At 42.7% G+C, this 72,089-nt stretch overlaps 2 protein-coding genes across 2 annotated transcripts; both read right to left on the reverse strand.

Moving 5' to 3' along the window:
• Positions 1–11,709: 11,709 nt before the first annotated feature.
• Positions 11,710–12,429, reverse strand: LOC147455877 (bifunctional TH2 protein, mitochondrial-like). Its single transcript, XM_086513771.1, has one exon. The coding sequence runs from the start codon at positions 12,427–12,429 to the stop codon at positions 11,710–11,712; it is 720 nt and encodes a 239-aa protein (XP_086369897.1).
• Positions 12,430–43,361: 30,932 nt separating this feature from the next.
• LOC147455878 (bifunctional TH2 protein, mitochondrial-like) lies at positions 43,362–44,081 on the reverse strand. Its single transcript, XM_086513772.1, has one exon. It carries the CDS (start codon positions 44,079–44,081, stop codon positions 43,362–43,364), a length of 720 nt encoding a protein of 239 aa, XP_086369898.1.
• Positions 44,082–72,089: the final 28,008 nt, after the last annotated feature.

Here is a 72,089-nt window from a genome sequence, read left to right on the forward strand (position 1 = left end):
CATAACCTGCTGAAATGTGCTACATGCCTTCAAGTGAAGGTCCTTTTTCAAGGTTTCATTCCTAAGTCCTTCAACGAAGAGCACATACGTCCTGCGGTAATTCTCTTCTCGGGCATCTCTCAATGTATTGCTTGAATCTCAAGGTCGCTTCCTTCACTTTTTCATTCTCCCTTTGTTTAAAAGCATATATCTGCGATACAGTATTATGCTTTATACCCCATTTTGAGAATTCTTCTGTGAACTCGCGCAATACATGTTCAATATTCGGAAAACTTTCAGGGTTTAAAGGTTGAAACCATGTTAAGGCCGTCCCTTCCAAGTTCAGCCCGAATCCCTCGTATTGAGTATGGAAATCAGTGATCTGCTCCGCTCTTAAGACTTGCTTGAAAAGCGATACATGGGCATATGGATCCCTCGAGCCGCTATACTTCTTTGACATGCACTTTGCTACTTGGGACGGTCTGATCCGTCTATGGCCTGCGGTCACTCTCATTGCTCCCATGTCCCGACTTAATCGTTCTCGTACATCAGGGAGGTCGTAGGTTGCTCTCGTTGACTCACCCGCCCCAAATCTACTACTAGGAGGCAAATGTGATGGGATGGCTGCAACTGTCGGACCTACAGCCGTATGTGTAGAGATAGGAACCGTACTACCTCGATTCGTAGCCATCGATTCTCTGGAATGTAATGTTTCCATGGGGCTTGGCATCGAATAATGAGGCCGACTGAAAGAATCAGCTACATGAGTCCTCCCTCCACCTGTGGTTAACGGTTCTGGCACAACAGTTGTAGGTGCTGTTCTAAGAGGGCTTGGACTGACATAGTAATGGTGAAGTGGTCCCCCAAAATACGTATAACCCTCCAATTCTTTTTTGTCGATTGCTGCATATCGTCTTCCATACTTGTCATATGCGGCAATTTTCATTTCCACTCCCTCGGTGTAGGTGAAGACATAAAGTTTTTTTCGCTCAGTCATCTCCCCAACGTAGGGTTCCTCACATCTATAATAGAGATCTTACTCTCCATTATTATACTTGTATAGCCCCAGGTAGACATTATCCGTGTTGATTCGCATCGTTTCGTTTTCTCGCCTTAATTTCACATTCGGTAAGTTCATGTGGAGCCCTTTCCTCATGTTCCTCGTCTATTTTGGCTTTTGTGCCCATCAATCCCCACTTGTCTACAATGTTAGGATTTAGGACTACCAAATACATGATACCCTCGTCATCTAGGTACCTGTCTCCACTATAGCTTACAGACACCAAGTCCCTGAACTCGCTTGGTCTATCTTCTATTTTCACACAGTAGCGGTCCATACCGTCTTTGTATATCTTGGCACCTTGCTTGTTGTCATATTGATACTTGATGAACAATAGCTTTAGCGTGGCCGAGGGGTCTGATGGTCATGCGACCATGTTTTCTCTCTCGCTTAGTTTTATTTGCCCAAGTGTTCTGCGAAGCTCTCTGAAGATCTCTCTGAAGAAGTATCGGAAATGACTTCTTCAAGGATCGGTTCCAATTGGCGTACTATCCCTTGGTTTACACTCTCCTCCGTTGACACGACACTCGTTTGATCCGCTAAATTTAGGTGTGTGGTGTTGATTTGTTTTCCCGATCTCAAAAACATGAAGAAAGTGGGATTTACTGACCGAATCCAAACCTCTTACCTGGAGATGGAAAAATCTTTCAATTCCGACGATTGCATGGGCTGTTACTTGACCGGTCTCTGCAAGTGAATACACTGGATAGCTATGAGATCACTATATCATTCCAATTGTTAGCAGATTCAACACTTCAAAATGATCTTAACACAATTTTGCTTGCAAATTATTGACAATATGTCCAATTTGAGTTTTGAAAACTCCTGGTATCTTTTGTAACCTAGGTTTATGATCAGGTCAAAAATGAGCTAGATCTGGGCCAGAGGTACATCGATCGCGATCGTACTTCTGGGTCCAAATCAGATGAAACTTTACCAGCTTGTTCACTAAGCTATTTTAAGACTACCTGCCAGACACTTTTGTATTTGGACTCAAAAAAGTCAAGTTTTTATCATTTCTTGGTTGGAAGTGCCTGTTTTCCCAATTTTATAAATTTGACTTGATTTTGGTGTTTGTTTTGGGAAATGAAAGCTATTTGGGATTGTCTTGTATACAGGCTATCCCTCTGTATGCTTTCTTCTCAGTTTTGACGTGTTTTGGTCTACTGAAAGTCAATTTCTATGCTAATTTAGCAATTTTTGACTTGGATCTGTATTCACTGGTTTTGACCAATTTTTTGTGGTTTTTGACCCTAGGTCCTTTAGACTTTTATGTTTGTATACACTTGAGGATCCCACAGATGAAATCTCGTCAAAATTTGGCACTTAGGTACACCGATCGTGATTGTAGTTCTGAGCCCAAATTAGACCAAATTTGGCATGCTTGTAGACACTGATGTTTTAAGGCTATCCCCCAAGTCTTTTTGCATTTGGATCACCAAAAGTCAAGATTTTACAGTTTCTGGGTCTGTCAGGCTAGTTTTACCCAAGTGGCCAGATTTCCTTGATTTTTGATGTTTTTGGGTGTGGTTGCTTTAGACAAACTTGTTTAGAATCTTATCAGGAAGGCACATGTCAAATCTTGTCCAATTCTGGCAGTGAGGTACACCGATCGCGATTGTAGTACAGAGGCCAAATCTGATGAAATTTTGTCTGCTCCCTCTGATAAGTGTTTCCCAGTGTTTGGTGCTACCACTTTGTGATTTGAATCAATTTCAGCTCTGTTTGGTCAGATTTTCAAAATTTCAGAGTCTTATAGCCTTTTTTCGAAAGTTATGGTTTTCTGGTTTCTCGACTCTAACTTTTATCCCAAATCTGACTGGAATGTGATTTACTTATCCTACTCCTAAGTACAGAAATGAAAGAACATAAGAAAATGAATCAAACAAAACAAACAGGATAAAAAATGGATGATGGATCACTACTCAATCGATACAAAGAAATTTGAAGAGAAAAATTGCTTGAAGCAACCTCACTCACAACTCCCTATATCTCTCAAGAGTAGATCTAGCCAGTCCACCGACCCTAGACTCCACTAAGCTCTAAACCCCTGTCTAGATGCTTCACTGAAATGTAAATGGAATGGAAATTATCTTTTGGAACAATAACAAAACCGTGAATACGGACTCGGTCACTCATCACCTAAGATTCATTCCCCGGCAGCGGCGCCAATGTTTGCGGGTCGTCGCGACGGTCGTCCATAGCATAGCTCTCAAGCATCAACATAAAATTATCGATACAGAGGAAGCGATTTGGATAAGGCATGGAAACTCATTAGGTTGTCAATCCTAATGCAGTGAACTTGAAGAGATGAAACTACTAACTCTACAAGCAAATCAATCGCACTAAAGCCAAGCAATCTACCTATGTCCTTCTACACAGCTCTACAGTCATCACGCCCGTTCACCATGCAAATCATATCGGAATCGCACGAAACTTGAAGGGAAGCTACAGGGGACTATCAGGAACAGATCCTATCACTGTCACAGCATTCTGGAGAGGTACAACGATCGCGATTGTTCGTCCTAAAGTACGCAAAAACAATAAACGAATGATCCTAAAGGGTCGTTTTTAGGTCCCTAAAGCCTCTCCTAGGGTCAAAACAACATAAAATACGCATATAAACACTCAAAACAACGATTTAAGGCCTAGACGGATGTGTCTGAAACCTTCACCGAATCTTGAATGCTTACACTTGAATGGAAGAGCAGAGTAAGAGGAACACAATGCAAGAAACAAAACTGAATTTGGATTACCGTAGCCGCAATGGCGAAGATTACAAGTTTGAACAAGAAGGAGCTCTCTTTCGTACGCTGTCTTCTCAGTTTTTCCTCCAAAAAGATTATCCAAAACTTACAGAAAATGACCTTTATAGATTAGGTCTTTGCAAAAATGGCTTGTCCGGCCATAAGCTCCTAATCTTAAAACTGGCTCTCTAATATACAATTGCTCCCAAAAGAATAATCATACATCCTTGACAATTTCCCGGCTTAGAGATACTTCTTTACAAAAGAATTTTACATTGGCCACGGCCGCCTGTTGCTTCTTCCGCCAAACAGCGGCTCTCAAAAACATGTTGTGCTTGTCAATTCTTTGGCTCATATGTATGTTTTGGTGCTCATATGTATGATGTGGTGCCATTGGTCAACATGTATGCCAAATGTGGGACTCCATGGAGCCTGGGCTGTTTCTATAGATGCAAAGTGAGGGCACCTCTCCAGATGCAATCACCTATGCTTTCGTCTTGAACGCATGTGACATTGCCTTGATGTCTAGAATGTCGTTCTTCAAGTGTATTTGATTGCGGGATATGCCCAATAGTGACAAGACCAAGGACCTCAGACTGGGTCTCTATTTTCAAGATGCAAAGCGAGGACATTTCTCCTGATGTAATCATTGATGCTTGCATCTTGAAAGCATGTGGCACTACGTAGGAGCAAAGATCACGTATGCGAAATGTGTTGTTCTTGGGAAAGCACCAAAGAGTGCTTGAGGAGCTTTCTGTCCTGAATGCTGTCTCTTAGAATGCACTGATTGCGGGATATGCTTAACATAGAATGCTCTGGGTTGTAATCACCTATGCTTGCATCTTGAATGCATGTGGCATGTGGTTCTACGCAAGGTGTTGAAATGGGCACTGAAATTCACAATTATATTGTTATTCAGAGGCTGTTGAAAAAAGAAGTCGTGCTTGGCTTTGTCTTGGTCGATATGTGTGCCACTCAGCAGATGCAAAGCGAGGGTCTCTCTCCAGATGCAATCACCTTGCAAGATGTTGAAGGCGTGTGGCTCTACGCAAGGCGTTGGCAGGGCACATAAATTCACAATTATATTGCTAATCAGAGGTTGTTGAAAATAGAAGTCGTGCTTAGCACTGTCTTGGTCGATATGTATGTCAAATGTGGTGCGCTTGAGAAAGCACAAAAAGTTCTTGAGGAGCTTCCTGTCCAGAACGTCACCTCTTGGAATGCATTGTTTGCAGGATGTGCTCAACGAGAGCAGGGCTAGAAAGCTCTAGGATTTTTTCAGCAGATGCGAAGCAAGGGCCTCTCTCCGGGTGCAATCACCTACACATGCCTTTTGAAGGCATGTGGATCTACTCAAGATGCTGATATTGGTAGAAAACTTCACAATTAGTCGAAGACTCTTGAAGAAAGGTGTTGTGCTTATTACTGCCTCGGTCAATATGTATGTCAAATGTGATGCGCTTGAGAAAGCACAAACAGTGCTTGAGGAGCTCCCTGTCCGGAGTGCCACCACTTCCAATGAACGCAATGATTTCGGAATGTGCACAACAAGAGCAGGGCGAGCGTCCATGTGATTGTCCTCTTTTTTAACGTTTATCAGCTAAGTGCACAAAAATTCACAATTACATTGTTAAAAAATGATTTCATACTTGGCACTCTCCTGGCCCATATGTATGCCAAATGTGGTGTTCTTGAGAGAGCAGAAAAATTGCTTCAGGAGCTTCCTATTTCGAATGTCAGCATTGATTGTGGGATGTGCGCAAGAAGAGCAAGGCCAGAAAGCTCTTGGCCATCTTCACTGTATGCAAAGAAGACGGAATGTCAGCATTGATTGTGGGATGTGCGCAAGAAGAGCAGGGCTAGAAAGCTCTTGGCCTCCACATAAGCGTGCATCTTTAATGCATGTGGCTATACGCAAGATGCTGATATGGGCTTAAAAATTAACTCTGAAATTGTTAGTCAGGGGTTGTTGCAAAAAACTTCCGTGCTTGGCAATGCCTTGGTCGATATGTATGCCAAATGTGCTACGGGATGTCGTCTTTTGGAACGCATTGATTGCAGGATATGATCGACAAGGACCAGGCCAGTAAGCTTTGGGATGTTTTCAGCAGGTGCTTGAGGAGCTTACTATTCGAAACGACGTTCTGATTGTGGGTTAGGCACAGTAGGAGCAGGGACAAAAACCTCTAGGCTATTTTCAGCGGATGCAAAGCAAGGGCCTCTGTCCAGATGCAATCACCTACACGTGTATCTTGAAGGCATGTTGCTCTATGAAAGATGTTGATATGGGCTTAAAAATTCACTTTGATATTGTTAGTCAGGGGCTGTTGCAAAAAATTCCGTGTTTGGCAATCCTTAGGTCGATATGTATGCCAAATGTGGTGCTGGAACGCACGAATTGTAGGATATGCCCAGCAAGGAAGCTCTAGGCTGTTTTTGATAGGTGCTCGAGGAGCTTACTACTCGGAACAGCACGAAAATTGATTGCGGGACACACACAACAAGAGCAGGGGAAGAAAGCTCTAGGCTGTTTTCAACGGATGCAAAGCGAGGACCACTGTTCAAATGCAATCACCTATGCGTGCATCTTGAAGGCATATGGCTGCACGCAAGACGCTGATATGGGCACAAAACTTCACAATAAGTGAGAGACTGTTGAAAAAAGTGGTCGTGCTTGGCACTATCTTGCTCGATATGCATGCCAAATATGGTGCGCTTGGGAAAGCACAAAAATTCACATCAATTTTAGTGGTTGATGAAGATCGTGTGGCAAGGAAGCACTATCTTGCTCAATATGCATGGCAAATATGGTGCGCTTGAGAAAGCATAAAAAGTGCTTGAGGAGCTTCCTGTCCGGAATTTCGCCTCTTGTAAGGCACTGATTGTGGGAATATATTGTTAGTCAGAGGCTGTTGAAAAAAGATTTCGTGCTTGGTACTGTGTTGGTTGATATGTATGCCAAATGTGGTGTGCTTGAGCAAGCACAAAAAGGGCAGGAGGAGCTTCCTGTCCGGAATGTCACCTCTTCCAAGGAATGCACTAATTGCGGGATTGCATAACAAGACCAGGGCCAGAAATCTCGGATTCCAATTACCTACATAGGCATCTTGAAGGCATGTCGCTCTACGCAAGATGTTGATATGGGCACAAAAATTACATTGTCAAAAAATATGCCGTGGTTGACACTATCTTGGTCGATATGTATGCCTAATGTTGTGTGCTTGAGAAAGCAAAAAAATTGCTGCAGGAGCTTCGTGTTTGGAATTGCAGCACTGATTGTGGGAAGTGCGCAATGAGAGCTGGGCTCGAAAGCTCTAGGCTGTTTTCATCAGATGCGAAGCGAGGGCCTCACCCACAACAGGAGCAGGGTCAGAAAGCTCTCGGCTGTTTTCAGTGGATTCAAAGAGACGACCTCTCTCCAACTGCAATCACATACGCATGCACCTTGAAGGTATGTGGCTATACACAAGATGACAATATGAGCTTTAAAATTCACTCTGATACTGTTAGTCAAGGGTTGTTGCAAAAAATTGTCTTGCTTGGCAATGCCTTGGTCGATACGTATGCTAAATGTGGTGCACTTCAAAAATCACAAAACGTGTGAGGAGCTTCCAGTCTCGAATGCCTCTCTTGGAGTCCATTGACTGCGGGATACGCGCGACAGGAGCAAGATAGAAAGCTCTCGATTGTTTTGAACAGTGGATGAAGCTCTGGGGTGTGTTAACCAAATACAAAGGGAAAGCCGACCCCGCCTCCAATATGCACCTACGCACTCAAAATGGTCCTCTACCACTGTAAAAAGGAGCCCTCTTGGAGCTTCCATACCAAAGCTTGGTAACGCAACTTTAGACTTTGCAATGTCCACTCCGCCTCCACTATCATGTTTGTTTCGAGCAGTGCTGTTATACGGAAGCTTAAATGTAACTTGCATGCCTCGACGATAGTCAATCTATCGTACGGTGAGTAACCATTATCATTTATTGATTTTTGACACTGAGAATGCAGTTATTGAACTCACTGAAAATGGCGTGCTACCGTGGGAATGCCACATTCCCTCGTATTATAAAAATTGGGGAGGACTGTGCAAACTCTCCCATGCAAGGAGACTTGCATGTTTTCTTTTTTTTCGAATCATAAAAATGAGACAACAAACAATTAATAACAGTAACATCTTGTACGATTACAAATATCGAGCTTGATAAAACTCTAACCCTCGTTGTGGTTTTTTGCGAGGTAAACCTCTGAAAGACAAGCTCGATTTGCTCATGATTGTCTTTGAGAAGATACAATGTGACCCAGTGCGGTATGGCTTTGCAAAAGCCGCTGCGTTAGAATCTCATCATGAATCAGCTTCGTAGCTTTGATTGTGGCACAAGCTACAATGTATAAACGTATGTCAGTGCATTGGTGAAACACACTGGTGCACTCATGGACATGTAAATTTGAAATGTCATCTCTTGGACAATGTCACTCGTGGATGGAAAGGGAAGAGCTGTCTTCAAATTCAAATCTCTTATACTTGCACCTTCTAACCTTGTTGCCTTATGCAAGAAATCAACATGGTTGAGAGAATTCATGACGAGATCACCATATGAAGCAGCTTTGGAAGGAATCTGCAAAAACTACTATCCACAAATTAATCAAGAACCATTGCATGCCAAAATTGCATGCGTGAAAGGTATCAAGCTCTCTCTCTCTCTCTCTCTCTCTCTCTCTCTCTCTCTCTCCTCCATCCCATTTTCTTTTTGGATATATACTCTTGTTGAATCTTCAAATGACACAATCACACTTACACAAGAAGATTTAAGATCATGGCATTTTATACACAAGACCATGTCTAACTTCGGGTCATAGGATTTATAGAAAACAAAGCATAAGCTCTCTCTCTCTCTCTCTCTCTCTCTCTCTCTCTCTCTCTCTCCCCTAGTGTCTCTCTCTCTCTCTCTCTCTCTCTCAAGCACGCTTTGACTGTAAAGACTTGGTATGAAGTCTTCTTCCCTCATAGCTTTTCCCTTCTAGGTTCTAATACTTCGTTAGTACATAGCGACATCCAAAAATATTGTTTTCTCTTACTCTCGGACTCACTTCAATTCAATACAAATGCAGCTAACGAAGCACTCTAGTTACTTCGTTAGCGTAGAAGGCAAAATCGCAGCACTTCGCTCTCATTAACCCACGTGGCTACTCTATTAAAACAAAAACCACAGCAATGAAAAGCTCTAAAAAAACTACATCGTCAAAAGCTACCAACTGCCAAGTGAATAAAATAAGCTCTCTTTACACAAAGGGAATGAGGGACACATGTCAGCTCCCTAGCACAGATGCCCACAAGGTGTACCCAATTCCTATTGGATGGCCTTGGAGGTGGACCAATGAGAATTAGGCTAGAGTAAATCTAGTTTAGTTAAATTAAAAACACTTAATAAAAGAACCAATAAGAATTAAGCTCTCTAGAAGACTATTGGACAATCTCCCAAGGGGACCAATGAGCATTCAGCAGCCCAATGGCTTGCCTGATTCCTATTGGCTAGGAGGCAAAGGGGTCCAATGAGAGTTTAGTTGAATTAAATGATTACCTAAAGCTCTCACAAAAGGGGAAAGGGGGACACATGTCAGAAGGCTATCACTTATGCTGCTTAATTACCATTGGCTAAGCCTGGGGAGGTCCAATAGGATGCTAGCAAGAGAAAATAGCAAGAGGGGTCGACCAAGAGAGAGAGAGGGGGCTGATTTTTTAAAGGCATTATTACCTACACACTCACACTAGCTCATGTTTGAAGTAAAGAAGACTCTCTCTCCTTCTCAAGCTTTAATGGAAAGCTTATCACCTACTCTAAGCTTGTGAGAAGGGAGGCCTACACCAACAACTCTTGGCTTTGTGATGCAAATCCAACCAAGAGCCAAGCTTCAATGCATGCTCATCTCCTCTACCATGCTAATTACTAAGCTAAGCTATGCTAATATGAGTGATTATGTAAGGAGATGTACATCTTTCTCGTAAGAATACTCCTCCTTCCTCTCAATCTACTCTCATACCCCACTAGCTCTCACCATCTTCGAAGGTGTGTGAGGTCTTGGGTCTGAGACCGTGAGGGAATTGATGTTGTGTTTGATAAGTGTTTTGCGTAGTGCATGAAGTTTCCATCTTCATTGCACTAGCTAGTATTGAAGGAACCCAAGAAATTGTATTGTAAAATTTTTCTCTTGATGGGAGAACTCATAATACAAAGCCTTTTGAAGATGGGACCGGCTCCATGCAAATCCGGTCCTCAACTGTTGTCAATTGCTTAATTTCTCTCTCATTTATAGTATTGTTCATGCTATCTAACTAGGTGTTATGCCTTTTGTTGCTTTCTCCACCCAAGCACTCTTGTTGATCTCATTAGGAATCTATTCTAATGAAATGCTCACTATGTTTTCCGCTACACACAAGTTACTAGGCCATTAAATGTTACAGTGTGTGTGTGTGTGTGTGTGTGTGTGTGTGTGTGTGAGAGAGAGAGAGAGAGAGAGAGAGAGAGAGAGGGAGAGAGGGGCGGGTATACCTGTTTCACAAAGGGCGTTGAAACTTAGATCTACAGATCTGAGTTTTTTTATGCTCTCGGATTATTTTTTACAGGGTTGACATCGCTATGAACGTCGCTATGTAACAAAGAGTATAGTGACCTCATAGCAACGCGTCTAATTTTTCACATTTTAACATCGCAGTACCAGCATCGCTTTGTTGAAAAACTTCTTGTAGTGACTCACATACATGTGCTGGTGCCTCATTTTCAAATGGCACTAATAAAAACTAGCATGTGTGCCTTGAACTAAGTTTGAGCCTAATGCCCACTTCTTAGGCATCTAAGACACTTGGCCTCGACCCTCGTCTTAGTATCCTACATAGCAATAGCAAGTCAAGCCTTAACTTATGTTTGAACCCCACATCTATGTGCTAGTGCCTAAAACCCAATTTGAGCGTGTCAGTTTAAGCGAGGCATGTGATCCCACACAACAACAAAAGTGAGGCTTGAACTTAAGTTTAAGCCTCCTATTTGTGCGCCAGGGCCTCGTTTCTATATGGCATAAAGGTCCCCCAAACAATCATAAGATCAAACTTTATTTTTAAAAAAACCTTAAATTTTAGTCTCCTCTCAAAAAGTGGGACTTGAATATTTCCCAAAATTCCTAAACATGCAGCTAAAATTACACTTTGCAAAATCAGCTCTACCTTCCCCCCTACGAGAAAAATTCTGATAAAATCTACCCCTTTCTTGCATATTGTTGGTATGGCCTCATTCTCATAACCCTTGAGGTACCTTCTTGTTTTGCTAGTTCTGGGTTTATAGTGATATCATTGATACACCACTTTGCAGATCAAAGAACAAGACTCAAACTACTGAATCATTAACGGTACATAGCATATTTATAGTGAAACAAATGCCAAGAATCCTAAGGGTCCAAAAATTTTATGTACATTATCAACACTGATTACAACACTAAGAGGAGACACAAGCTCAAAGGAACAAGAGAGACCATCCATGAATGAGTCTGCATGTGCAATACTCAATTGTATAGCACACCTACATCCAAAGAAATGGCTTGGTGCATGTGTGTAGCACTTATTGTCTATCTCAGATTATCTGCAAGATCTACATATCAAGAACCTATGGTCACCATGTGCAGACAAATTTTCCTAATACGAAGACCTACACCCTCAACTCTGCCCCATCCCAAACTATGGTGCATTTGATCATCATCAGTGGTGTTATAGCATGATTATTATGCTCCTCCATTGGTGTCTAAAAGCTAAAAGAACAATTCAACATAAAATTTGGCATACTCCCACCTCCGGACAGTGCTTGGGGGATGATACATCGAAAAAGGCAGGTAAAGTATGGCCTGCACCTGGGTATTCTAAAACCTGTTCTCAGTAGTGTCCTAATGGAGCAAAAGAAACTGTTCAACTTCCTCCCATCCAAATCTTGCATGGAACAGTTTTCCACTTTTCCGAAAGCTCGGGAGCTCCATGTTGGAAACAACAGCAACCAGCATTGCTGCTGCAGCAAGCGGTAAAGGAGACAACTCAATCTGGTAACGGGATAAGATATGTTGGAGCAAGCTATCCTCCCCCATGATGATCCCCACATCAGCCTCTAAAAGAGCAAGAATGTCATTGGCGCCATCCCCAACATAGACGACAAAGTTCCTGGTCAGACAATGGGCTGCCCGAATGCCCTGCAAGACTCTATCTTTGTCCAATGAGTCGCAAACATCACGGGTGAATGTGCCATCACAGACACCATAACAATCATAGTTGAGCTTGTTGGAGTCGACTGTGAGCTTGGTTTGTAGTTGGGCTAGAAAGCTCTCTCGGATGAGATCACCGGCCCAGTTCCAGGACACCACATGGAGTGGCACATCAAGACTGGCCAATCTCTGAAGGACTTCCAAGAAGTGGGTGCGAAAGGCAGCGTAGCTATGAGCCAAAGCTCTGACGTCCTCACTGGTGATGCCTTTGAGGAGGCCGGCCTTCATCGCTTGTTCATCATCACCTTTCTTAGGCTCCTGCAGGGAGAGCAGATATGCTTGGAGGCCCAAATCCTCTTTTTGGTCATGAGAGTCAATCAGTTTTTCCTCTACAGATGCCACATGATCCATCAGCTCTAACCATCTTGGGAGATTAACCCTCTCCCCCTCACTCATATAAACCGAAACTCACCGGATGCAGCAAACTTTGACATGTGGCACTGGAAAACCAGTCTCCTTAATATATAGTATAGATTTGCAAGCTTTTTGAATCGCAGGTAGTGCTTGCTTTTTAGCGCTAGCTTTATTAATTGCAAGAGGCAGTCGCAATTGCGCTCTATTGATCCAAGCACACATATTGAAGGGAAGACCTTTGCAGGGTGAGATTTCATGATGAGAGTGCTAGTCAAGGGCTGTTCAAAAACATGTCGTTCTTGGTAGGGAAGACCTCTCTCTAAATGCAAATCTCATATGCCTGCACCTTAAAGGCCTCTTGCCTTCTGTAAGATGTTCACATGGGAAAGAGAATTCACAATGAGATTCCTACTTAGGGGTTGCTGGACAAACATGTGCTTGGCAATGCTTTGGTCGATATGTATGTCAAATGTGGGATCCTTATACAAGCACATAAAGTTCTTCATGAGCTTTCTGTCCAGACGGTCATCTCTTGGAATGTATTTGCTACAGGATATGCCCAGCATGGCTCTGGCAAGGAAGCATTAAGATGTCTTCACTAGATGTGAAGGAAAATCCTTTCTTCACGGCTAAGATGCTCACTAGATATGCACAGCATGGTTGTGGCAAGGAAGCATTGAGAGGTTTCCGCCAAATGCAAAGGAAAGGCCTTTCTTCAAATGCAATCACCTATGCAGTCGGCATTGTGAGGGGGCCCTTGGAGAAACATGTTGTGTATGGAAATATGATGATTGATATGTACACCAAATGTGGTGCCCTTATGAAAGCACGAAAGACTTTCTTGATGGGGTTTTTTTCTGAAATGTCGTCTCTCGAGACATGTTGATCGTAGGATATGTCTAACTTGGTGATGTTGTCTCCTAGAGCGAGTTGGTTGCAAGATATGTTGATCACGGTTGGCCAACAGTCATAGTGGTGCTATTAGTGAAAAATGTCGTGCCTTGCAGCGCATGAAAGGTTCTTGAGGTTCATGCCAAAATTCAAAAAAATGATGATGTTGAAAAAAGATGTCGTGCTTGGTATTTTCCTGGTCGATATGAATGCCAAATGTGGCGCAGTTGAGAACACAAAAAGTGCTTAAGGAGCTTCCTGTCTGAAATGTTGCCTCTTGGAATACACTGATTGCGAGATGTGCACAACAAGAGAAGGGAAAAAAAAATTTAAGTCATTATCAACTGATGCAAAGCAAGTGTATCATTCCAAATTCAGTCGCCTATACTTTTGGCTTGAAGGCTATGCTTACATCTTGAAGGTATGTGGCTCTATGCAAGTGCTCGAGGAGCTTCTTGTCCGGAGTGTGGATTCTTGAATGCAGTAATTGCAAGATTTTCACAAAGGGGCAGGGCTAGAAAGCTCTAATCTGCTTTCAACAGAGGCGAAGCGAGGGCGTCTCTCCAGTTGTTTTAGTTGGATGCGAAGTGAGGTTTCTCGCTAAATGAGGTCTCTTGGAGTGCTCTTATAAGAAGATATGCCCAACAAGGGTTGGCCGAGGAAGCTGAGAACTGTTTTTGTTGGGATGAAACGCGAGGGCAACTCCCCACAACAACTGTCTTTCTCAGTGTGCTCATTGCATGGATTGTTGCTTAGCGGCTCTCAAAAACATGCTGTGCTTGTCAATTCTTTGGCTCATATGCATGTTTTGGTGCTCATATGTATGATGTGGTGCCATTAGTCAACATGTATGCCAAATGTGGGACTCCATGTAGCCCTGGGCTGTTTCTACAGATGCAAAGTGAGGTCACATCTCCAGATGCAATCACCTATGCTTTCGTCTTGAACGCATGTGACATTGCCTTGATGTCTAGAATGTCGTCTCTTCAAGTGCATTTGATTGCGGGATATGCCCAGTAGTGACAAGACCAGGGACCTCTGACTGGGTCGCTATTTTCAAGATGCAAAGCGGGGACATTTGTCATGATGTAATCATTGATGCTTGCATCTTGAAAGCATGTGGCACTACGTACGAGAAAAGATCACGTATGCGAAATGTGGTGTTCTTGGGAAAGCACCAAAGAGTGCTTGAGGAGCTTTCTATCCTGAATGCCGTCTCTTAGAACGCACTGATTGTGGGATATGCTTAACATAGAACGCTCTGGGTTGTAATCACCTATGCTTGCATCTTGAATGCATGTGGCATGTGGTTCTACGCAAGGTGCTGAAATGGGCACTGAAATTCACAATTATATTGTTATTCAGAGGTTGTTGAAAAAAGAAGTCTTGCTTGGCTTTGTCTTGGTCGATATGTGTGCCACTAAGCAGATGCAAAGCGAGGGTCTCTCTCCAGATGCAATCACCTTGTAGGATGCTGAAGGCATGTGGCTCTACGCAAGGTGCTGGCAGGGCACAGAAATTCACAATTATATTGCTAATCAGAGGCTGTTGAAAATAGAAGTCGTGCTTGGCACTGTCTTGATCGATATGTATGTCAAATATGGTGCGCTTGAGAAAGCACAAAAAGTGCTTGAGGAGCTTCCTGTCCAGAACGTCGCCTCTTGGAATGCATTGTTTGCAGGATGTGCTCAACGAGAGCAGGGCTAGAAAGCTCTAGGCTTTTTTCAGCAGATGTGAAGCAAGGGCCTCTCTCCGGGTGCAATCACCTACACATGCCTCTTGAAGGCATGTGGCTCTACTCAAGATGCTGATATTGGTAGAAAACTTCACAATTAGTCGAAGAATCTTGAAAAAAGGTGTTGTGCTTATTATTGCCTTGGCCAATATGTATGTCAAATGTGATGCGCTTGAGAAAGCACAAACAGTGCTTGAGGAGCTTCCTGTCCGGAATGCCACCAATCCCAAACACCAAGTAGAGCTTGTCACTCTACTATGGAAGACTGATAGGACTAATGTGCAGACATGCTTGCGGCAGCCTCAGGCTCTCAAGCACCAAATGGACTAGTCATCCATTGTGGAATGATGTCGTAGGGTAACATAGGGATCCTCTACCCGCTAAGAAAAGGACTCATGAATATTCTTTATCTTCTCTACACCATAGTCGATGACGACTATGATTTCAAGAGAGAGGTAATGTCATAATAATCAATATCTAATTCTCCTAAATGATTTTCTCATCTTAAACTGATCATTTAATATGGGGAAGTGCCAGGGGAGAAAAAGCTAGAATATTGGTTAAGATAGAAGACCGGCCACAGTAGGGATCCAAATGAGGGAAAATAGGGATCCAAAGGGGGGGCCATCTGCAAAAGAGCCATGTGCAACAATGGGCTAAAAAGACCCTAAGGTTCAGCCCATCAAGACTTCCAAAATGCTAAGGTTCCAAAATTCAAAGGTTGTGTCCAAAGGTCAACCCTAGGAGAATTGGATGCTTTGTGTGTGACCCAAAAAGTCTTTGCAATCCCTACTTGGGAGGGGGCGAGCCTTTCTTGTAGGGGATGAGAGAGAAAGTCACACACACACACACACACACACAAGCTCCCTTTACACAAAGGGAATGAGGGGCACATGTCAGCTCCCTAGCCCAGATGCCCACAAGGTGTGCCCAATTCCTATTGGATGGCCTTGGAGGTGGACCAATGAGAATTAGGCTAGAGTAAATCTAGTTTAATTAATTTAAAAACACTTAATAAAAGAACCAATGAGAATTAAGTCCTCTAGAAGACTATTGGACAGTCTCCCAAGTGGTCCAATGAGCATTCAACAGCCCAATGGCTTGCTTGATTCCTATTGGCCAGGAGGCAAGGCCAGGAGGCAAAGGGGTCCAATGAGAGTTTAGTTGAATTATTAAATTATCTAAAGCTCTCACAAAAGGGGGAAAGGGGACACATGTTAGAAGGCTATCACTTATGCTGCTTAATAATCATTGGCTTGACTTGGGGAGGTCCAATGGGGAGATAGCAAGAGCAATTAGCAAGAGGGCTCGCCCAAGAGAGAGAGGGGGCTGATTTTTTGCAAGGCATTACCACACACACACACACACACACACACATAGTCTATGTGTGAAGTAAAGAAGACTATCTCTTCCCAAGCTTTAATGGAGAGCTCATCACCTACTCCAAGCTTGTGAGATAGAAGCCTACATCGACATACTCTCGGCATGTGGATGCAAATCCAACCAAGAGCCAAGATTCAATGCATTCTCATCTCCTCTACCAAGCTAATTACTAAGCTAAGCTATGCTAATATGAGTGATTATGTGAGGAGATGTACATCTTTCTCGTAAGATACTCCTTCTTCCTCTCAATCTACTCTCATACCCTGCTAGCTCTCACCATCTTCGAAGGTGTGTGAGGTCTTGGGTCTGAGACCAAGGATAATTTATGTTGTGTTTGTTAAGTGTTTTGCTTAGTGCATGAAGCTTTCATCTTCATTGCACTAGCTAGTCTTGAAGGAACACAAAGAATTGTATTGTACAATGTCTCTCTTGATGGGAGAAACCATAATACAAAGCCTTTTGGAGGGGGGACCGGCTCCATGCAAATCCGGTCCTCAATTGTTGTCAATATCTTAATTTCTCTCTCTTTTGAAAGTATTGTTCATGCTATCTAACTAGATGTTATGCTTTTTGTTGCTCTCTCCACCCAAGCACTCTTGTAATTCTCATTAGGAATCTATTCTAATGAAATGCCCACTATGTTCATGCTAATTTCCGCTACACACAAGTTTTTAGGCCATTAAATGTTACACTGATATGGGCTTAAAAATTAAGTCTGAAATTGTTAGTCAGGGGTTGTTGCAAAAAACTTCCGTGCTTGGCAATGCCTTGGTCGATATGTATGCCAAATGTGCTACGGGACTCTCGTCTTTTGAAACGCATTGATTGTAGGATATGATCGACAAGGGCCAGGCCAGAAAGCTTTGGGCTGTTTTCAGAAGGTGCTTGAGGAGCTTACTATTCGAAACGACCTTCTGATTGTGGGTTATGCACAGTAGGAGCAGGGATAGAAACCTCTAGGCTATTTTCAGGGGATGCAAAGCGAGGGCCTCTGTCTAGATGCAATCACCTACACGTGTATCTTGAAGGCATGTGGCTCTACGCAAGAAGTTGATATGGGCTTAAAAATTCACTTTGATATTGTTAGTCAGGGGCTGTTGCAAAAAATTCCGTCTTTGGCAATGCTTAGGTCGATATGTATGCCAAATGTGGTGTGGGATGTCGTCTTTTGGAACGCATGAATTGTAGGATATGCCCAGCAAGGAAGCTCTGGACTGTTTTCGATAGGTGCTCGAGGAGCTTACTACTCGGAACGGCGTGAAAATAGATTGCGGGACACACACAACAAGAGCAGGGGAAGAAAGCTCTAGGCTGTTTTCAATGGATGCAAAGCGAGGACCACTGTTCAGATGCAATCACCTATGCGTGCATCTTGAAGGCATATGGCTGCACGCAAGACGCTGATATGGGCACAAAACTTCACAATAAGTGAGAGACTGTTGAAAAAAGTGGTCGTGCTTGGCACTATCTTGCTCGATATGCATGCCAAATATGGTGCGCTTGGGAAAGCACAAAAATTCACATCAATTTTAGTGGTTGATGAAGATCGTGTGGCAAGGAAGCACTATCTTGCTCAATATGCATGGCAAATATGGTGTGCTTGAGAAAGCATAAAAAGTGCTTGAGGAGCTTCCTGTCCGGAATTTCGCCTCTTGTAAGGCACTGATTGTGGGAATATATTGTTAGTCAGAGGCTGTTCAAAAAATATTTCGTGCTTGGCACTGTGTTGGTTGATATGTATGCTAAATGTGGTGTGCTTGAGCAAGCACAAAAAGTGCAAGAGGAGCTTCCTGTCCGGAATGTCACCTCTTCCAAGGAATGCACTAAATGCGGGATTGCGCAACAAGACCAGGGCCAGAATTCTCGGATTCCAATTACCTACATAGGCATCTTGAAGGCATGTCGCTCTACGCAAGATGTTGATATGGGCACAAAAATTACATTGTCAAAAAATATGCCGTGCTTGACACTATCTTGGTCGATATGTATGCCTAATGTTGTGTGCTTGAGAAAGCAAAAAAATTGCTGCAGGAGCTTCGTGTTTGGAATTGCAGCACTGATTGTGGGAAGTGCGCAATGAGAGCTGGGCTCGAAAGCTCTAGGCTGTTTTCATCAGATGCGAAGCGAGGGCCTCACCCACAACAGGAGCAGGGTCAGAAAGCTCTCGGCTGTTTTCAGTGGATTCAAAGAGACGACCTCTCTCCAACTGCAATCACATACGCATGCACCTTGAAGGTATGTGGCTATACACAAGATGACAATATGAGCTTTAAAATTCACTCTGATACTGTTAGTCAAGGGTTGTTGCAAAAAATTGTCTTGCTTGGCAATGCCTTGGTCGATACGTATGCTAAATGTGGTGCACTTCAAAAATCACAAAACGTGTGAGGAGCTTCCAGTCTCGAATGCCTCTCTTGGAGTCCATTGACTGCGGGATACGCGCGACAGGAGCAAGATAGAAAGCTCTCGATTGTTTTGAACAGTGGATGAAGCTCTGGGGTGTGTTAACCAAATACAAAGGGAAAGCCGACCCCGCCTCCAATATGCACCTACGCACTCAAAATGGTCCTCTACCACTGTAAAAAGGAGCCCTCTTGGAGCTTCCATACCAAAGCTTGGTAACGCAACTTTAGACTTTGCAATGTCCACTCCGCCTCCACTATCATGTTTGTTTCGAGCAGTGCTGTTATACGGAAGCTTAAATGCAACTTGCATGCCTCGACGATAGTCAATCTATCGTACAGCGAGTAACCATTACCATTTCTTGATTTTTGACACTGAGAATGCAGTTATTGAACTCACTGAAAATGGCGCGCTGCCATGGGCCCTGGCACGTTCCCTCTTATTATAAAAATGGGGGAGGACTGTGCAAACTCTCCCATGCAAGGAGACTTGCATGTTTTCTTTTTTTTCGAATCATAAAAATGGGACAACAAACAATTAATAACAGTAACATCTTGTATGATTACAAATATCGAGCTTGATAAAACTCTAACCCTCCTTGTGGTTTTTTGCGAGGTAAACCTCTGAAAGACAAGGTCGATTTGCTCTAGATTGTCTTTGAGAAGATACAATGTGACCCAGTGCGGTATGGCTTTGCAAAAGCCGCTGCGTTAGAATCTCATCATGAATCAGCTTCGTAGCTTTGATTGTGGCACAAGCTACAATGTATAAATGTATGTCAGTGCATTGGTGAAACACACTGGTGCACTCATGGACATGTAAATTTGAAATGTCATCTCTTGGACAATGTCACTCGTGGATGGAAAGGGAAGAGCTGTCTTCAAATTCAAATCTCTTATACTTGCACCTTCTAACCTTGTTGCCTTATGCAAGAAATCAACATGGTTGAGAGAATTCATGACGAGATCACCATATGAAGCAGCTTTGGAAGGAATCTGCAAAAACTACTATCCACAAATTAATCAAGAACCATTGCATGCCAAAATTGCATGCGTGAAAGGTATCAAGCTCTCTCTCTCTCTCTCTCTCTCTCTCTCTCTCTCTCTCTCCATCCATCCATTTTCTTTTTGGATATATACTCTTGTTGAATCTTCAAATGACACAATCACACTTACACAAGAAGATTTAAGATCATGGCATTTTATACACAAGACCATGTCTAACTTCGGGTCATAGGATTTATAGAAAACAAAGCATAAGCTCTCTCTTTTCTCTCTCTCTCTCTCTCTCTCTCTCTCTCTCTCTCTCTCTCTCTCTCCAGCCACTACTTGACATGCTTCTTGGTATCCAATTGATTCTGTAGGTGGTAAAGCTTCCTTTTGCGAGGTTGAAGGGGGAGGAGTTGGTTGTTTTTTGTCCGATGGAGAAGGGGGAGGAGGTGGAGATTTGGGTGATGGCGGAGGTGATTTTCTAGGCGAGGGAGGAGTTGATTTGGGTGAGGGAGGAGGCGGACTCGATTTTTCTCGCACATGCCTCCTTTTGGAAGTTTCCTCGCCTTGTTGCGATGCAGATGCTTCCACTTTCCTTTTCTTTAGGATCCTGATTATTCTTTGGCGGGTGAGATCCGCCGTGCGTCGCGCATCCAGATTCCTATCTCTTTGGATCTGCTTAAGCTGCTCAGCCTGATTCTGCTCTTCAATCGCGTCTTTTTCTTCGTTTGTTCCGTGGACTGTGAGGATATGTCCACTTCAGCAGCCTTTTGTTCCGCTTCCAGTCTTTTCTTCTCAGCCCGTAGGCGAGTTGCATTTTCTATCCTTTCTTGTCTTTCCCTTTCTAATCTTCGTTTTTGTGCTTGTTGGGTTTCCACTGCTCGAGCTTGTCTGTCAGCCCGCAATTTGGTGCGTCTTTCTTCGACCCTTTTCTGGGCTTCCGCATACGCTTTTTGCAAGTCCGACTGCGGTATTGTACTTCTCTCTCCTCTTTTTCTCTCAAGCGGCTTTGTAGAATCTTCCTCCTCACTTTCCTCAAACTCTGAAGGCACTTTATCTTTAGACTCCTGAGACTTCCCTTTGTCATCTGTCTCCGTTTTCTCTTCATCACTAGAACTTTTAATGGTGGCCTTCGCTGAGCGCGATGATGTAGCACCAGGTGTTGTCCTTACAGAGTGTGCAACCAGCTTAGCTTTCTGGATCAAGGCCGTTTGTGAGCTGGCAACTGGCAAATCCTCGATCGTTCCTAAAGCCTGGTATGCTATTCTGGTTAGCATCGGCCCTGCACTCATGTAGGTTTTGTTTTTTGCCGAGCTTTTCAAATTTGCTTCAATCAGATTATCCAAATATAAGATCCGTAGTTGCAGCGAATGGATCTACCATCTGCTGTCGCTAGAGCCATGACTACGGCACTGTGCAGGATTGGCTCTGTGTAGAGAGGAGGCTTTTGAACTCTGAAATGTTGAGATATCAATCTCATCGGCAACTCCAGCTCTCCGTAGATCATGTCAGTGTATTTGTATTTGTCCCCTTCGCTTTGACGAATGCCTTCTCATTGTCTAGTGACTTTGTCTTTGCTAACAAATCGTGTTGCCCTGGGAGGAAATTCAAGGCTTCATTGATGATCTCCTTTGTGATCTTTACTTTAACCTTGACCCATCTTTGTCTGTGAGCATTGCCTGCCCATCATATTGTATTGAGCTCATGAGTTCGTGGGCCCTCATGTAATCCGTTCCCCATGGCTATAATCTGAAGAATTGTTCCAAGTGTATTGCCCGCATAGCCTCTATTACTTCCGGCCTTTGTGGAGAGTCCATATCTCCCGTGGCATGATAGTTGTCTTCACCAAGTCGCCATTAGCATCCTTAAACTTTGAGATGAAGATGTGGGCAGGGACTTGAGCCAGTATTTCATCCGAGATGTGAGCCTTCTCATTTGTGGCAAGCTCCTCCACTTCATATGGTGTCGTTGTCCACTGCCTGTCTTTCTTTGGGCGAGGCATTCTGTGTCAGGAGAATCACAAGCTGTCAGAATTTCATTTCGCAATCAATTGCATTTAGACTTTTAGTAAAAAACAGTTCAAAAGTTAAAACTAATCATAATTTGAACAAATTTCATCCATTCTTGTCCATATTTCACCAGTGGGACTAAGAATGCTAGAGCTATGACTGATAAAAATTTGAGCCAGTTCTGGATCTGAGGTACACCGATCGCGATCATAGTACAGAGGCCAAAGTTGGATTTGATCATATGAGTGGGTTGCTGATAGTTAGAGGGTCATTTTGGTCCATCCTGTGTGTTTTTTTGGACCACTTTTGAGTTTACAGGTCCCATTTCTGGGTTACAAGGGAGTTTTGGACTAGACTCTGATTTTTTATGAGTTTTTGATGTCCAATTGGCTTGAAACTTGGATGGTGACTTGAACAAGATGTGTACAAGGGATATGATAGGTTTTGGTCAAATTCTGGTTTGAGGTACACCGATCGCGATCGTAGTACAGAGGCCAAATTTGGGGAAAACTGGATGGTCATGAACTCCTATGCTTGCCTAGCCTACTGATGATTTATTTTCAAGTTTGGACTTAAAATGAACAATTTAGAGCAATTTTTCACTATTTGACCATATTTTACTAAGTCTAACCATATTTGGTTTCCCCGATGAATTTTGGTTGGATCTTGGAGTTAGTTGAAGTTAGTTCTGGAGTTGCCACTGCTCTTGTGATGTTCTGCTACTATCAGCCTACTCCATTGTCTGATTTTGACCTTATCAGGCACTTTAGTGCCCTGTCTTAGGAGGTTTCCCAGATTTGTGCATTTTTCAGGCATTTCTTGGATATCCATGTGATGTTTAAGCATCCTTAAGGTGGTTTTGGCATTGCCTCGGCTCCAAGTCTAGCTTGTGTGATCATTCGAAACTGAAATTACCATATTTGTACTTGTAGGAGATTCTGAGATCCATCTGAGGTTTCCTGTAACTGTCCTGACCCTTAGTCTGACCCTTAGTCAGACAAGTATTCCTTCCAAACCATCCATCATCATTTTTAACCAGATTTGGGTAGTATTAGGTCAAATTTTCCCTTTTTGTTGTGTTTGACAAATTGGGCCCATTCTATGAGAAAAAATTGTGCATTTTCCTTGAAAATTCAAGAGGGTGTACTTTTATCTGAGCTCCAAGCATGGGCCCACTCAAAAGTTGCAAAACCTGCACATGGGGCATCGATCGCGATCGTACCATGGAGGCCAAATTTGGTTTTGACACAAGTAGGTTGTAGGCGAGGTTGAGGGGAGGTGTTTTGCAAAATCTGTCCCAGTTTTTGTCAGGGAGGTACACCAATCGCGATCAGTGTACCACCACCAAATATGGTTTTGACCACATAGCTTTGTTCCTGGCCTTGTGGGGAGCACACTGATGTGTTCTGTGGCTGAAAGAAGTTTTGCATGGATGCCTCTAAGGGCCCTCGACTTCTTTGACCCAATCCGACCTGTGATTCGATCCTTTCACCTGTTTGTGCAAAGATTCGCGCTTGCATGCATAATAGACTTGATCTTTACTTAATAGGGAACATACCTGTGAAATCTGGTGTGAAATGCTGGCTCCAATCGTCCGTATGGGGCAGAAACGTGGCAGCTCGCTCTAGGTCAAAAAAGCTCTCTCCTTCTCTCTCAAAAGGTGAAATGAACAATGAGCTAGACTTTGGCCTACCTGACCTATATCTTCCCGAGATTTTCATAACACCGGGTTGATTTTTTTCACCATTGATCCTGATTTAATCTGCATACCACTTGTGGGTCGAACAGTTCATCATTCCGGCGTCGTATGACCGTTTGATGCGATTTTGGCGAAATGTAGTCATGATCATTGAGGCCGAAATTTGACATCTTCAGATTAGCTTCATATCTTCCATGCTTGATAATTTTATCATGATACTTCGGCGTTTGCTTCCAGAACTTGATTCCGACACTTGTGAGCGAGATTTTTTGCATTTTAGATGTTTTATTAACGAAAGTCAAACACAATAAAATGAAAATACTTATTAACTGGCAAAAAATTAACCAAAATTATTATAATCACCCCTAAGCATATATTTTCTCTTGAAGCATCCCAATGCTCCGAATTTGATATTACAGCTCATTATTATGCTAGTCGGATGATACAAAAAAAAACTACTAAAAGATGCCAGGTTTTGATCGAATTTGTTCAAAACTGAACTCTAAATAATGAAAAAAACACACACATTATGTAAATATATACACCTTGGATCTCTTAATGGCCTTGACTGTTACTCTCCCCTTCCTTGTCCGAGTCGTCCCAGACGAAGGGTGGTGCATGTGCATGGGTTTTGAACTCTGTGTCTATGCATGGCCGTGTCATGTGGCCCTATTCTGATGTTTGAGACAATGCGTTGGGTAACAATATGTTGTGCATAATGTGGGAACTGAATATAGTTTTCAGTGGCCTTTGATGGTGAGGGTAGCTGTTTATGGAACATGAAAGCCTATAGTTGAATTGCTCTTTCCTTGATTGTGGGTGTTGTGCCGGCAACTATTTTTGGAACCCATTTATATGTGGTTTGTTGAATCTGCACCGATTCTGCTTTAGTTTTCACCCGTTTCCTATGCCATTTGGAAGATTCAGGCTTCGTGGTTTGAGTTTTGGTGTTCCTTTTGAGCTCTGGTATTTTAGCGTTATCCTTTTTTTGTTGCCATTTCTACTTGGAAGTAGCTTCGAAAGGTTTTGGAGATGATTCCGCTTCCGTCAAGAGTTTGCCCTTAGGTAGCCATATCTTTCTCGGTTTGTTGGTCAGCAATGATTTCCTGATCCAGACCTTCTGAATAACCTTGGGGTTGTTTTTTGTTGAATAGCCGATTGCTTATTGTCGATGGGGATACTTGGCCACGAGTGATCTGTTTTTGCGAATGGAGTCATGTACATGTTAGAGTCGTGTGTGTACCTTAACGCATGTTCTGACCATTCAGTGACTGCATTGTACGTTCTCATCCATGGAACTCCTAAACATATTAATTCTCTGATTTCTCCGTCTTTCATTACGAAAAATTGATTAGGACAACTGTTTCCATCAAGATTGATTGGCAAGTTTACTATCCCCATCGTTGGCATTGTTGCACCATTTGCCGCTCGTAGATCAATTGTGGATTGCACGAGTGGTTCATCTGTTAGCATCTTGTAAGTGGAGAAGTTGACCGCATTCACTCTTGCACCTGTGTTAATTAATGCTCGCTGATACCTGCCATGTGGGAGTTTGACATTGATTCGAACATCAATTCCTATTTGCCATTGCTCATCAGTTTGAATGATAGCTAAAGGAATTCGAGCTGTGTTCGCTGGTGTAGGAAGTCTTTGTTGTTGTAATGCTTGTTTTCTTTTTAAAATCCTGACTTTGGCTTCCTCCTGCGCTTGAGCTTTTGTTTCTTTTGCTTTGTTCTTGCGTTGCTTCGCAGAGTGTATTTTGGCAAGCATCTCTGTGGTTAGTGGCAAGTTATATTTCTTTAGTCTGCAACCACTAATCCAGTTAGGCATTTCCTCTCCCTCTAATGTCGCAAGTTTGATGGCACCGCTAGATGATATGTCATGAATCACGTAGGGTCCATTCCCTCGCTTTTTGAGTTTTCGAGAATGTTGTTTTAGGGTATACATTAAAACGTAATCCCCAGTAGCAAATTCCTTGCTGATTACGTATTAATCAAAGAATGATTTGATGTTTCGTTTTTGCGCATAGATTGACGCAACGGCTCTCAATTTAGTTTCATCTAGTTTTTCTAGGACATCTACTTGATTGGATAATTCATGGCCCGTCCATTCTAATTGTTTAGCGACTCGAAGTGTGGGAATAAGGAATTCAAGTGGAAAAATCGCTTGCATTCCATAAACCATGTTGAATGGAGTCGTTCCGATGGATGTTTTGTAAGCTACTCGATACGCCCATAAAGCTGAATGCAGCTTTTGATCCCAGTCAGCTCTCGATTCACCGACAATTTTGGTGAGAATTGTCACCAAAATTTTATTCGTACTTTCTGCTTGGCCGTTCGCTTGTGGGTGATAGGGAGCGGACTTCCTGTGAATTACCATGAATTCGTCCAATAGGAATTTGATTACTTCATTGATGAAGTGAGTGCCTCTATCGCTCACGAGCTCAATTGGTAAGCCATATCTGGTGAAAATGTTCTCGTATAAAAACTGTGCTGTCGTTTTTGCATCATTTCTGGCTGTTGCTTTAGTTTCCACCCATTTTGTTAGATAATCTGTTGCCACTATAATATATTGAGTGTGCGTTTTATGCCCCGGAGGCGCTATCGGTCCTACAAAATCTATTCCCCATTTTGCAAACACTCTTGCCCCCATCATTGGCCTTAAGGACATATCGTCGCGCGCTCTTGGAATTTTTGTTTTCTGGCACTCATCACATCGTTTGACAAACTCTTCAGCATCCATGAATAGTGTAGGCCACCATATGCCCGCAATAAGAATTGCTTTAGCCATTTTGTCAGCTGAGAAGTGTCCACCAGCTTGTCCGCTGTGTGCTTGCTCTAAGATAGGAATGTATTCCTCTTTGGTCGCACACATTCTCAATTGATGGTCCTTTCCCCTCTTGTAAAGAGCGTCCTCAATCATTACATAGTTTTCTGCCTCTTTCATGATTGTTTTGATTCGCGATCTACTCATCCCCTCAGGCAGTGTCATGGTGGTGAGGTATTCAACGATGTAGTTACTCCATCAGGGTGCTACAGACAATCTGAATAGAGTCACGTGTTCTATTGGCTTTTGAAGCGTGCATTTGCACAAGATTTGACATGCATATGAACACTATGTTGCATTTTTGGCCAATACACACCCGTTCTCATCAATCTCTGGTACATCTGTGCATGCTCATTGTGAATTCCCGTTGTTTGTACATGAGCCTGATTTAGGTACAATTCCCGTTCGTCAGGTTCAATACAAAGCCTAAGGATTTGATCCGTTCCCTATTTATATAACCTGCCCGCTAACATTACTAATGATCTGGATGCTGCAATGGTAGATGGTTGTCTTGTCATATTCGAAGACCGGATAGTCAGCAAAGGAATTAAGTCCTCGCTCTATCTTGGAACTATTTCTATGTTGAAAAGATACGCATCTGGCAGATCATCGTCAACTCCTACAGGGTTTTCTCCATGCATCATTCTAGATAAATGGTCCGCTCTTTGGTATGTAGTACCTTTCTTGACCACTACTGTGAAATCAAACTCAAGCAGTATGATGAACCATCGAACAATCCTTCCCGTACTGCAAGGTTTGTTTACTAAGTACAATAGTGCTTGGTGATCAACAAAGAATACAAATTTATTGGAAAGTAAGTAGTGTCTAAACTTTTTCACCGCATAGACCATACCTAATCCCTCCCTCTCAGTTGTCGTGTAATCCCTCTCTGCGTTGTTCAATTGTCTACTGGAGTAACTTATTGGAAAATCCATGTTGTTCTCTCCAGGTTGTGCAAGTATGCATCCTATTGCATACGCTGATGCATCCACGTGAATGTGAAAGATCTTTTCCCAATCCGGAGCTTTCAATATTGGAGCGGAAATTAATCTCTGCTTCAACGTTTGAAAAGCTTCTTCGCACTCTTCTGTCCACTCAAATTTAGTTATCAGTGCGTAAAGTGGTTTTGCAATTATAGCGTATGAGTAGATAAATCTGCGATAATACCCCATAATGACTCATAAATGCCTATACCTCTTTCACCCTTGCTGGTCGTGGTAGATCAACAATGACGCTGATCTTCTCCATGTTTGTCGAAATCTCATTTTTGGACACTATATGTCCCAATATTTTGCCATGTCTTACCATGAAGACGCATTTTTCTGGATTCAGGCAAATGCGATACAACTTGCATTTTTCGAACACCTTGGTCAAGTGCTCTATGTGCTCCAGTCTTACAAGGGAGTGAACGCACAAGTCATCCATGTAAATTTCTAAGAATTGTCTTAGATATTCTTTAAAAGCATGACCCATTAGCCTTTGAAATGTAGCTGGTGCATTTGTTGGGCCAAAAGCCATTATCACATCTCTATATTGTTTAAGAGTAGCTACCAAAAGCTTTTCCTCCTCATCAGTAAGATCCGTGGCAATATATGCAGGTTTTGGATCTTCTCCTGGCTCCGCTAGATCTATTCATTTGGCTTTTTCAGGACCGTCATACGATGTACCCGGTTCTTTTAATTCCCTCATAGGTTGTTGCACTATGATTTTCCTATCTTGTATGGTATATTTCTTATAATGGGACGGTGCATCTATCTTGTCAGAACCCGTATCGTCATTTGTTTCAAAGTCGGTCGTCCATATGTCTCTAAGGGTTCGCTTGAGCTTGTTGTACTCTTCTTTCCTCTCTGTTTTGGTCATTTCGGACCCCGTTTTCCTCTCCTTTTGCCACTTAGTCATCCGCTTCTCGTGTCTGTTCTTCTTATTGTTTTCCCATGGTTTAGTTTTGGTAAACCGGCCAGTGACCATGTCTTTGACACAATCCTCAGCTTTGACAAGTTTTAGATATCCTTCTGTCATTGACAAGAGGCATAGGATTATGCTTATTCGTCCTTTATTTTCTGGCTCTCTTGGATTTATACCGCTCCTGTCGACTAGGTTTTTGGTTATGAAACTCGTAAAACCTGTCCTGTCTCATTCTGTATTTTCCATTCCTCTCTGATGCGCTTGATCTTTCATCATCAGCCTCTATCAGTTGGTTTTCGTCGTCCAATGATGGAAAGTCACAGCATAGTGAATCCGTGAATTCCTCTTCTGTTTTATTCCTATCGTTCACTACAGATACCTCATTAGTTATTCATTTACAACCAGTCTCACGTGGAGGTTTTTCCTGTTCCTCGTTCTCAGATCCCGACTCAAGGACAACGCTAGCCATTTGCAACGTTACTAGGTCGTATCCTTCTTCGTCACAAAATTTCGTAGGTGTGCATTCGTTAACACATACGTCCAAGGTTGACAATATTTGAGTCCACCCGAATGGCTCAAATAGATGTTCCGGGAAAGGTTCTGAGAAATAAGCCTCGTCTTCGGCGGATCTTTCCAGAACGCATTCCTCTCGGATTATCTCACCACATTCGGATGCTCCACACATCCAGACATGCGCTATTGTTTGCATCCACGCAGGTATTTCTTTTTCATTTACAGTGGTAGAATTAAATTCTTGCGCTAGTGTTTTCACAACGTCTCTATAGCTATGATCCTTCATGTTGATTTTCGTTATTAGTTCCTCGTGCCTTAGGTAGATTTGATCGTAACCCCAATCCTGTATCATTTTGAGTTGATGCATGAACGGTCGTCCCAAAATAATGTCAAAGTTGTCCGTTTTTCCGAAATCCACCACAGCAAAGGTGTGCTCATAGTTAATTCCACACGAAGTTACAATTATTTGGTCCAGGATCCCCAACGGCCTCTCTACATACCCATCTGCGAGTTGCAGTTTCATCCTAGTTTTTCTGAGAGCTGGACGGCCCCACTTCTCCCAGATTTGCTTTGTAGCAATCGCTACTCCAGCTCCACTGTCTAGTATAGCAATTGTTGTTATATCCTGATACTCAACAGGTAATGTTGTGTTACCCTCCTCTCCTTCGCAGTAATCTCCGACCTTGTTTATGGGCACTGGTCGGGCTTTGGGTTGACTTCCCCGTTCGTTTTCTTCTTCCGGAGGGTTTTTCGAAAGAGGAATCTTTATTCCCTGTGCTCCATATGTTTTGCCATGTCTTCCCACAAATGTGGTTTGACTCTCAAGAGTTCAGACAGCGTGATGGTGCATGTTATAGGTGTCGATAGCATCTCTTGAAGACTCTTTGAGTCAACCATACGTGGGATAGTTCTTATCTGGGATGGAACTAACCTTATCTCTGATTGTGCCTCATGTTCACCTATAAATGAAGGCAGGGTTTTCAAGGATTGGGCTTTGCTTTCTACCAAAATTTCCGTTCCCGCATCCCCATACAACGATTGTATATCGGCTGGAAAAAATCCGTTATCCATGTTAATTTTAGGAATTGGAGCAGATTGTAATGTCGCGCTTCCATTCTTTCTGTTTCTAATGGTTTCCCATAAGTGTTGTGGCCATTGTTTTTCCACCTCCGAAATTGGCATCATCATCATTGATTTAGCGTCATCAGTCATGTTTGGCACAACTCGCTGATCCAGTGGCAATACTGTTTCTGGCTTGGGTTCGTTTAATCGTTTTGGTTCATAGATTTTTAGTTTTTCTCGCTCTTTGTGAATCAATACTTCTTGTTCTGGGGTTCTAGTTATTTCAGGTTCCATCAACGCCTCGGCTGTCTCAATGAGGTATTTAAACATTTCCAAACGCTTCGTTTCCACTTCTGGTTGAGGATAAGTCAACCATCTTTGCTCTAAGGTTTGGTTTGTTTTTAGCCTTGCTTCGTATGCTTGTAATAGAGCATCTAACGGCTCTAGCACTTTGTCAACCAAGACTGATCCTCCTGAGGACTCTTTCCTCGGTTTGTTGTTGGCCTCAGTTGTTTTACTCTCTCTCTCTTGTTTGAGTTGTTCCCTTGTTTCATGCAACTCGTTTTGCATGGCAATTTGCGTTTTCAACCTTCTCGTTTTCATCCTATCTCGTTTTGCCTTCCAGGATTTTCGCTGAGTTCTAACGGATAAACTCTCATTTTCTGTTGGTATGGGCAACTCGACCTTTTTCTCCAAAGTTTCGTTTTTTCCTAAATCCTTAGTTTGGGCTTTCGTTATCGCGTTGATTCGGATCATGGGATCGGTTTCTGATCCGCTACTAGCGCTTGGTATCACCCCCACAATATTCATAGTCGCTTTTCCCTTGTTGTCCGGATTCTTTGGGCAATCTGGTAATATGTGATTCACGCCACATCTGCCGCAAAACCCAAAAATTTTCACTCTTTTGCCCTTGAAAGGACAGTTACGCTCCCAATGATCCGTACTTCCACAGCTATAGCACTGTCCAATTGTTGGTTGATTTTGAGGAGGTGGTCCCATAGGTTGTCCTGTTCTATTGGGATATCCGTAATTTTGGTTCGCAATGAACATTAACGTTCTCTCGTCTACCAAATATTGATCTCTCGAAGGTTGTGCTATATACGTTGGTGGTGCCATACCCTCACTATTTCCCCACGGTTGATATGCTTCGCCTGCGTATATTTGTGATTCGGGTTCAGTTGCATAAGGCTCATTTGGTTCCTCGTAATAAGACACTTTAAGTGTACTATTCGTTCCTGGTGATGCTTCATAAGGTTGAGCGTATCTAATCATGGCCCTATTTTCCTGTGGTAATGGAGGTTGTTGACCCAACACAGGTTGAGGTCTGTTTGCTCCAGCTACCAAATTCATATTTGGTCCAACTTGATACCTTGGAGGAGGTGGTTGAGATGGTCCTGCTGGAGGTCCATACGGTCTTTCCCTCACAAAATTTTTGTTATAAAAACACTCTTCAGTGCTATGATTCGTCCATTTCTGCTCTATGGCACACCATTTCAGTACTCGTCCACTCGCAACTGGAGATTTAGGCTGTTGTGTGCACCATGGCGTCGGATGATCCCCCCCGCACGCGTCACACTTCCTCGTCTGAGACTGTCTCATCACCGGATTTGATATCACATGTTGTTGCATTCTCTTTGTTACCTCCTCTATCAATTGATCAGCTGTTGGCATCAAGGACGCCTGAGCATCTTTCTTGGTAGAGGGTTCACTCTTAATCGATGAAGAGCCACTGGCTATTAAATCAGTATCCTCGGACACTTCCCCATATGCTTTGCAGTTGTCGACAAGATATAATGCTTCCCTCATAACCTGCTGAAATGTGCTACATGCCTTCAAGTGAAGGTCCTTTTTCAAGGTTTCATTCCTAAGTCCTTCAACGAAGAGCACATACGTCCTGCGGTAATTCTCTTCTCGGGCATCTCTCAATGTATTGCTTGAATCTCAAGGTCGCTTCCTTCACTTTTTCATTCTCCCTTTGTTTAAAAGCATATATCTGCGATACAGTATTATGCTTTATACCCCATTTTGAGAATTCTTCTGTGAACTCGCGCAATACATGTTCAATATTCGGAAAACTTTCAGGGTTTAAAGGTTGAAACCATGTTAAGGCCGTCCCTTCCAAGTTCAGCCCGAATCCCTCGTATTGAGTATGGAAATCAGTGATCTGCTCCGCTCTTAAGACTTGCTTGAAAAGCGATACATGGGCATATGGATCCCTCGAGCCGCTATACTTCTTTGACATGCACTTTGCTACTTGGGACGGTCTGATCCGTCTATGGCCTGCGGTCACTCTCATTGCTCCCATGTCCCGACTTAATCGTTCTCGTACATCAGGGAGGTCGTAGGTTGCTCTCGTTGACTCACCCGCCCCAAATCTACTACTAGGAGGCAAATGTGATGGGATGGCTGCAACTGTCGGACCTACAGCCGTATGTGTAGAGATAGGAACCGTACTACCTCGATTCGTAGCCATCGATTCTCTGGAATGTAATGTTTCCATGGGGCTTGGCATCGAATAATGAGGCCGACTGAAAGAATCAGCTACATGAGTCCTCCCTCCACCTGTGGTTAACGGTTCTGGCACAACAGTTGTAGGTGCTGTTCTAAGAGGGCTTGGACTGACATAGTAATGGTGAAGTGGTCCCCCAAAATACGTATAACCCTCCAATTCTTTTTTGTCGATTGCTGCATATCGTCTTCCATACTTGTCATATGCGGCAATTTTCATTTCCACTCCCTCGGTGTAGGTGAAGACATAAAGTTTTTTTCGCTCAGTCATCTCCCCAACGTAGGGTTCCTCACATCTATAATAGAGATCTTACTCTCCATTATTATACTTGTATAGCCCCAGGTAGACATTATCCGTGTTGATTCGCATCGTTTCGTTTTCTCGCCTTAATTTCACATTCGGTAAGTTCATGTGGAGCCCTTTCCTCATGTTCCTCGTCTATTTTGGCTTTTGTGCCCATCAATCCCCACTTGTCTACAATGTTAGGATTTAGGACTACCAAATACATGATACCCTCGTCATCTAGGTACCTGTCTCCACTATAGCTTACAGACACCAAGTCCCTGAACTCGCTTGGTCTATCTTCTATTTTCACACAGTAGCGGTCCATACCGTCTTTGTATATCTTGGCACCTTGCTTGTTGTCATATTGATACTTGATGAACAATAGCTTTAGCGTGGCCGAGGGGTCTGATGGTCATGCGACCATGTTTTCTCTCTCGCTTAGTTTTATTTGCCCAAGTGTTCTGCGAAGCTCTCTGAAGATCTCTCTGAAGAAGTATCGGAAATGACTTCTTCAAGGATCGGTTCCAATTGGCGTACTATCCCTTGGTTTACACTCTCCTCCGTTGACACGACACTCGTTTGATCCGCTAAATTTAGGTGTGTGGTGTTGATTTGTTTTCCCGATCTCAAAAACATGAAGAAAGTGGGATTTACTGACCGAATCCAAACCTCTTACCTGGAGATGGAAAAATCTTTCAATTCCGACGATTGCATGGGCTGTTACTTGACCGGTCTCTGCAAGTGAATACACTGGATAGCTATGAGATCACTATATCATTCCAATTGTTAGCAGATTCAACACTTCAAAATGATCTTAACACAATTTTGCTTGCAAATTATTGACAATATGTCCAATTTGAGTTTTGAAAACTCCTGGTATCTTTTGTAACCTAGGTTTATGATCAGGTCAAAAATGAGCTAGATCTGGGCCAGAGGTACATCGATCGCGATCGTACTTCTGGGTCCAAATCAGATGAAACTTTACCAGCTTGTTCACTAAGCTATTTTAAGACTACCTGCCAGACACTTTTGTATTTGGACTCAAAAAAGTCAAGTTTTTATCATTTCTTGGTTGGAAGTGCCTGTTTTCCCAATTTTATAAATTTGACTTGATTTTGGTGTTTGTTTTGGGAAATGAAAGCTATTTGGGATTGTCTTGTATACAGGCTATCCCTCTGTATGCTTTCTTCTCAGTTTTGACGTGTTTTGGTCTACTGAAAGTCAATTTCTATGCTAATTTAGCAATTTTTGACTTGGATCTGTATTCACTGGTTTTGACCAATTTTTTGTGGTTTTTGACCCTAGGTCCTTTAGACTTTTATGTTTGTATACACTTGAGGATCCCACAGATGAAATCTCGTCAAAATTTGGCACTTAGGTACACCGATCGTGATTGTAGTTCTGAGCCCAAATTAGACCAAATTTGGCATGCTTGTAGACACTGATGTTTTAAGGCTATCCCCCAAGTCTTTTTGCATTTGGATCACCAAAAGTCAAGATTTTACAGTTTCTGGGTCTGTCAGGCTAGTTTTACCCAAGTGGCCAGATTTCCTTGATTTTTGATGTTTTTGGGTGTGGTTGCTTTAGACAAACTTGTTTAGAATCTTATCAGGAAGGCACATGTCAAATCTTGTCCAATTCTGGCAGTGAGGTACACCGATCGCGATTGTAGTACAGAGGCCAAATCTGATGAAATTTTGTCTGCTCCCTCTGATAAGTGTTTCCCAGTGTTTGGTGCTACCACTTTGTGATTTGAATCAATTTCAGCTCTGTTTGGTCAGATTTTCAAAATTTCAGAGTCTTATAGCCTTTTTTCGAAAGTTATGGTTTTCTGGTTTCTCGACTCTAACTTTTATCCCAAATCTGACTGGAATGTGATTTACTTATCCTACTCCTAAGTACAGAAATGAAAGAACATAAGAAAATGAATCAAACAAAACAAACAGGATAAAAAATGGATGATGGATCAGTACTCAATCGATACAAAGAAATTTGAAGAGAAAAATTGCTTGAAGCAACCTCACTCACAACTCCCTATATCTCTCAAGAGTAGATCTAGCCAGTCCACCGACCCTAGACTCCACTAAGCTCTAAACCCCTGTCTAGATGCTTCACTGAAATGTAAATGGAATGGAAATTATCTTTTGGAACAATAACAAAACCGTGAATACGGACTCGGTCACTCATCACCTAAGATTCATTCCCCGGCAGCGGCGCCAATGTTTGCGGGTCGTCGCGACGGTCGTCCATAGCATAGCTCTCAAGCATCAACATAAAATTATCGATACAGAGGAAGCGATTTGGATAAGGCATGGAAACTCATTAGGTTGTCAATCCTAATGCAGTGAACTTGAAGAGATGAAACTACTAACTCTACAAGCAAATCAATCGCACTAAAGCCAAGCAATCTACCTATGTCCTTCTACACAGCTCTACAGTCATCACGCCCGTTCACCATGCAAATCATATCGGAATCGCACGAAACTTGAAGGGAAGCTACAGGGGACTATCAGGAACAGATCCTATCACTGTCACAGCATTCTGGAGAGGTACAACGATCGCGATTGTTCGTCCTAAAGTACGCAAAAACAATAAACGAATGATCCTAAAGGGTCGTTTTTAGGTCCCTAAAGCCTCTCCTAGGGTCAAAACAACATAAAATACGCATATAAACACTCAAAACAACGATTTAAGGCCTAGACGGATGTGTCTGAAACCTTCACCGAATCTTGAATGCTTACACTTGAATGGAAGAGCAGAGTAAGAGGAACACAATGCAAGAAACAAAACTGAATTTGGATTACCGTAGCCGCAATGGCGAAGATTACAAGTTTGAACAAGAAGGAGCTCTCTTTCGTACGCTGTCTTCTCAGTTTTTCCTCCAAAAAGATTATCCAAAACTTACAGAAAATGACCTTTATAGATTAGGTCTTTGCAAAAATGGCTTGTCCGGCCATAAGCTCCTAATCTTAAAACTGGCTCTCTAATATACAATTGCTCCCAAAAGAATAATCATACATCCTTGACAATTTCCCGGCTTAGAGATACTTCTTTACAAAAGAATTTTACATTGGCCACGGCCGCCTGTTGCTTCTTCCGCCAAACAGCGGCTCTCAAAAACATGTTGTGCTTGTCAATTCTTTGGCTCATATGTATGTTTTGGTGCTCATATGTATGATGTGGTGCCATTGGTCAACATGTATGCCAAATGTGGGACTCCATGGAGCCCTGGGCTGTTTCTATAGATGCAAAGTGAGGGCACCTCTCCAGATGCAATCACCTATGCTTTCGTCTTGAACGCATGTGACATTGCCTTGATGTCTAGAATGTCGTTCTTCAAGTGTATTTGATTGCGGGATATGCCCAATAGTGACAAGACCAAGGACCTCAGACTGGGTCTCTATTTTCAAGATGCAAAGCGAGGACATTTCTCCTGATGTAATCATTGATGCTTGCATCTTGAAAGCATGTGGCACTACGTAGGAGCAAAGATCACGTATGCGAAATGTGTTGTTCTTGGGAAAGCACCAAAGAGTGCTTGAGGAGCTTTCTGTCCTGAATGCTGTCTCTTAGAATGCACTGATTGCGGGATATGCTTAACATAGAATGCTCTGGGTTGTAATCACCTATGCTTGCATCTTGAATGCATGTGGCATGTGGTTCTACGCAAGGTGTTGAAATGGGCACTGAAATTCACAATTATATTGTTATTCAGAGGCTGTTGAAAAAAGAAGTCGTGCTTGGCTTTGTCTTGGTCGATATGTGTGCCACTCAGCAGATGCAAAGCGAGGGTCTCTCTCCAGATGCAATCACCTTGCAAGATGTTGAAGGCGTGTGGCTCTACGCAAGGCGTTGGCAGGGCACATAAATTCACAATTATATTGCTAATCAGAGGTTGTTGAAAATAGAAGTCGTGCTTAGCACTGTCTTGGTCGATATGTATGTCAAATGTGGTGCGCTTGAGAAAGCACAAAAAGTTCTTGAGGAGCTTCCTGTCCAGAACGTCACCTCTTGGAATGCATTGTTTGCAGGATGTGCTCAACGAGAGCAGGGCTAGAAAGCTCTAGGATTTTTTCAGCAGATGCGAAGCAAGGGCCTCTCTCCGGGTGCAATCACCTACACATGCCTTTTGAAGGCATGTGGATCTACTCAAGATGCTGATATTGGTAGAAAACTTCACAATTAGTCGAAGACTCTTGAAGAAAGGTGTTGTGCTTATTACTGCCTCGGTCAATATGTATGTCAAATGTGATGCGCTTGAGAAAGCACAAACAGTGCTTGAGGAGCTCCCTGTCCGGAGTGCCACCACTTCCAATGAACGCAATGATTTCGGAATGTGCACAACAAGAGCAGGGCGAGCGTCCATGTGATTGTCCTCTTTTTTAACGTTTATCAGCTAAGTGCACAAAAATTCACAATTACATTGTTAAAAAATGATTTCATACTTGGCACTCTCCTGGCCCATATGTATGCCAAATGTGGTGTTCTTGAGAGAGCAGAAAAATTGCTTCAGGAGCTTCCTATTTCGAATGTCAGCATTGATTGTGGGATGTGCGCAAGAAGAGCAAGGCCAGAAAGCTCTTGGCCATCTTCACTGTATGCAAAGAAGACGGAATGTCAGCATTGATTGTGGGATGTGCGCAAGAAGAGCAGGGCTAGAAAGCTCTTGGCCTCCACATAAGCGTGCATCTTTAATGCATGTGGCTATACGCAAGATGCTGATATGGGCTTAAAAATTAACTCTGAAATTGTTAGTCAGGGGTTGTTGCAAAAAACTTCCGTGCTTGGCAATGCCTTGGTCGATATGTATGCCAAATGTGCTACGGGATGTCGTCTTTTGGAACGCATTGATTGCAGGATATGATCGACAAGGACCAGGCCAGTAAGCTTTGGGATGTTTTCAGCAGGTGCTTGAGGAGCTTACTATTCGAAACGACGTTCTGATTGTGGGTTAGGCACAGTAGGAGCAGGGACAAAAACCTCTAGGCTATTTTCAGCGGATGCAAAGCAAGGGCCTCTGTCCAGATGCAATCACCTACACGTGTATCTTGAAGGCATGTTGCTCTATGAAAGATGTTGATATGGGCTTAAAAATTCACTTTGATATTGTTAGTCAGGGGCTGTTGCAAAAAATTCCGTGTTTGGCAATCCTTAGGTCGATATGTATGCCAAATGTGGTGCTGGAACGCACGAATTGTAGGATATGCCCAGCAAGGAAGCTCTAGGCTGTTTTTGATAGGTGCTCGAGGAGCTTACTACTCGGAACAGCACGAAAATTGATTGCGGGACACACACAACAAGAGCAGGGGAAGAAAGCTCTAGGCTGTTTTCAACGGATGCAAAGCGAGGACCACTGTTCAAATGCAATCACCTATGCGTGCATCTTGAAGGCATATGGCTGCACGCAAGACGCTGATATGGGCACAAAACTTCACAATAAGTGAGAGACTGTTGAAAAAAGTGGTCGTGCTTGGCACTATCTTGCTCGATATGCATGCCAAATATGGTGCGCTTGGGAAAGCACAAAAATTCACATCAATTTTAGTGGTTGATGAAGATCGTGTGGCAAGGAAGCACTATCTTGCTCAATATGCATGGCAAATATGGTGCGCTTGAGAAAGCATAAAAAGTGCTTGAGGAGCTTCCTGTCCGGAATTTCGCCTCTTGTAAGGCACTGATTGTGGGAATATATTGTTAGTCAGAGGCTGTTGAAAAAAGATTTCGTGCTTGGTACTGTGTTGGTTGATATGTATGCCAAATGTGGTGTGCTTGAGCAAGCACAAAAAGGGCAGGAGGAGCTTCCTGTCCGGAAAAATGTCACCTCTTCCAAGGAATGCACTAATTGCGGGATTGCATAAACAAGACCAGGGCCAAGAAATCTCGGATTCCAATTACCTACATAGCATCTTGAAGCATGTCGCTCTACGCAAGATGTTGATATGGGCACAAAAAAATACATTGTCAAAAAATATGCCGTGGTTGACACTATCTTGGTCGATATGTATGCCTAATGTTGTGTGCTTGAGAAAGCAAAAAAATTGCTGCAGGAGCTTCGTGTTTGGAATTGCAGCACTGATTGTGGGAAGTGCGCAATGAGAGCTGGCTCGAAAGCTCTAGGCTGTTTTCATCAGATGCGAAGCGAGGGCCTCACCCACAACAGGAGCAGGGTCAGAAAGCTCTCGGCTGTTTTCAGTGGATTCAAAGAGACGACCTCTCTCCAACTGCAATCACATACGCATGCACCTTGAAGGTATGTGGCTATACACAAGATGACAATATGAGCTTTAAAATTCACTCTGATACTGTTAGTCAAGGTTTGTTGCAAAAAATTGTCTTGCTTGGCAATGCCTTGGTCGATACGTATGCTAAATGTGGTGCACTTCAAAAATCACAAAACGTGTGAGGAGCTTCCAGTCTCGAATGCCTCTCTTGGAGTCCATTGACTGCGGGATACGCGCGACAGGAGCAAGATAGAAAGCTCTCGATTGTTTTGAACAGTGGATGAAGCTCTGGGGTGTGTTAACCAAATACAAAGGGAAAGCCGACCCCGCCTCCAATATGCACCTACGCACTCAAAATGGTCCTCTACCACTGTAAAAAGGAGCCCTCTTGGAGCTTCCATACCAAAGCTTGGTAACGCAACTTTAGACTTTGCAATGTCCACTCCGCCTCCACTATCATGTTTGTTTCGAGCAGTGCTGTTATACGGAAGCTTAAATGTAACTTGCATGCCTCGACGATAGTCAATCTATCGTACGGTGAGTAACCATTATCATTTATTGATTTTTGACACTGAGAATGCAGTTATTGAACTCACTGAAAATGGCGTGCTACCGTGGGAATGCCACATTCCCTCGTATTATAAAAATTGGGGAGGACTGTGCAAACTCTCCCATGCAAGGAGACTTGCATGTTTTCTTTTTTTCGAATCATAAAAATTGAGACAACAAACAATTAATAACAGTAACATCTTGTACGATTACAAATATCGAGCTTGATAAAACTCTAACCCTCGTTGTGGTTTTTTGCGAGGTAAACCTCTGAAAGACAAGCTCGATTTGCTCATGATTGTCTTTGAGAAGATACAATGTGACCCAGTGCGGTATGGCTTTGCAAAAGCCGCTGCGTTAGAATCTCATCATGAATCAGCTTCGTAGCTTTGATTGTGGCACAAGCTACAATGTATAAACGTATGTCAGTGCATTGGTGAAACACACTGGTGCACTCATGGACATGTAAATTTGAAATGTCATCTCTTGGACAATGTCACTCGTGGATGGAAAGGGAAGAGCTGTCTTCAAATTCAAATCTCTTATACTTGCACCTTCTAACCTTGTTGCCTTATGCAAGAAATCAACATGGTTGAGAGAATTCATGACGAGATCACCATATGAAGCAGCTTTGGAAGGAATCTGCAAAAACTACTATCCACAAATTAATCAAGAACCATTGCATGCCAAAATTGCATGCGTGAAAGGTATCAAGCTCTCTCTCTCTCTCTCTCTCTCTCTCTCTCTCTCTCTCCTCTCTCCATTCCATTTTCTTTTTGGATATATACTCTTGTTGAATCTCAAATGACACAATCACACTTACACAAGAAGATTTAAGATCATGGCATTTTATACACAAGACCATGTCTAACTTCGGGTCATAGGATTTATAGAAAACAAAGCATAAGCTCTCTCTCTCTCTCTCTCTCTCTCTCTCTCTCTCTCTCTCTCTCTCTCTCCCCTAGTGTCTCTCTCTCTCTCTCTCTCTCTCTCAAGCACGCTTTGACTGTAAACCTTGGTATGAAGTCTTCTTCCCTCATAGCTTTTTCCTTCTAGGTTCTAATACTTCGTTAGTACATAGCGACATCCAAAAATATTGTTTTCTCTTACTCTCGGACTCACTTCAATTCAATACAAATGCAGCTAACGAAGCACTCTAGTTACTTCGTTAGCGTAGAAGGCAAAATCGCAGCACTTCGCTCTCATTAACCCACGTGGCTACTCTATTAAAACAAAAACCACAGCAATGAAAAGCTCTAAAAAAACTACATCGTCAAAAGCTACCAACTGCCAAGTGAATAAAATAAGCTCTCTTTACACAAAGGGAATGAGGGACACATGTCAGCTCCCTAGCACAGATGCCCACAAGGTGTACCCAATTCCTATTGGATGGCCTTGGAGGTGGACCAATGAGAATTAGGCTAGAGTAAATCTAGTTTAGTTAAATTAAAAACACTTAATAAAAGAACCAATAAGAATTAAGCTCTCTAGAAGACTATTGGACAATCTCCCAAGGGGACCAATGAGCATTCAGCAGCCCAATGGCTTGCCTGATTCCTATTGGCTAGGAGGCAAAGGGGTCCAATGAGAGTTTAGTTGAATTAAATGATTACCTAAAGCTCTCACAAAAGGGGAAAGGGGGACACATGTCAGAAGGCTATCACTTATGCTGCTTAATTACCATTGGCTAAGCCTGGGGAGGTCCAATAGGATGCTAGCAAGAGAAAATAGCAAGAGGGGTCGACCAAGAGAGAGAGAGGGGGCTGATTTTTTAAAGGCATTATTACCTACACACTCACACTAGCTCATGTTTGAAGTAAAGAAGACTCTCTCTCCTTCTCAAGCTTTAATGGAAAGCTTATCACCTACTCTAAGCTTGTGAGAAGGGAGGCCTACACCAACAACTCTTGGCTTTGTGATGCAAATCCAACCAAGAGCCAAGCTTCAATGCATGCTCATCTCCTCTACCATGCTAATTACTAAGCTAAGCTATGCTAATATGAGATTATGTAAGGAGATGTACATCTTTCTTGTAAGAATACTCCTCCTTCCTCTCAATCTACTCTCATACCCCACTAGCTCTCACCATCTTCGAAGGTGTGTGAGGTCTTGGGTCTGAGACCGTGAGGAATTGATGTTGTGTTTGATAAGTGTTTTGCGTAGTGCATGAAGTTTCCATCTTCATTGCACTAGCTAGTATTGAAGGAACCCAAGAAATTGTATTGTAAAATTTTTCTCTTGATGGGAGAACTCATAATACAAAGCCTTTTGAAGATGGGACCGGCTCCATGCAAATCCGGTCCTCAACTGTTGTCAATTGCTTAATTTCTCTCTCATTTATAGTATTGTTCATGCTATCTAACTAGGTGTTATGCCTTTTGTTGCTTTCTCCACCCAAGCACTCTTGTTGATCTCATTAGGAATCTATTCTAATGAAATGCTCACTATGTTTTCCGCTACACACAAGTTACTAGGCCATTAATGTTACAGTGTGTGTGTGTGTGTGTGTGTGTGTGTGTGAGAGAGAGAGAGAGAGAGAGAGAGAGAGAGAGAGAGAGGGAGAGAGGGGCGGGTATACCTGTTTCACAAAGGGCGTTGAAACTTAGATCTACAGATCTGAGTTTTTTTATGCTCTCGGATTATTTTTTACAGGGTTGACATCGCTATGAACGTCGCTATGTAACAAAGTATAGTGACCTCATAGCAACGCGTCTAATTTTTCACATTTTAACATCGCAGTACCAGCATCGCTTTGTTGAAAAACTTCTTGTAGTGACTCACATACATGTGCTGGTGCCTCATTTTCAAATGGCACTAATAAAAACTAGCATGTGTGCCTTGAACTAAGTTTGAGCCTAATGCCCACTTCTTAGGCATCTAAGACACTTGGCCTCGACCCTCGTCTTAGTATCCTACATAGCAATAGCAAGTCAAGCCTTAACTTATGTTTGAACCCCACATCTATGTGCTAGTGCCTAAAACCCAATTTGAGCGTGTCAGTTTAAGCGAGGCATGTGATCCCACACAACAACAAAAGTGAGGCTTGAACTTAAGTTTAAGCCTCCTATTTGTGCGCCAGGGCCTCGTTTCTATATGGCATAAAGGTCCCCCAAACAATCATAAGATCAAACTTTATTTTTAAAAAACCTTAAATTTTAGTCTCCTCTCAAAAAGTGGGACTTGAATATTTCCCAAATTCCTAAACATGCAGCTAAAATTACACTTTGCAAAATCAGCTCTACTACCTTCCCCCTACGAGAAAAATTCTGATAAAATCTACCCCTTTCTTGCATATTGTTGGTATGGCCTCATTCTCATAACCCTTGAGGTACCTTCTTGTTTTGCTAGTTCTGGGTTTATAGTGATATCATTGATACACCACTTTGCAGATCAAAGAACAAGACTCAAACTACTGAATCATTAACGGTACATAGCATATTTATAGTGAAACAAATGCCAAGAATCCTAAGGGTCCAAAATTTTATGTACATTATCAACACTGATTACAACACTAAGAGGAGACACAAGCTCAAAGGAACAAGAGACCATCCATGAATGAGTCTGCATGTGCAATACTCAATTGTATAGCACACCTACATCCAAAGAAATGGCTTGGTGCATGTGTGTAGCACTTATTGTCTATCTCAAATTATCTGCAAGATCTACATATCAAGAACCTATGGTCACCATGTGCAGACAAATTTTCCTAATACGAAGACCTACACCCTCAACTCTGCCCCATCCCAAACTATGGTGCATTTGATCATCATCAGTGGTGTTATAGCATGATTATTATGCTCCTCCATTGGTGTCTAAAAGCTAAAAGAACAATTCAACATAAAATTTGGCATACTCCCACCTCCGGACAGTGCTTGGGGATGATACATCGAAAAAGGCAGGTAAAGTATGGCCTGCACCTGGGTATTCTAAAACCTGTTCTCAGTAGTGTCCTAATGGAGCAAAAGAAACTGTTCAACTTCCTCCCATCCAAATCTTGCATGGAACAGTTTTCCACTTTTCCGAAAGCTCGGGAGCTCCATGTTGGAAACAACAGCAACCAGCATTGCTGCTGCAGCAAGCGGTAAAGGAGACAACTCAATCTGGTAACGGGATAAGATATGTTGGAGCAAGCTATCCTCCCCCATGATGATCCCCACATCAGCCTCTAAAAGAGCAAGAATGTCATTGGCGCCATCCCCAACATAGACGACAAAGTTCCTGGTCAGACAATGGGCTGCCCGAATGCCCTGCAAGACTCTATCTTTGTCCAATGAGTCGCAAACATCACGGGTGAATGTGCCATCACAGACACCATAACAATCATAGTTGAGCTTGTTGGAGTCGACTGTGAGCTTGGTTTGTAGTTGGGCTAGAAAGCTCTCTCGGATGAGATCACCGGCCCAGTTCCAGGACACCACATGGAGTGGCACATCAAGACTGGCCAATCTCTGAAGGACTTCCAAGAAGTGGGTGCGAAAGGCAGCGTAGCTATGAGCCAAAGCTCTGACGTCCTCACTGGTGATGCCTTTGAGGAGGCCGGCCTTCATCGCTTGTTCATCATCACCTTTCTTAGGCTCCTGCAGGGAGAGCAGATATGCTTGGAGGCCCAAATCCTCTTTTTGGTCATGAGAGTCAATCAGTTTTTCCTCTACAGATGCCACATGATCCATCAGCTCTAACCATCTTGGGAGATTAACCCTCTCCCCCTCACTCATATAAACCGAAACTCACCGGATGCAGCAAACTTTGACATGTGGCACTGGAAAACCAGTCTCCTTAATATATAGTATAGATTTGCAAGCTTTTTGAATCGCAGGTAGTGCTTGCTTTTTAGCGCTAGCTTTATTAATTGCAAGAGGCAGTCGCAATTGCGCTCTATTGATCCAAGCACACATATTGAAGGGAAGACCTTTGCAGGGTGAGATTTCATGATGAGAGTGCTAGTCAAGGGCTGTTCAAAAACATGTCGTTCTTGGTAGGGAAGACCTCTCTCTAAATGCAAATCTCATATGCCTGCACCTTAAAGGCCTCTTGCCTTCTGTAAGATGTTCACATGGGAAAGAGAATTCACAATGAGATTCCTACTTAGGGGTTGCTGGACAAACATGTGCTTGGCAATGCTTTGGTCGATATGTATGTCAAATGTGGGATCCTTATACAAGCACATAAAGTTCTTCATGAGCTTTCTGTCCAGACGGTCATCTCTTGGAATGTATTTGCTACAGGATATGCCCAGCATGGCTCTGGCAAGGAAGCATTAAGATGTCTTCACTAGATGTGAAGGAAAATCCTTTCTTCACGGCTAAGATGCTCACTAGATATGCACAGCATGGTTGTGGCAAGGAAGCATTGAGAGGTTTCCGCCAAATGCAAAGGAAAGGCCTTTCTTCAAATGCAATCACCTATGCAGTCGGCATTGTGAGGGGCCCTTGGAGAAACATGTTGTGTATGGAAATATGATGATTGATATGTACACCAAATGTGGTGCCCTTATGAAAGCACGAAAGACTTTCTTGATGGGTTTTTTTCTGAAATGTCGTCTCTCGAGACATGTTGATCGTAGGATATGTCTAACTTGGTGATGTTGTCTCCTAGAGCGAGTTGGTTGCAAGATATGTTGATCACGGTTGGCCAACAGTCATAGTGGTGCTATTAGTGAAAAATGTCGTGCCTTGCAGCGCATGAAAGGTTCTTGAGGTTCATGCCAAAATTCAAAAAAATGATGATGTTGAAAAAAGATGTCGTGCTTGGTATTTTCCTGGTCGATATGAATGCCAAATGTGGCGCAGTTGAGAACACAAAAAGTGCTTAAGGAGCTTCCTGTCTGAAATGTTGCCTCTTGGAATACACTGATTGCGAGATGTGCACAACAAGAGAAGGGAAAAAAAAATTTAAGTCATTATCAACTGATGCAAAGCAAGTGTATCATTCCAAATTCAGTCGCCTATACTTTTGGCTTGAAGGCTATGCTTACATCTTGAAGGTATGTGGCTCTATGCAAGTGCTCGAGGAGCTTCTTGTCCGGAGTGTGGATTCTTGAATGCAGTAATTGCAAGATTTTCACAAAGGGGCAGGGCTAGAAAGCTCTAATCTGCTTTCAACAGAGGCGAAGCGAGGGCGTCTCTCCAGTTGTTTTAGTTGGATGCGAAGTGAGGTTTCTCGCTAAATGAGGTCTCTTGGAGTGCTCTTATAAGAAGATATGCCCAACAAGGGTTGGCCGAGGAAGCTGAGAACTGTTTTTGTTGGGATGAAACGCGAGGGCAACTCCCCACAACAACTGTCTTTCTCAGTGTGCTCATTGCATGGATTGTTGCTTAGCGGCTCTCAAAAACATGCTGTGCTTGTCAATTCTTTGGCTCATATGCATGTTTTGGTGCTCATATGTATGATGTGGTGCCATTAGTCAACATGTATGCCAAATGTGGGACTCCATGTAGCCCTGGGCTGTTTCTACAGATGCAAAGTGAGGTCACATCTCCAGATGCAATCACCTATGCTTTCGTCTTGAACGCATGTGACATTGCCTTGATGTCTAGAATGTCGTCTCTTCAAGTGCATTTGATTGCGGGATATGCCCAGTAGTGACAAGACCAGGGACCTCTGACTGGGTCGCTATTTTCAAGATGCAAAGCGGGGACATTTGTCATGATGTAATCATTGATGCTTGCATCTTGAAAGCATGTGGCACTACGTAGGAGAAAAGATCACGTATGCGAAATGTGGTGTTCTTGGGAAAGCACCAAAGAGTGCTTGAGGAGCTTTCTATCCTGAATGCCGTCTCTTAGAACGCACTGATTGTGGATATGCTTAACATAGAACGCTCTGGGTTGTAATCACCTATGCTTGCATCTTGAATGCATGTGGCATGTGGTTCTACGCAAGGTGCTGAAATGGCACTGAAATTCACAATTATATTGTTATTCAGAGGTTGTTGAAAAAAGAAGTCTTGCTTGGCTTTGTCTTGGTCGATATGTGTGCCACTAAGCAGATGCAAAGCGAGGGTCTCTCCAGATGCAATCACCTTGTAGGATGCTGAAGGCATGTGGCTCTACGCAAGGTGCTGGCAGGGCACAGAAATTCACAATTATATTGCTAATCAGAGGCTGTTGAAAATAGAAGTCGTGCTTGGCACTGTCTTGATCGATATGTATGTCAAATATGGTGCGCTTGAGAAAGCACAAAAAGTGCTTGAGGAGCTTCCTGTCCAGAACGTCGCCTCTTGGAATGCATGTGCATTGTGCAGTGCGCAGCGAGCAGAGAGCAGGCTAGAAAGCTCTAGGCTTTTTTCAGCAGATGTGAAGCAAGGGCCTCTCTCCGGTGCAATCACCTACACATGCCTCTTGAAGGCATGTGGCTCTACTCAAGATGCTGATATTGGTAGAAAACTTCACAATTAGTCGAAGAATCTTGAAAAAGGTGTTGTGCTTATTATTGCCTTGGCCAATATGTATGTCAAATGTGATGCGCTTGAGAAAGCACAAACAGTGCTTGAGGAGCTTCCTGTCCGGAATGCCACCAATCCCAAACACCAAGTAGAGCTTGTCACTCTACTATAAGACTGATAGGACTAATGTGCAGACATGCTTGCGGCAGCCTCAGGCTCTCAAGCACCAAATGGACTAGTCATCCATTGTGGAATGATGTCGTAGGGTAACATAGGGATCCTCTACCCGCTAAGAAAAGGACTCATGAATATTCTTTATCTTCTCTACACCATAGTCGATGACGACTATGATTTCAAGAGAGAGGTAATGTCATAATAATCAATATCTAATTCTCCTAAATGATTTTCTCATCTTAAACTGATCATTTAATATGGGGAAGTGCCAGGGGAGAAAAAGCTAGAATATTGGTTAAGATAGAAGACCGGCCACAGTAGGGATCCAAATGAGGGAAAATAGGGATCCAAAGGGGGGCCATCTGCAAAAGAGCCATGTGCAACAATGGGCTAAAAAGACCTAAGGTTCAGCCCATCAAGACTTCCAAAATGCTAAGGTTCCAAAATTCAAAGGTTGTGTCCAAAGGTCAACCCTAGGAGAATTGGATGCTTTGTGTGTGACCCAAAAAGTCTTTGCAATCCCTACTTGGGAGGGGGCGAGCCTTTCTTGTAGGGGATGAGAGAGAAAGTCACACACACACACACACACACACACACAAGCTCCCTTTACACAAAGGGAATGAGGGGCACATGTCAGCTCCCTAGCCCAGATGCCCACAAGGTGTGCCCAATTCCTATTGGATGGCCTTGGAGGTGGACCAATGAGAATTAGGCTAGAGTAAATCTAGTTTAATTAATTTAAAAACACTTAATAAAAGAACCAATGAGAATTAAGTCCTCTAGAAGACTATTGGACAGTCTCCCAAGTGGTCCAATGAGCATTCAACAGCCCAATGGCTTGCTTGATTCCTATTGGCCAGGAGGCAAGGCCAGGAGGCAAAGGGGTCCAATGAGAGTTTAGTTGAATTATTAAATTATCTAAAGCTCTCACAAAAGGGGAAAGGGGACACATGTCAGAAGGCTATCACTTATGCTGCTTAATAATCATTGGCTTGACTTGGGGAGGTCCAATGGGAGATAGCAAGAGCAATTAGCAAGAGGGCTCGCCCAAGAGAGAGAGGGGGCTGATTTTTTGCAAGGCATTACCACACACACACACACACACACACATAGTCTATGTGTGAAGTAAAGAAGACTATCTCTTCCCAAGCTTTAATGGAGAGCTCATCACCTACTCCAAGCTTGTGAGATAGAAGCCTACATCGACATACTCTCGGCATGTGGATGCAAATCCAACCAAGAGCCAAGATTCAATGCATTCTCATCTCCTCTACCAAGCTAATTACTAAGCTAAGCTATGCTAATATGAGTGATTATGTGAGGAGATGTACATCTTTCTCGTAAGATACTCCTTCTTCCTCTCAATCTACTCTCATACCCTGCTAGCTCTCACCATCTTCGAAGGTGTGTGAGGTCTTGGGTCTGAGACCAAGGATAATTTATGTTGTGTTTGTTAAGTGTTTTGCTTAGTGCATGAAGCTTTCATCTTCATTGCACTAGCTAGTCTTGAAGGAACACAAAGAATTGTATTGTACAATGTCTCTCTTGATGGGAGAACCATAATACAAAGCCTTTTGGAGGGGGGACCGGCTCCATGCAAATCCGGTCCTCAATTGTTGTCAATATCTTAATTTCTCTCTCTTTTGAAAGTATTGTTCATGCTATCTAACTAGATGTTATGCTTTTTGTTGCTCTCTCCACCCAAGCACTCTTGTAATTCTCATTAGGAATCTATTCTAATGAAATGCCCACTATGTTCATGCTAATTTCCGCTACACACAAGTTTTTAGGCCATTAAATGTTACACTGATATGGGCTTAAAAATTAAGTCTGAAATTGTTAGTCAGGGTTGTTGCAAAAAACTTCCGTGCTTGGCAATGCCTTGGTCGATATGTATGCCAAATGTGCTACGGGACTCTCGTCTTTTGAAACGCATTGATTGTAGGATATGATCGACAAGGGCCAGGCCAGAAAGCTTTGGGCTGTTTTCAGAAGGTGCTTGAGGAGCTTACTATTCGAAACGACCTTCTGATTGTGGGTTATGCACAGTAGGAGCAGGGATAGAAACCTCTAGGCTATTTTCAGGGGATGCAAAGCGAGGGCCTCTGTCTAGATGCAATCACCTACACGTGTATCTTGAAGGCATGTGGCTCTACGCAAGAAGTTGATATGGGCTTAAAAATTCACTTTGATATTGTTAGTCAGGGGCTGTTGCAAAAAATTCCGTCTTTGGCAATGCTTAGGTCGATATGTATGCCAAATGTGGTGTGGGATGTCGTCTTTTGGAACGCATGAATTGTAGGATATGCCCAGCAAGGAAGCTCTGGACTGTTTTCGATAGGTGCTCGAGGAGCTTACTACTCGGAACGGCGTGAAAATAGATTGCGGGACACACACAACAAGAGCAGGGGAAGAAAGCTCTAGGCTGTTTTCAATGGATGCAAAGCGAGGACCACTGTTCAGATGCAATCACCTATGCGTGCATCTTGAAGGCATATGGCTGCACGCAAGACGCTGATATGGGCAGAAAACTTCACAATAAGTGAGAGACTGTTGAAAAAAGTGGTCGTGCTTGGCACTATCTTGCTCGATATGCATGCCAAATATGGTGCGCTTGGGAAAGCACAAAAATTCACATCAATTTTAGTGGTTGATGAAGATCGTGTGGCAAGGAAGCACTATCTTGCTCAATATGCATGGCAAATATGGTGTGCTTGAGAAAGCATAAAAAGTGCTTGAGGAGCTTCCTGTCCGGAATTTCGCCTCTTGTAAGGCACTGATTGTGGGAATATATTGTTAGTCAGAGGCTGTTCAAAAAATATTTCGTGCTTGGCACTGTGTTGGTTGATATGTATGCTAAATGTGGTGTGCTTGAGCAAGCACAAAAAGTGCAAGAGGAGCTTCCTGTCCGGAATGTCACCTCTTCCAAGGAATGCACTAAATGCGGGATTGCGCAACAAGACCAGGGCCAGAATTCTCGGATTCCAATTACCTACATAGGCATCTTGAAGGCATGTCGCTCTACGCAAGATGTTGATATGGGCACAAAAATTACATTGTCAAAAAATATGCCGTGCTTGACACTATCTTGGTCGATATGTATGCCTAATGTTGTGTGCTTGAGAAAGCAAAAAAATTGCTGCAGGAGCTTCGTGTTTGGAATTGCAGCACTGATTGTGGGAAGTGCGCAATGAGAGCTGGGCTCGAAAGCTCTAGGCTGTTTTCATCAGATGCGAAGCGAGGGCCTCACCCACAACAGGAGCAGGGTCAGAAAGCTCTCGGCTGTTTTCAGTGGATTCAAAGAGACGACCTCTCTCCAACTGCAATCACATACGCATGCACCTTGAAGGTATGTGGCTATACACAAGATGACAATATGAGCTTTAAAATTCACTCTGATACTGTTAGTCAAGGGTTGTTGCAAAAAATTGTCTTGCTTGGCAATGCCTTGGTCGATACGTATGCTAAATGTGGTGCACTTCAAAAATCACAAAACGTGTGAGGAGCTTCCAGTCTCGAATGCCTCTCTTGGAGTCCATTGACTGCGGGATACGCGCGACAGGAGCAAGATAGAAAGCTCTCGATTGTTTTGAACAGTGGATGAAGCTCTGGGGTGTGTTAACCAAATACAAAGGGAAAGCCGACCCCGCCTCCAATATGCACCTACGCACTCAAAATGGTCCTCTACCACTGTAAAAAGGAGCCCTCTTGGAGCTTCCATACCAAAGCTTGGTAACGCAACTTTAGACTTTGCAATGTCCACTCCGCCTCCACTATCATGTTTGTTTCGAGCAGTGCTGTTATACGGAAGCTTAAATGTAACTTGCATGCCTCGACGATAGTCAATCTATCGTACGGTGAGTAACCATTATCATTTATTGATTTTTGACACTGAGAATGCAGTTATTGAACTCACTGAAAATGGCGTGCTACCGTGGGAATGCCACATTCCCTCGTATTATAAAAATTGGGGAGGACTGTGCAAACTCTCCCATGCAAGGAGACTTGCATGTTTTCTTTTTTTTCGAATCATAAAAATGAGACAACAAACAATTAATAACAGTAACATCTTGTACGATTACAAATATCGAGCTTGATAAAACTCTAACCCTCGTTGTGGTTTTTTGCGAGGTAAACCTCTGAAAGACAAGCTCGATTTGCTCATGATTGTCTTTGAGAAGATACAATGTGACCCAGTGCGGTATGGCTTTGCAAAAGCCGCTGCGTTAGAATCTCATCATGAATCAGCTTCGTAGCTTTGATTGTGGCACAAGCTACAATGTATAAACGTATGTCAGTGCATTGGTGAAACACACTGGTGCACTCATGGACATGTAAATTTGAAATGTCATCTCTTGGACAATGTCACTCGTGGATGGAAAGGGAAGAGCTGTCTTCAAATTCAAATCTCTTATACTTGCACCTTCTAACCTTGTTGCCTTATGCAAGAAATCAACATGGTTGAGAGAATTCATGACGAGATCACCATATGAAGCAGCTTTGGAAGGAATCTGCAAAAACTACTATCCACAAATTAATCAAGAACCATTGCATGCCAAAATTGCATGCGTGAAAGGTATCAAGCTCTCTCTCTCTCTCTCTCTCTCTCTCTCTCTCTCTCTCTCTCTCTCTCTCTCTCTCTCTCCATCCATCCATTTTCTTTTTGGATATATACTCTTGTTGAATCTTCAAATGACACAATCACACTTACACAAGAAGATTTAAGATCATGGCATTTTATACACAAGACCATGTCTAACTTCGGGTCATAGGATTTATAGAAAACAAAGCATAAGCTCTCTCTCTCTCTCTCTCTCTCTCTCTCTCTCTCTCTCTCTCTCTCTCCCCTAGTGTCTCTCTCTCTCTCTCTCTCTCTCTCTCAAGCACGCTTTGACTGTAAAGACTTGGTATGAAGTCTTCTTCCCTCATAGCTTTTCCCTTCTAGGTTCTAATACTTCGTTAGTACATAGCGACATCCAAAAATATTGTTTTCTCTTACTCTCGGACTCACTTCAATTCAATACAAATGCAGCTAACGAAGCACTCTAGTTACTTCGTTAGCGTAGAAGGCAAAATCGCAGCACTTCGCTCTCATTAACCCACGTGGCTACTCTATTAAAACAAAAACCACAGCAATGAAAAGCTCTAAAAAAACTACATCGTCAAAAGCTACCAACTGCCAAGTGAATAAAATAAGCTCTCTTTACACAAAGGGAATGAGGGACACATGTCAGCTCCCTAGCACAGATGCCCACAAGGTGTACCCAATTCCTATTGGATGGCCTTGGAGGTGGACCAATGAGAATTAGGCTAGAGTAAATCTAGTTTAGTTAAATTAAAAACACTTAATAAAAGAACCAATAAGAATTAAGCTCTCTAGAAGACTATTGGACAATCTCCCAAGGGGACCAATGAGCATTCAGCAGCCCAATGGCTTGCCTGATTCCTATTGGCTAGGAGGCAAAGGGGTCCAATGAGAGTTTAGTTGAATTAAATGATTACCTAAAGCTCTCACAAAAGGGGAAAGGGGGACACATGTCAGAAGGCTATCACTTATGCTGCTTAATTACCATTGGCTAAGCCTGGGGAGGTCCAATAGGATGCTAGCAAGAGAAAATAGCAAGAGGGGTCGACCAAGAGAGAGAGAGAGGGGGCTGATTTTTTAAAGGCATTATTACCTACACACTCACACTAGCTCATGTTTGAAGTAAAGAAGACTCTGAGCATGGGGCATCGATCGCGATCGTACCATGGAGGCCAAATTTGGTTTTGACACAAGTAGGTTGTAGGCGAGGTTGAGGGGAGGTGTTTTGCAAAATCTGTCCCAGTTTTTGTCAGGGAGGTACACCAATCGCGATCAGTGTACCACCACCAAATATGGTTTTGAACACATAGCTTTGTTCCTGGCCTTGTGGGGAGCACACTGATGTGTTCTGTGGCTGAAAGAAGTTTTGCATGGATGCCTCTAAGGGCCCTCGACTTCTTTGACCCAATCCGACCTGTGATTCGATCCTTTCACCTGTTTGTGCAAAGATTCGCGCTTGCATGCATAATAGACTTGATCTTTACTTAATAGGGAACATACCTGTGAAATCTGGTGTGAAATGCTGGCTCCAATCGTCCGTATGGGGCAGAAACGTGGCAGCTCGCTCTAGGTCAAAAAAGCTCTCTCCTTCTCTCTCAAAAGGTGAAATGAACAATGAGCTAGACTTTGGCCTACCTGACCTATATCTTCTCGAGATTTTCATAACACCGGTTGATTTTTTTCACCATTGATCCTGATTTAATCTGCATACCACTTGTGGGTCGAACAGTTCATCATTCCGGCGTCGTATGACCGTTTGATGCGATTTTGGCGAAATGTAGTCATGATCATTGAGGCCGAAATTTGACATCTTCAGATTAGCTTCATATCTTCCATGCTTGATAATTTTATCATGATACTTCGGCGTTTGCTTCCAGAACTTGATTCCGACACTTGTGAGCGAGATTTTTTGCATTTTAGATGTTTTATTAACGAAAGTCAAACACAATAAAATGAAAATACTTATTAACTGGCAAAAAATTAACCAAAATTATTATAATCACCCCTAAGCATATATTTTCTCTTGAAGCATCCCAATGCTCCGAATTTGATATTACAGCTCATTATTATGCTAGTCGGATGATACAAAAAAAAACTACTAAAAGATGCCAGGTTTTGATCGAATTTGTTCAAAACTGAACTCTAAATAATGAAAAAAACACACACATTATGTAAATATATACACCTTGGATCTCTTAATGGCCTTGACTGTTACTCTCCCCTTCCTTGTCCGAGTCGTCCCAGACGAAGGGTGGTGCATGTGCATGGGTTTTGAACTCTGTGTCTATGCATGGCCGTGTCATGTGGCCCTATTCTGATGTTTGAGACAATGCGTTGGGTAACAATATGTTGTGCATAATGTGGGAACTGAATATAGTTTTCAGTGGCCTTTGATGGTGAGGGTAGCTGTTTATGGAACATGAAAGCCTATAGTTGAATTGCTCTTTCCTTGATTGTGGGTGTTGTGCCGGCAACTATTTTTGGAACCCATTTATATGTGGTTTGTTGAATCTGCACCGATTCTGCTTTAGTTTTCACCCGTTTCCTATGCCATTTGGAAGATTCAGGCTTCGTGGTTTGAGTTTTGGTGTTCCTTTTGAGCTCTGGTATTTTAGCGTTATCCTTTTTTTGTTGCCATTTCTACTTGGAAGTAGCTTCGAAAGGTTTTGGAGATGATTCCGCTTCCGTCAAGAGTTTGCCCTTAGGTAGCCATATCTTTCTCGGTTTGTTGGTCAGCAATGATTTCCTGATCCAGACCTTCTGAATAACCTTGGGGTTGTTTTTTGTTGAATAGCCGATTGCTTATTGTCGATGGGGATACTTGGCCACGAGTGATCTGTTTTTGCGAATGGAGTCATGTACATGTTAGAGTCGTGTGTGTACCTTAACGCATGTTCTGACCATTCAGTGACTGCATTGTACGTTCTCATCCATGGAACTCCTAAACATATTAATTCTCTGATTTCTCCGTCTTTCATTACGAAAAATTGATTAGGACAACTGTTTCCATCAAGATTGATTGGCAAGTTTACTATCCCCATCGTTGGCATTGTTGCACCATTTGCCGCTCGTAGATCAATTGTGGATTGCACGAGTGGTTCATCTGTTAGCATCTTGTAAGTGGAGAAGTTGACCGCATTCACTCTTGCACCTGTGTTAATTAATGCTCGCTGATACCTGCCATGTGGGAGTTTGACATTGATTCGAACATCAATTCCTATTTGCCATTGCTCATCAGTTTGAATGATAGCTAAAGGAATTCGAGCTGTGTTCGCTGGTGTAGGAAGTCTTTGTTGTTGTAATGCTTGTTTTCTTTTTAAAATCCTGACTTTGGCTTCCTCCTGCGCTTGAGCTTTTGTTTCTTTTGCTTTGTTCTTGCGTTGCTTCGCAGAGTGTATTTTGGCAAGCATCTCTGTGGTTAGTGGCAAGTTATATTTCTTTAGTCTGCAACCACTAATCCAGTTAGGCATTTCCTCTCCCTCTAATGTCGCAAGTTTGATGGCACCGCTAGATGATATGTCATGAATCACGTAGGGTCCATTCCCTCGCTTTTTGAGTTTTCGAGAATGTTGTTTTAGGGTATACATTAAAACGTAATCCCCAGTAGCAAATTCCTTGCTGATTACGTATTAATCAAAGAATGATTTGATGTTTCGTTTTTGCGCATAGATTGACGCAACGGCTCTCAATTTAGTTTCATCTAGTTTTTCTAGGACATCTACTTGATTGGATAATTCATGGCCCGTCCATTCTAATTGTTTAGCGACTCGAAGTGTGGGAATAAGGAATTCAAGTGGAAAAATCGCTTGCATTCCATAAACCATGTTGAATGGAGTCGTTCCGATGGATGTTTTGTAAGCTACTCGATACGCCCATAAAGCTGAATGCAGCTTTTGATCCCAGTCAGCTCTCGATTCACCGACAATTTTGGTGAGAATTGTCACCAAAATTTTATTCGTACTTTCTGCTTGGCCGTTCGCTTGTGGGTGATAGGGAGCGGACTTCCTGTGAATTACCATGAATTCGTCCAATAGGAATTTGATTACTTCATTGATGAAGTGAGTGCCTCTATCGCTCACGAGCTCAATTGGTAAGCCATATCTGGTGAAAATGTTCTCGTAAAAAACTGTGCTGTCGTTTTTGCATCATTTCTGGCTGTTGCTTTAGTTTCCACCCATTTTGTTAGATAATCTGTTGCCACTATAATATATTGAGTGTGCGTTTTATGCCCCGGAGGCGCTATCGGTCCTACAAAATCTATTCCCCATTTTGCAAACACTCTTGCCCCCATCATTGGCCTTAAGGACATATCGTCGCACGCTCTTGGAATTTTTGTTTTCTGGCACTCATCACATCGTTTGACAAACTCTTCAGCATCCATGAATAGTGTAGGCCACCATATGCCCGCAATAAGAATTGCTTTAGCCATTTTGTCAGCTGAGAAGTGTCCACCAGCTTGTCCGCTGTGTGCTTGCTCTAAGATAGGAATGTATTCCTCTTTGGTCGCACACATTCTCAATTGATGGTCCTTTCCCCTCTTGTAAAGAGCGTCCTCAATCATTACATAGTTTTCTGCCTCTTTCATGATTGTTTTGATTCGCGATCTACTCATCCCCTCAGGCAGTGTCATGGTGGTGAGGTATTCAACGATGTAGTTACTCCATCAGGGTGCTACAGACAATCTGAATAGAGTCACGTGTTCTATTGGCTTTTGAAGCGTGCATTTGCACAAGATTTGACATGCATATGAACACTATGTTGCATTTTTGGCCAATACACACCCGTTCTCATCAATCTCTGGTACATCTGTGCATGCTCATTGTGAATTCCCGTTGTTTGTACATGAGCCTGATTTAGGTACAATTCCCGTTCGTCAGGTTCAATACAAAGCCTAAGGATTTGATCCGTTCCCTATTTATATAACCTGCCCGCTAACATTACTAATGATCTGGATGCTGCAATGGTAGATGGTTGTCTTGTCATATTCGAAGACCGGATAGTCAGCAAAGGAATTAAGTCCTCGCTCTATCTTGGAACTATTTCTATGTTGAAAAGATACGCATCTGGCAGATCATCGTCAACTCCTACAGGGTTTTCTCCATGCATCATTCTAGATAAATGGTCCGCTCTTTGGTATGTAGTACCTTTCTTGACCACTACTGTGAAATCAAACTCAAGCAGTATGATGAACCATCGAACAATCCTTCCCGTACTGCAAGGTTTGTTTACTAAGTACAATAGTGCTTGGTGATCAAAAAGAATACAAATTTATTGGAAAGTAAGTAGTGTCTAAACTTTTTCACCGCATAGACCATACCTAATCCCTCCCTCTCAGTTGTCGTGTAATCCCTCTCTGCGTTGTTCAATTGTCTACTGGAGTAACTTATTGGAAAATCCATGTTGTTCTCTCCAGGTTGTGCAAGTATGCATCCTATTGCATACGCTGATGCATCCACGTGAATGTGAAAGATCTTTTCCCAATCCGGAGCTTTCAATATTGGAGCGGAAATTAATCTCTGCTTCAACGTTTGAAAAGCTTCTTCGCACTCTTTCCACTGTCCACTCAAATTTAGTTATCAGTGCGTAAAGTGGTTTTGCAATTATAGCGTATGAGTAGATAAATCTGCGATAATACCCCATAATGACTCATAAATGCCTATACCTCTTTCACCCTTGCTGGTCGTGGTAGATCAACAATGACGCTGATCTTCTCCATGTTTGTCGAAATCTCATTTTTGGACACTATATGTCCCAATATTTTGCCATGTCTTACCATGAAGACGCATTTTTCTGGATTCAGGCAAATGCGATACAACTTGCATTTTTCGAACACCTTGGTCAAGTGCTCTATGTGCTCCAGTCTTACAAGGAGTGAACGCACAAGTCATCCATGTAAATTTCTAAGAATTGTCTTAGATATTCTTTAAAAGCATGACCCATTAGCCTTTGAAATGTAGCTGGTGCATTTGTTGGGCCAAAAGCCATTATCACATCTCTATATTGTTTAAGAGTAGCTACCAAAAGCTTTTCCTCCTCATCAGTAAGATCCGTGGCAATATATGCAGGTTTTGGATCTTCTCCTGGCTCCGCTAGATCTATTCATTTGGCTTTTTCAGGACCGTCATACGATGTACCCGGTTCTTTTAATTCCCTCATAGGTTGTTGCACTATGATTTTCCTATCTTGTATGGTATATTTCTTATAATGGGACGGTGCATCTATCTTGTCAGAACCCGTATCGTCATTTGTTTCAAAGTCGGTCGTCCATATGTCTCTAAGGGTTCGCTTGAGCTTGTTGTACTCTTCTTTCCTCTCTGTTTTGGTCATTTCGGACCCCGTTTTCCTCTCCTTTTGCCACTTAGTCATCCGCTTCTCGTGTCTGTTCTTCTTATTGTTTTCCCATGGTTTAGTTTTGGTAAACCGGCCAGTGACCATGTCTTTGACACAATCCTCAGCTTTGACAAGTTTTAGATATCCCGTTCTGTCATTGACAAGAGGCATAGGATTATGCTTATTCGTCCTTTATTTTCTGGCTCTCTTGGATTTATACCGCTTCTGTCGACTAGGTTTTTGGTTATGAAACTCGTAAAACCTGTCCTGTCTCATTCTGTATTTTCCATTCCTCTCTGATGCGCTTGATCTTTCATCATCAGCCTCTATCAGTTGGTTTTCGTCGTCCAATGATGGAAAGTCACAGCATAGTGAATCCGTGAATTCCTCTTCTGTTTTATTCCTATCGTTCACTACAGATACCTCATTAGTTATTCATTTACAACCAGTCTCACGTGGAGGTTTTTCCTGTTCCTCGTTCTCAGATCCCGACTCAAGGACAACGCTAGCCATTTGCAACGTTACTAGGTCGTATCCTTCTTCGTCACAAAATTTCGTAGGTGTGCATTCGTTAACACATACGTCCAAGGTGACAATATTTGAGTCCACCCGAATGGCTCAAATAGATGTTCCGGGAAAGGTTCTGAGAAATAAGCCTCGTCTTCGGCGGATCTTTCCAGAACGCATTCCTCTCGGATTATCTCACCACATTTGGATGCTCCACACATCCAGACATGCGCTATTGTTTGCATCCACGCAGGTATTTCTTTTTCATTTACAGTGGTAGAATTAAATTCTTGCGCTAGTGTTTTCACAACGTCTCTATAGCTATGATCCTTCATGTTGATTTTCGTTATTAGTTCCTCGTGCCTTAGGTAGATTTGATCGTAACCCCAATCCTGTATCATTTTGAGTTGATGCATGAACGGTCGTCCCAAAATAATGTCAAAGTTGTCCGTTTTTCCGAAATCCACCACAGCAAAGGTGTGCTCATAGTTAATTCCACACGAAGTTACAATTATTTGGTCCAGGATCCCCAACGGCCTCTCTACATACCCATCTGCGAGTTGCAGTTTCATCCTAGTTTTTCTGAGAGCTGGACGGCCCCACTTCTCCCAGATTTGCTTTGTAGCAATCGCTACTCCAGCTCCACTGTCTAGTATAGCAATTGTTGTTATATCCTGATACTCAACAGGTAATGTTGTGTTACCCTCCTCTCCTTCGCAGTAATCTCCGACCTTGTTTATGGGCACTGGTCGGGCTTTGGGTTGACTTCCCCGTTCGTTTTCTTCTTCCGGAGGGTTTTTCGAAAGGAGGAATCTTTATTCCCTTGTGCTCCATATGTTTTGCCATGTCTTCCCACAAATGTGGTTTGACTCTCAAGAGTTCAGACAGCGTGATGGTGCATGTTATAGGTGTCGATAGCATCTCTTGAAGACTCTTTGAGTCAACCATACGTGGGATAGTTCTTATCTGGGATGGAACTAACCTTATCTCTGATTGTGCCTCATGTTCACCTATAAATGAAGGCAGGGTTTTCAAGGATTGGGCTTTGCTTTCTACCAAAATTTCCGTTCCCGCATCCCCATACAACGATTGTATATCGGCTGGAAAAAATCCGTTATCCATGTTAATTTTAGGAATTGGAGCAGATTGTAATGTCGCGCTTCCATTCTTTCTGTTTCTAATGGTTTCCCATAAGTGTTGTGGCCATTGTTTTTCCACCTCCGAAATTGGCATCATCATCATTGATTTAGCGTCATCAGTCATGTTTGGCACAACTCGCTGATCCAGTGGCAATACTGTTTCTGGCTTGGGTTCGTTTAATCGTTTTGGTTCATAGATTTTTAGTTTTTCTCGCTCTTTGTGAATCAATACTTCTTGTTCTGGGGTTCTAGTTATTTCAGGTTCCATCAACGCCTCGGCTGTCTCAATGAGGTATTTAAACATTTCCAAACGCTTCGTTCCACTTCTGGTTGAGGATAAGTCAACCATCTTTGCTCTAAGGTTTGGTTTGTTTTTAGCCTTGCTTCGTATGCTTGTAATAGAGCATCTAACGGCTCTAGCACTTTGTCAACCAAGACTGATCCTCCTGAGGACTCTTTCCTCGGTTTGTTGTTGGCCTCAGTTGTTTTACTCTCTCTCTCTTGTTTGAGTTGTTCCCTTGTTTCATGCAACTCGTTTTGCATGGCAATTTGCGTTTTCACCTTCTCGTTTTCATCCTATCTCGTTTTGCCTTCCAGGATTTTCGCTGAGTTCTAACGGATAAACTCTCATTTTCTGTTGGTATGGGCAACTCGACCTTTTTCTCCAAAGTTTCGTTTTTTCCTAAATCCTTAGTTTGGGCTTTCGTTATCGCGTTGATTCGGATCATGGGATCGGTTTCTGATCCGCTACTAGCGCTTGGTATCACCCCCACAATATTCATAGTCGCTTTTCCCTTGTTGTCCGGATTCTTTGGGCAATCTGGTAATATGTGATTCACGCCACATCTGCCGCAAAACCCAAAAATTTTCACTCTTTTGCCTTGAAAGGACAGTTACGCTCCCAATGATCCGTACTTCCACAGCTATAGCACTGTCCAATTGTTGGTTGATTTTGAGGAGGTGGTCCCATAGGTTGTCCTGTTCTATTGGGATATCCGTAATTTTGGTTCGCAATGAACATTAACGTTCTCTCGTCTACCAAATATTGATCTCTCGAAGGTTGTGCTATATACGTTGGTGGTGCCATACCCTCACTATTTCCCCACGGTTGATATGCTTCGCCTGCGTATATTTGTGATTCGGGTTCAGTTGCATAAGGCTCATTTGGTTCCTCGTAATAAGACACTTTAAGTGTACTATCGTTCCTGGTGATGCTTCATAAGGTTGAGCGTATCTAATCATGGCCCTATTTTCCTGTGGTAATGGAGGTTGTTGACCCAACACAGGTTGAGGTCTGTTTGCTCCAGCTACCAAATTCATATTTGGTCCAACTTGATACCTTGGAGGAGGTGGTTGAGATGGTCCTGCTGGAGGTCCATACGGTCTTTCCCTCACAAAATTTTTGTTATAAAAACACTCTTCAGTGCTATGATTCGTCCATTTCTGCTCTATGGCACACCATTTCAGTACTCGTCCACTCGCAACTGGAGATTTAGGCTGTTGTGTGCACCATGGCGTCGGATGATCCCCCCCGCACGCGTCACACTTCCTCGTCTGAGACTGTCTCATCACCGGATTTTGATATCACATGTTGTTGCATTCTCTTTGTTACCTCCTCTATCAATTGATCAGCTGTTGGCATCAAGGACGCCTGAGCATCTTTCTTGGTAGAGGGTTCACTCTTAATCGATGAAGAGCCACTGGCTATTAAATCAGTATCCTCGGACACTTCCCCATATGCTTTGCAGTTGTCGACAAGATATAATGCTTCCCTCATAACCTGCTGAAATGTGCTACATGCCTTCAAGTGAAGGTCCTTTTTCAAGGTTTCATTCCTAAGTCCTTCAACGAAGAGCACATACGTCCTGCGGTAATTCTCTTCTCGGGCATCTCTCAATGTATTGCTTGAATCTCAAGGTCGCTTCCTTCACTTTTTCATTCTCCCTTTGTTTAAAAGCATATATCTGCGATACAGTATTATGCTTTATACCCCATTTTGAGAATTCTTCTGTGAACTCGCGCAATACATGTTCAATATTCGGAAAACTTTCAGGGTTTAAAGGTTGAAACCATGTTAAGGCCGTCCCTCCAAGTTCAGCCCGAATCCCTCGTATTGAGTATGGAAATCAGTGATCTGCTCCGCTCTTAAGACTTGCTTGAAAAGCGATACATGGGCATATGGATCCCTCGAGCCGCTATACTTCTTTGACATGCACTTTGCTACTTGGGACGGTCTGATCCGTCTATGGCCTGCGGTCACTCTCATTGCTCCCATGTCCCGACTTAATCGTTCTCGTACATCAGGAGGTCGTAGGTTGCTCTCGTTGACTCACCCCCCCAAATCTACTACTAGGAGGCAAATGTGATGGGATGGCTGCAACTGTCGGACCTACAGCCGTATGTGTAGAGATAGGAACCGTACTACCTCGATTCGTAGCCATCGATTCTCTGGAATGTAATGTTTCCATGGGGCTTGGCATCGAATAATGAGGCCGACTGAAAGAATCAGCTACATGAGTCCTCCCTCCACCTGTGGTTAACGGTTCTGGCACAACAGTTGTAGGTGCTGTTCTAAGAGGGCTTGGACTGACATAGTAATGGTGAAGTGGTCCCCCAAAATACGTATAACCCTCCAATTCTTTTTTGTCGATTGCTGCATATCGTCTTCCATACTTGTCATATGCGGCAATTTTCATTTCCACTCCCTCGGTGTAGGTGAAGACATAAAGTTTTTTTCGCTCAGTCATCTCCCCAACGTAGGGTTCCTCACATCTATAATAGAGATCTTACTCTCCATTATTATACTTGTATAGCCCCAGGTAGACATTATCCGTGTTGATTCGCATCGTTTCGTTTTCTCGCCTTAATTTCACATTCGGTAAGTTCATGTGGAGCCCTTTCCTCATGTTCCTCGTCTATTTTGGCTTTTGTGCCCATCAATCCCCACTTGTCTACAATGTTAGGATTTAGGACTACCAAATACATGATACCCTCGTCATCTAGGTACCTGTCTCCACTATAGCTTACAGACACCAAGTCCCTGAACTCGCTTGGTCTATCTTCTATTTTCACACAGTAGCGGTCCATACCGTCTTTGTATATCTTGGCACCTTGCTTGTTGTCATATTGATACTTGATGAACAATAGCTTTAGCGTGGCCGAGGGGTCTGATGGTCATGCGACCATGTTTTCTCTCTCGCTTAGTTTTATTTGCCCAAGTGTTCTGCGAAGCTCTCTGAAGATCTCTCTGAAGAAGTATCGGAAATGACTTCTTCAAGGATCGGTTCCAATTGGCGTACTATCCCTTGGTTTACACTCTCCTCCGTTGACACGACACTCGTTTGATCCGCTAAATTTAGGTGTGTGGTGTTGATTTGTTTTCCCGATCTCAAAAACATGAAGAAAGTGGGATTTACTGACCGAATCCAAACCTCTTACCTGGAGATGGAAAAATCTTTCAATTCCGACGATTGCATGGGCTGTTACTTGACCGGTCTCTGCAAGTGAATACACTGGATAGCTATGAGATCACTATATCATTCCAATTGTTAGCAGATTCAACACTTCAAAATGATCTTAACACAATTTTGCTTGCAAATTATTGACAATATGTCCAATTTGAGTTTTGAAAACTCCTGGTATCTTTTGTAACCTAGGTTTATGATCAGGTCAAAAATGAGCTAGATCTGGGCCAGAGGTACATCGATCGCGATCGTACTTCTGGGTCCAAATCAGATGAAACTTTACCAGCTTGTTCACTAAGCTATTTTAAGACTACCTGCCAGACACTTTTGTATTTGGACTCAAAAAAGTCAAGTTTTTATCATTTCTTGGTTGGAAGTGCCTGTTTTCCCAATTTTATAAATTTGACTTGATTTTGGTGTTTGTTTTGGGAAATGAAAGCTATTTGGGATTGTCTTGTATACAGGCTATCCCTCTGTATGCTTTCCTTCTCAGTTTTGACGTGTTTTGGTCTACTGAAAGTCAATTTCTATGCTAATTTAGCAATTTTTGACTTGGATCTGTATTCACTGGTTTTGACCAATTTTTTGTGGTTTTTGAGACCCTAGGTCCTTTAGACTTTTATGTTTGTATACACTTGAGGATCCCACAGATGAAATCTCGTCAAAATTTGGCACTTAGGTACACCGATCGTGATTGTAGTTCTGAGCCCAAATTAGACCAAATTTGGCATGCTTGTAGACACTGATGTTTTAAGGCTATCCCCCAAGTCTTTTTGCATTTGGATCACCAAAAGTCAAGATTTTACAGTTTCTGGGTCTGTCAGGCTATTTTTACCCAAGTGGCCAGATTCCTTGATTTTTGATGTTTTTGGGTGTGGTTGCTTTAGACAAACTTGTTTAGAATCTTATCAGAGAAGGCACATGTCAAATCTTGTCCAATTCTGGCAGTGAGGTACACCGATCGCGATTGTAGTACAGAGGCCAAATCTGATGAAATTTTGTCTGCTCCCTCTGATAAGTGTTTCCCAGTGTTTGGTGCTACCACTTTGTGATTTGAATCAATTTCAGCTCTGTTTGGTCAGATTTTCAAAATTTCAGAGTCTTATAGCCTTTTTTCGAAAGTTATGGTTTTTCTTTTCTCGACTCTAACTTTTATCCCAAATCTGACTGGAATGTGATTTACTTATCCTACTCCTAAGTACAGAAATGAAAGAACATAAGAAAATGAATCAAACAAAACAAACAGGATAAAAAATGGATGATGGATCAGTACTCAATCGATACAAAGAAATTTGAAGAGAAAAAATTGCTTGAAGCAACCTCACTCACAAACTCCCTATATCTCTCAAAGAGTAGATCTAGCCAGTCCACCGACCCTAGACTCCACTAAGCTCTAAACCCCTGTCTAGATGCTTCACTGAAATGTAAATGGAATGGAAATTATCTTTTGGAACAATAACAAAACCGTGAATACGGACTCGGTCACTCATCACACTAAGATTCATTCCCCGGCAGCGGCGCCAATGTTTGCGGGTCGTCGCGACGGTCGTCCATAGCATAGCTCTCAAGCATCAACATAAAATTATCGATACAGAGGAAGCGATTTGGATAAGGCATGGAAACTCATTAGGTTGTCAATCCTAATGCAGTGAACTTGAAGAGATGAAACTACTAACTCTACAAGCAAATCAATCGCACTAAAGCCAAGCAATCTACCTATGTCCTTCTACACAGCTCTACAGTCATCACGCCCGTTCACCATGCAAATCATATCGGAATCGCACGAAACTTGAAGGGAAGCTACAGGGGGACTATCAGGAACAGATCCTATCACTGTCACAGCATTCTGGAGAGGTACAACGATCGCGATTGTTCGTCCTAAAGTACGCAAAAACAATAAACGAATGATCCTAAAGGGTCGTTTTTAGGTCCCTAAAGCCTCTCCTAGGGTCAAAACAACATAAAATACGCATATAAACACTCAAAACAACGATTTAAGGCCTAGACGGATGTGTCTGAAACCTTCACCGAATCTTGAATGCTTACACTTGAATGGAAGAGCAGAGTAAGAGGAACACAATGCAAGAAACAAAACTGAATTTGGATTACCGTAGCCGCAATGGCGAAGATTACAAGTTTGAACAAGAAGGAGCTCTCTTTCGTACGCTGTCTTCTCAGTTTTTCCTCCAAAAAGATTATCCAAAACTTACAGAAAATGACCTTTATAGATTAGGTCTTTGCAAAAATGGCTTGTCCGGCCATAAGCTCCTAATCTTAAAACTGGCTCTCTAATATACAATTTGCTCCCAAAAGAATAATCATACATCCTTGACAATTTCCCGGCTTAGAGATACTTCTTTACAAAAGAATTTTACATTGGCCACGGCCGCCTGTTGCTTCTTCCGCCAAACAGCGGCTCTCAAAAACATGTTGTGCTTGTCAATTCTTTGGCTCATATGTATGTTTTGGTGCTCATATGTATGATGTGGTGCCATTGGTCAACATGTATGCCAAATGTGGGACTCCATGGAGCCCTGGGCTGTTTCTATAGATGCAAAGTGAGGGCACCTCTCCAGATGCAATCACCTATGCTTTCGTCTTGAACGCATGTGACATTGCCTTGATGTCTAGAATGTCGTTCTTCAAGTGTATTTGATTGCGGGATATGCCCAATAGTGACAAGACCAAGGACCTCAGACTGGGTCTCTATTTTCAAGATGCAAAGCGAGGACATTTCTCCTGATGTAATCATTGATGCTTGCATCTTGAAAGCATGTGGCACTACGTAGGAGCAAGATCACGTATGCGAAATGTGTTGTTCTTGGGAAAGCACCAAAGAGTGCTTGAGGAGCTTTCTGTCCTGAATGCTGTCTCTTATAATGCACTGATTGCGGGATATGCTTAACATAGAATGCTCTGGGTTGTAATCACCTATGCTTGCATCTTGAATGCATGTGGCATGTGGTTCTACGCAAGGTGTTTGAAATGGGCACTGAAATTCACAATTATATTGTTATTCAGAGGCTGTTGAAAAAAGAAGTCGTGCTTGGCTTTGTCTTGGTCGATATGTGTGCCACTCAGCAGATGCAAAGCGAGGGTCTCTCTCCAGATGCAATCACCTTGCAAGATGTTGAAAGGTGTTGTGGCTCTACGCAAGGCGTTGGCAGGGCACATAAATTCACAATTATATTGCTAATCAGAGGTTGTTGAAAATAGAAGTCGTGCTTAGCACTGTCTTGGTCGATATGTATGTCAAATGTGGTGCGCTTGAGAAAGCACAAAAAGTTCTTGAGGAGCTTCCTGTCCAGAACGTCACCTCTTGGAATGCATTGTTTGCAGGATGTGCTCAACGAGAGCAGGGCTAGAAAGCTCTAGGATTTTTTCAGCAGATGCGAAGCAAGGGCCTCTCCGGGTGCAATCACCTACACATGCCTTTTGAAGGCATGTGGATCTACTCAAGATGCTGATATTGGTAGAAAACTTCACAATTAGTCGAAGACTCTTGAAGAAAGGTGTTGTGTGCTTATTACTGCCTCGGTCAATATGTATGTCAAATGTGATGCGCTTGAGAAAGCACAAACAGTGCTTGAGGAGCTCCCTGTCCGGAGTGCCACCACTTCCAATGAACGCAATGATTTCGGAATGTGCACAACAAGAGCAGGGCGAGCGTCCATGTGATTGTCCTCTTTTTTAACGTTTATCAGCTAAGTGCACAAAAATTCACAATTACATTGTTAAAAAATGATTTCATACTTGGCACTCTCCTGGCCCATATGTATGCCAAATGTGGTGTTCTTGAGAGAGCAGAAAAATTGCTTCAGGAGCTTCCTATTTCGAATGTCAGCATTGATTGTGGGATGTGCGCAAGAGAGCAAGGCCAGAAAGCTCTTGGCCATCTTCACTGTATGCAAAGAAGACGAAATGTCAGCATTGATTGTGGGATGTGCGCAAGAAGAGCAGGGCTAGAAAGCTCTTGGCCTCCACATAAGCGTGCATCTTTAATGCATGTGGCTATACGCAAGATGCTGATATGGGCTTAAAAATTAACTCTGAAATTGTTAGTCAGGGTGTGTTGTGCAAAAAAACTTCCGTGCTTGGCAATGCCTTGGTCGATATGTATGCCAAATGTGCTACGGGATTGTCGTCTTTTGGAACGCATTGATTGCAGGATATGATCGACAAGGACCAGGCCAGTAAGCTTTGGGATGTTTTCAGCAGGTGCTTGAGGAGCTTACTATTCGAAACGACGTTCTGATTGTGTGTTAGGCACAGTAGGAGCAGGGACAAAAACCTCTAGCTATTTTCAGCGGATGCAAAGCAAGGGCCTCTGTCCAGATGCAATCACCTACACGTGTATCTTTGAAGGCATGTTGCTCTATGAAAGATGTTGATATGGGCTTAAAAATTCACTTTGATATTGTTAGTCAGGGGCTGTTGCAAAAAATTCCGTGTTTGGCAATCCTTAGGTCGATATGTATGCCAAATGTGGTGCTGGAACGCACGAATTGTAGGATATGCCCAGCAAGGAAGCTCTAGGCTGTTTTTGATAGGTGCTCGAGGAGCTTACTACTCGGAACAGCACGAAAATTTGATTGCGGGACACACACAACAAGAGCAGGGAAAAAGCTCTAGGCTGTTTTCAACGGATGCAAAGCGAGGACCACTGTTCAAATGCAATCACCTATGCGTGCATCTTGAAGGCATATGGCTGCACGCAAGACGCTGATATGGGCACAAAACTTCACAATAAGTGAGAGACTGTTGAAAAAAGTGGTCGTGCTTGGCACTATCTTGCTCGATATGCATGCCAAATATGGTGCGCTTGGGAAAAGCACAAAAATTCACCATCAATTTTAGTGGTTGATGAAGATCGTGTGGCAAGGAAGCACTATCTTGCTCAATATGCATGGCAAATATGGTGCGCTTGAGAAAGCATAAAAAGTGCTTGAGGAGCTTCCTGTCCGAAAATTCGCCTCTTGTAAGGCACTGAATGAGTGGAATATATTGTTAGTCAGAGGCTGTTAAAAAAGATTTCGTGCTTGGTGTACTTGTTGGTTGATATGTATGCCAAATGTGGTGTGCTTGAGGAAGCACAAAAGGGCAGGAGGAGCTTCCTGTCCGGAATGTCACCTCTTCCAAGGAATGCACTAATTGCGGGATTGCATAACAAGACCAGGGCCCAAAATCTCGGATTCCAATTACCTACATAGGCATCTTGAAGGCATGTCCGCTCTACGCAAGATGTTGATATGGGCACAAAATTACATTGTCAAAAAATATGCCGTGGTTGACACTATCTGTCGATATGTATGCCTAATGTTGTGTGCTTGAGAAAGCAAAAAAATTGCTGCAGGAGCTTCGTGTTTGGAATTGCAGCACTGATTGTGGGAAGTGCGCAATGAGAGCTGGGCTCGAAAGCTCTAGGCTGTTTTCATCAGATGCGAAGCGAGGGCCTCACCCACAACAGGAGCAGGGTCAGAAAGCTCTCGGCTGTTTTCAGTGGATTCAAAGAGACGACCTCTCTCCAACTGCAATCACATACGCATGCACCTTGAAGGTATGTGGCTATACACAAGATGACAATATGAGCTTTAAAATTCACTCTGATACTGTTAGTCAAGGGTTGTTGCAAAAAATTGTCTTGCTTGGCAATGCCTTGGTCGATACGTATGCTAAATGTGGTGCACTTCAAAAATCACAAAACGTGTGAGGAGCTTCCAGTCTCGAATGCCTCTCTTGGAGTCCATTGACTGCGGGATACGCGCGACAGGAGCAAGATAGAAAGCTCTCGATTGTTTTGAACAGTGGATGAAGCTCTGGGGTGTGTTAACCAAATACAAAGGGAAAGCCGACCCCGCCTCCAATATGCACCTACGCACTCAAAATGGTCCTCTACCACTGTAAAAAGGAGCCCTCTTGGAGCTTCCATACCAAAGCTTGGTAACGCAACTTTAGACTTTGCAATGTCCACTCCGCCTCCACTATCATGTTTGTTTCGAGCAGTGCTGTTATACGGAAGCTTAAATGTAACTTGCATGCCTCGACGATAGTCAATCTATCGTACGGTGAGTAACCATTATCATTTATTGATTTTTGACACTGAGAATGCAGTTATTGAACTCACTGAAAATGGCGTGCTACCGTGGGAATGCCACATTCCCTCGTATTATAAAAATTGGGGAGGACTGTGCAAACTCTCCCATGCAAGGAGACTTGCATGTTTTCTTTTTTTTCGAATCATAAAAATGAGACAACAAACAATTAATAACAGTAACATCTTGTACGATTACAAATATCGAGCTTGATAAAACTCTAACCCTCGTTGTGGTTTTTTGCGAGGTAAACCTCTGAAAGACAAGCTCGATTTGCTCATGATTGTCTTTGAGAAGATACAATGTGACCCAGTGCGGTATGGCTTTGCAAAAGCCGCTGCGTTAGAATCTCATCATGAATCAGCTTCGTAGCTTTGATTGTGGCACAAGCTACAATGTATAAACGTATGTCAGTGCATTGGTGAAACACACTGGTGCACTCATGGACATGTAAATTTGAAATGTCATCTCTTGGACAATGTCACTCGTGGATGGAAAGGGAAGAGCTGTCTTCAAATTCAAATCTCTTATACTTGCACCTTCTAACCTTGTTGCCTTATGCAAGAAATCAACATGGTTGAGAGAATTCATGACGAGATCACCATATGAAGCAGCTTTGGAAGGAATCTGCAAAAACTACTATCCACAAATTAATCAAGAACCATTGCATGCCAAAATTGCATGCGTGAAAGGTATCAAGCTCTCTCTCTCTCTCTCTCTCTCTCTCTCTCTCTCTCCATCCATCCATTTTCTTTTTGGATATATACTCTTGTTGAATCTTCAAATGACACAATCACACTTACACAAGAAGATTTAAGATCATGGCATTTTATACACAAGACCATGTCTAACTTCGGGTCATAGGATTTATAGAAAACAAAGCATAAGCTCTCTCTCTCTCTCTCTCTCTCTCTCTCTCTCTCTCTCTCTCTCTCTCTCTCTCTCTCCCCTAGTGTCTCTCTCTCTCTCTCTCTCTCTCTCAAGCACGCTTTGACTGTAAAGACTTGGTATGAAGTCTTCTTCCCTCATAGCTTTTCCCTTCTAGGTTCTAATACTTCGTTAGTACATAGCGACATCCAAAAATATTGTTTTCTCTTACTCTCGGACTCACTTCAATTCAATACAAATGCAGCTAACGAAGCACTCTAGTTACTTCGTTAGCGTAGAAGGCAAAATCGCAGCACTTCGCTCTCATTAACCCACGTGGCTACTCTATTAAAACAAAAACCACAGCAATGAAAAGCTCTAAAAAAACTACATCGTCAAAAGCTACCAACTGCCAAGTGAATAAAATAAGCTCTCTTTACACAAAGGGAATGAGGGACACATGTCAGCTCCCTAGCACAGATGCCCACAAGGTGTACCCAATTCCTATTGGATGGCCTTGGAGGTGGACCAATGAGAATTAGGCTAGAGTAAATCTAGTTTAGTTAAATTAAAAACACTTAATAAAAGAACCAATAAGAATTAAGCTCTCTAGAAGACTATTGGACAATCTCTCAAGGGGACCAATGAGCATTCAGCAGCCCAATGGCTTGCCTGATTCCTATTGGCTAGGAGGCAAAGGGGTCCAATGAGAGTTTAGTTGAATTAAATGATTACCTAAAGCTCTCACAAAAGGGGAAAGGGGGACACATGTCAGAAGGCTATCACTTATGCTGCTTAATTACCATTGGCTAAGCCTGGGGAGGTCCAATAGGATGCTAGCAAGAGAAAATAGCAAGAGGGGTCGACCAAGAGAGAGAGAGGGGGCTGATTTTTTAAAGTCATTATTACCTACACACTCACACTAGCTCATGTTTGAAGTAAAGAAGACTCTCTCTCCTTCTCAAGCTTTAATGGAAAGCTTATCACCTACTCTAAGCTTGTGAGAAGGGAGGCCTACACCAACAACTCTTGGCTTTGTGATGCAAATCCAACCAAGAGCCAAGCTTCAATGCATGCTCATCTCCTCTACCATGCTAATTACTAAGCTAAGCTATGCTAATATGAGTGATTATGTAAGGAGATGTACATCTTTCTCGTAAGAATACTCCTCCTTCCTCTCAATCTACTCTCATACCCCACTAGCTCTCACCATCTTCGAAGGTGTGTGAGGTCTTGGGTCTGAGACCGTGAGGGAATTGATGTTGTGTTTGATAAGTGTTTTGCGTAGTGCATGAAGTTTCCATCTTCATTGCACTAGCTAGTATTGAAGGAACCCAAGAAATTGTATTGTAAAATTTTTCTCTTGATGGGAGAACTCATAATACAAAGCCTTTTGAAGATGGGACCGGCTCCATGCAAATCCGGTCCTCAACTGTTGTCAATTGCTTAATTTCTCTCTCATTTATAGTATTGTTCATGCTATCTAACTAGGTGTTATGCCTTTTGTTGCTTTCTCCACCCAAGCACTCTTGTTGATCTCATTAGGAATCTATTCTAATGAAATGCTCACTATGTTTTCCGCTACACACAAGTTACTAGGCCATTAAATGTTACAGTGTGTGTGTGTGTGTGTGTGTGTGTGTGTGTGTGTGAGAGAGAGAGAGAGAGAGAGAGAGAGAGAGAGGAGAGAGGGGCGGGTATACCTGTTTCACAAAGGGCGTTGAAACTTAGATCTACAGATCTGAGTTTTTTTATGCTCTCGGATTATTTTTTACAGGGTTGACATCGCTATGAACGTCGCTATGTAACAAAGAGTATAGTGACCTCATAGCAACGCGTCTAATTTTTCACATTTTAACATCGCAGTACCAGCATCGCTTTGTTGAAAAACTTCTTGTAGTGACTCACATACATGTGCTGGTGCCTCATTTTCAAATGGCACTAATAAAAACTAGCATGTGTGCCTTGAACTAAGTTTGAGCCTAATGCCCACTTCTTAGGCATCTAAGACACTTGGCCTCGACCCTCGTCTTAGTATCCTACATAGCAATAGCAAGTCAAGCCTTAACTTATGTTTGAACCCCACATCTATGTGCTAGTGCCTAAAACCCAATTTGAGCGTGTCAGTTTAAGCGA

The sequence above is a fragment of the Adiantum capillus-veneris genome, chromosome 6, assembly GCF_014529385.1.
Source record: "Adiantum capillus-veneris isolate H3 chromosome 6, ASM1452938v2, whole genome shotgun sequence".
Classification (NCBI taxonomy): Eukaryota; Viridiplantae; Streptophyta; class Polypodiopsida; order Polypodiales; family Pteridaceae; genus Adiantum; species Adiantum capillus-veneris.

Excerpts from the sequence above, each read along its gene's own strand:
- LOC147455877 (XM_086513771.1), bottom strand. The coding sequence starts at position 12,429 with ATGGATCATGTGGCATCTGTAGAGGAAAAACTGATTGACTCTCATGAC.
- LOC147455878 (XM_086513772.1), bottom strand. The coding sequence starts at position 44,081 with ATGGATCATGTGGCATCTGTAGAGGAAAAACTGATTGACTCTCATGAC.